The 70,938-nt window shown below is 38.1% G+C and overlaps 5 protein-coding genes and 3 pseudogenes across 9 annotated transcripts; 4 read left to right on the top strand and 4 right to left on the bottom strand.

Moving 5' to 3' along the window:
- The first annotated feature begins 16,948 nt into the window (after positions 1–16,948).
- LOC148698198 (uncharacterized) lies at positions 16,949–18,826 on the top strand (annotated as a pseudogene).
- A 2,948-nt stretch (positions 18,827–21,774) lies between these two features.
- On the bottom strand, positions 21,775–29,317 carry LOC137714256 (subtilisin-like protease SBT4.6; annotated as a pseudogene).
- A 687-nt stretch (positions 29,318–30,004) lies between these two features.
- LOC137714796 (uncharacterized) lies at positions 30,005–31,887 on the bottom strand. Of its 2 annotated transcripts, none has more exons than XM_068453933.2 (4): positions 31,648–31,887; positions 31,444–31,549; positions 30,357–30,477; positions 30,005–30,236 (listed from the first exon to the last, which is right to left on the bottom strand). In XM_068453933.2, exons 1-3 carry the CDS (start codon positions 31,757–31,759, stop codon positions 30,399–30,401), a joined length of 297 nt encoding a protein of 98 aa, XP_068310034.1. In that variant the 5' UTR covers positions 31,760–31,887; the 3' UTR covers positions 30,005–30,236; positions 30,357–30,398. The 2 variants fall into 2 exon arrangements, with proteins under 2 accessions (XP_068310034.1, XP_068310033.1); XM_068453932.2 differs by having other exon boundaries at positions 30,005–30,246; positions 31,648–31,886.
- Positions 31,888–33,966: 2,079 nt separating this feature from the next.
- Positions 33,967–36,451, top strand: LOC137714795 (ras-related protein Rab11C). The gene is made up of 3 exons (XM_068453931.2): positions 33,967–34,233; positions 34,360–34,555; positions 35,645–36,451. The coding sequence occupies exons 2-3, from the start codon at positions 34,391–34,393 to the stop codon at positions 36,125–36,127; spliced, it is 648 nt and encodes a 215-aa protein (XP_068310032.1). The 5' UTR covers positions 33,967–34,233; positions 34,360–34,390; the 3' UTR covers positions 36,128–36,451.
- Positions 36,452–36,860: 409 nt separating this feature from the next.
- MTPB1 (metal tolerance protein B1) lies at positions 36,861–39,725 on the bottom strand. 2 transcript variants are annotated; one of them, XM_068453930.2, is made up of 3 exons: positions 39,440–39,720; positions 38,685–38,824; positions 36,861–38,117 (listed from the first exon to the last, which is right to left on the bottom strand). In XM_068453930.2, exon 3 carries the CDS (start codon positions 38,115–38,117, stop codon positions 36,924–36,926), a length of 1,194 nt encoding a protein of 397 aa, XP_068310031.2. In that variant the 5' UTR covers positions 38,685–38,824; positions 39,440–39,720; the 3' UTR covers positions 36,861–36,923. The 2 variants fall into 2 exon arrangements, with proteins under 2 accessions (XP_068310031.2, XP_068310030.2); XM_068453929.2 differs by lacking the exon at positions 38,685–38,824 and having other exon boundaries at positions 39,440–39,725.
- Positions 39,726–40,302: 577 nt separating this feature from the next.
- Positions 40,303–45,783, top strand: LOC137716594 (uncharacterized; annotated as a pseudogene). The gene is made up of 14 exons (XR_015960394.1): positions 40,303–40,424; positions 40,506–40,553; positions 42,674–42,720; positions 42,858–42,947; positions 43,069–43,122; positions 43,357–43,451; positions 43,519–43,592; positions 43,671–43,826; positions 43,910–44,034; positions 44,540–44,629; positions 44,734–44,857; positions 44,989–45,098; positions 45,276–45,385; positions 45,467–45,783. The product of XR_015960394.1 is annotated as an uncharacterized LOC137716594 (transcript).
- Positions 45,784–52,201: 6,418 nt separating this feature from the next.
- Positions 52,202–54,583, bottom strand: LOC137715436 (deoxypodophyllotoxin synthase). Its single transcript, XM_068454769.2, has 3 exons — positions 54,070–54,583; positions 53,211–53,535; positions 52,202–52,748 (listed from the first exon to the last, which is right to left on the bottom strand). The coding sequence occupies exons 1-3, from the start codon at positions 54,441–54,443 to the stop codon at positions 52,491–52,493; spliced, it is 957 nt and encodes a 318-aa protein (XP_068310870.1). The 5' UTR covers positions 54,444–54,583; the 3' UTR covers positions 52,202–52,490.
- An 8,446-nt stretch (positions 54,584–63,029) lies between these two features.
- On the top strand, positions 63,030–67,017 carry LOC137715437 (uncharacterized). 2 transcript variants are annotated; one of them, XM_088691463.1, is made up of 3 exons: positions 63,030–63,311; positions 65,002–65,311; positions 66,290–67,017. In XM_088691463.1, the coding sequence occupies exons 1-3, from the start codon at positions 63,114–63,116 to the stop codon at positions 66,817–66,819; spliced, it is 1,038 nt and encodes a 345-aa protein (XP_088547589.1). In that variant the 5' UTR covers positions 63,030–63,113; the 3' UTR covers positions 66,820–67,017. The 2 variants fall into 2 exon arrangements, with proteins under 2 accessions (XP_088547589.1, XP_068310871.1); XM_068454770.2 differs by lacking the exon at positions 63,030–63,311 and having other exon boundaries at positions 64,837–65,311.
- Positions 67,018–70,938: the final 3,921 nt, after the last annotated feature.

Below are 70,938 nucleotides of genomic sequence, written 5' to 3'. Positions count from 1 at the left end.
GGTAATCATACAACACATATACACAACACGAGTATGTACTTGTCTATGGCCATATGACTTACTCTACGCATATTGAGGTATATTATGATGTTTCTTTCACTAGTGCAACCCAGTGTCGTACAGCTTCACCTTCGAGTGATGGGGCCTACCATATTTCGTCATTGGGGAAACCTAGTGTCGTACAACTTCACCTTCGGGTGATGGATTCGGTGTGATATATTATGCGTGTTGAAATAATTTATGACATACTCCCAGCTTCACTAGCTAAACCAGTGTCGGACAACTTCACTAGCCACAGCTAGTATCAGTGTGATATGTATAATGTTTTCTTCACTGGCACAACCCAGTGTCGTACAACTTCACCTTCGTGTGATGAGGCCTACCATATTTCTTCACTGGTGTAACCCACTGTCATATAGTTTCACCTTTGGGTGATGGATTTGCCTTTGGGCAACTCTGATACCCCTATTTAAGTACATTGTTACATGATTTAAGAAGATTGTATGGATCTGCCTTTGGGTGACTACGATGCCACTATTTAAGTACATAGTTATATTATTTATGAACATTTTCATAGCATGCTAGAGTTTTCAAATAACAAATAAAAAAACCTACTACGTAGTATTATATGAGTTTTCTAAAACAATGGGTTAGTATATTTAAAGAAAAGTGGTTTTATTTATTATTGTTATAAATTAAGGTCCACTCACCCTTTATTTTGCGCTCTCTTCAGGATTTAAAAACGAGGCGTATGTTCCCTGCGTCAAGCCATTCCTGTATCAGTAGCTGTGAGTCCTCCCTTCTATGTAGGACCTTCTTTCTTGTAAATGCATTATTCATTAATAGTCCATCTGCTAGTAATCATGATTAGTTATATACTCTGAACATAGTTCATACATTTCTCATGTTTTAATTATCAAGGATTAGTACCTTACCAATGTCCTGTTTAAGTCATGCATTTTTAAGTATGTTTACTTTATTTCGCAGCAAATTTGCATGCATGTTTTACATGTTCCTAGCATAAGCATGTTAGAATGACTTTCGTCACCCTCGGATGTTAGCCAGCATGCGCCCATCCTGGTGTTTGGATGATACTGGGATCGGGGCGTGTCAATTTGTCTAATCTAACATTGTATATTGACCAAATTTTACCTGATTAGGACCACTTTACACATCTAATTCTGTAATCCAAATGTGCAATCTTGAAGCAGCAAGAGTATCAATAGAAGCTCTCATGTAAGGAAGGTTAGAAGCCATACCAAAATGGGACTCAAGCCGAATCCCTAACTGTGTATTTCTGTTAACCGGAAAATTGTATCTCCCTCACCTTCTGAAGTTACTTAGCTGGTGCAGATGGACATCTCTTCTGTCCTCAAAAGTATTGAACTCATTAATGAACACGGTGGTTAATCTATCAGCTATAATAGCCATATTACAAATAAAATGCAGAAGTTTTTGAACCCAAATACGTTCAAAAAAATTAAAAAGTAAATTTTCATTCACCACGTCCATTCTATAACTTGCTTCTTGAATCTTTTGATAACAGAGTGACGCCTTGAGTCTCTATACAATTTAATGCTTTTGATAACATGAGCCTTGTTTAGCTAAGTAGTAGCACATGATTTTTAATAGCACATGCTATTAAATCAGCGAAAACTGAGATGCATTGGAATATCTACAAACCTAATCTAAGAATGCAAAACAAAACCCTGACTCTATCATAGAAATTGGGACTGAAAAATTGTACAGAGAAAGCAAGAGGAGAGAGAAATCATAATAATTTATTTATTTTGCTACAAATGGTACATTCAAACTAATAGATGAGAGAATAAATTAGTTTTGAATTCATCATTCACAAGATTTGAACCTAAAATTTTTCACTTACAAATGAACGAGGAATAGTACTAGATCTAAGTGGCAAAATCTTATTGTAATTAGTTTCTTTCCTTTTTCATTGGTTAGATTCCTGTTCATCTCAAAATCCGTTGTAAACACGAATTTCTTGCTACAAACGAGACAAGAACACATGTACAAAGAATATGTTGTACAAATGAATTTTGTAGGGTCACAATCTCTTTACAACTTGATCCTCTAATTCGATCTCCGAAACGTGTAGATGTGTGGTGTTGTTGATCCAAGGATTGCGATGACATGATCTTGGATGAAGGAGGGCCTCAAGGATTTAGCTTGTGGCGAAGGAAGAACCGGCACGTGTAGTTGTGCTCGTTGATTCTTGCGACGTAGGGGTTGTTGATCCAAGGTTCATGATGACTTGATCTTGGACGAGTGAGGGCCACAAGGTTTTGGCCCTTGGCAATGGAGGACCCAACACGTGTAGGAGTGCTTGGTGGTTCTTGTGATGTAGGGGTGTTGATCCAAGGGTCACGATGACTTGATCTTAGATGAACGATTGCCTCAAGGATTTGGCTTGCGACGAAGGAATAACCGACACGTGTAGGGGTGCTAGTTGATTCTTTAAAGGTTGTTGATCCAAGGGTCGTGATGACTTGATATTGGATGTACGATTACCTCAACAATTTGGCTTGTGGCAAAAAGGGAAACTAGAGAAGCCAAAAATGCTTTTCTTCTTTCTTGTTGCTTTGCTTTGAATGTATGATTTCGGGATCCCCTTTGAATGTATGATTTTGGGATGTTTGATACAATTTTAAGCTTGAAGTGGGCTAACTTATGGCCTAATTTTCCCACTTAATACAATTTTAAACTTGAAGTGGCAAATTTATGGCCTAATTTTTTTTTTTAACACAATTTTAAACTTGAAGTGGACTAACTTATGGCCTAAATTTCCCACTTAATACAATTTTAAACTTGAAGTGTGCTTGCTTTGTCATTGCCCAAATGAGAAAAACTTGTATTGATCCGTAATGGATTGAAGTGTGCTTACCTTGTCATTGCCCAAAATGAGGAAAAAAAAACTTGTTTTGATCCATAATGGATTGAAGTGTGCTTGCTTTGTCATTACCCAAAATGAGAAAAAAACTTGTTTAATCCTCCAAGAGTATTTCTTTCGATACCCTTCATGCACCCCTTTCCAATATGAGGTGATTTGTTTGATTTCATTTGATCACACGCCATGTGTACAATTTGTATGACACGTGGCGTATGCCATGTATGCCCTGGCATGTTGAAACTTTAATGCGTTGGTGAACATTTGTTTCACCAAAATTTCGATGTCTACAAATGCCCCCACTTTAAGGCGCATCGTATACATGTGCTTGTCACGTGTAGAATATGTGTTTTGAAGTCCCTCAATGTAGATGTCAATTCAAGGGTCGTCAAGGCTTGATCTTGAATTGGGTTGGAAATTTCTTCAAGAGCTGTTGTGGCTTAATCTTGAATTGGGTTGGAAATTTCTTAAAGGGCCGTCGTGGCTTAATCTTGAATTAGGCTGGAAGTTTCTTTAAGGGCCGTCGAGGCTTGATCTTGAATTATGCTGAAAGTTTCTTCAAGGGATGACCTTCGGCTTTGGTAGTGGATCAATCGGAAAGTGGTTTGTTGCGCTTATTGACTTTCCACATACTTGATCTTGAACTGGGCTAGAGGGTTTTTCTGATTTCCTCAAAAGGTGTCAATTTACTTTCCATAGGCTCTATCTTGAACTAGGCTAAAGGGTTTTCTGGTTTCCTCCAAATGTTTGAATTTACTTCATTTAGCTAGAGCTAAATTTGATTCAAGGGTGGTGGACATTTGATCTTGAATCGGACTTATGATTTCTTCAAGGGTCGTCGAAGCTTGATCTTGAATGCAATGAAACCACGAGCGGTTTCACGTGGTGGGTGATTGTTTAGATGTTTGAGAGAGTTCTAGATGTCCCGAGTTTTGACTTGCTTCCTTTTGCTCCTCCAGGCAATAGTGGTACTTTCTACTGCCTTATCTACCTTTCATTGCGCTCCCTGGCGGTGGTAGCGATTTGACAGCGAGGCTTTGCTTTTCGGCAACGATGCTAGTGAAAGGCTGTTGAAGCTTTTCGAGCTCTTCGATTAGAGCAACGATACCGAGCTTGGATTCGACTTAGACTCCTCTGTTGGATTGTGTGGCTCTACAAGGAAGGGCGTGCTATAATGATCTGTTCCAGCCTATCATTATGCTTGAGCTCAAATGAAGAGCTTGTAGTTTCCTTTGCCAATTGTTTCAAAGATGACCAAGCTGCCATCGCTGCATTTGATGCGAGAATTATACGCACACAAATTAAACCCTCTTTTTATCAATTGTAGTAAGTATGTAAGTAGGGATCGTTCTGGACCGGGGATTAGGAGGGATTGTTAATCACTTGGATTTGACTCAAAAAAGTAAAAACACAATATAAAACACTATACTAGACTCAAAGAATGCAAAACTAAACTTTAAAACACTAAGACAAACCAAAAGACTCAAAACAAGTTCAAAAGACTCAAAACTGCCTAAAAACACTAACTAGGCAGTTTCTGACCTTAAACCCAATTTTGGACGAATTTAAGATTATGGCTTGATTCAAAACACTTTAAAACATAAACTAAACAGATTCTAAGCACTAAAGAACAAGAAAGTAAAAGGGAGTTTTAGGTTTTGACGAAATTAAACTAAAATGAACAGATTGTAAGTAAAGGCAGAATGTAAATATGAATGCGATGAAAATATGGATGGAATGCTAGCTAGAAGGTTCTTCTCCACACATGTTACACTTGCATACAAGATTGATTTTCAGTTGGTCTTTCGATAAATTATGAAACTCAACGCCCCAGATTAACCGTGAATTGCACTAATTAACCCTCAGATTTTCCTAACGTTATTGAATTGGATGATTGCATACGACAACTCAAAACATTCCCCACAAGTCCCCTACATGATTGCATAATAGAGATACAAGCAAGAATCATTAAGTTCTTTGAAAACCATAAGCATTGACGAGGCCTTCGTTACTATGAACAGCATGAAACTAGTGCCAAGAATTCATTTAACGCGATTGTTTATAAGCAACCTCTACTACTTGTGAATATAAGTTCATAACTATTAGGTGAAACTCACTTATATTCTAGCGTCATATTCATGCATGAAAATTAAGCGTGCACTCTCAATAAACATACATAAATAAGTTAGTAATCAAACAGTTAAACAAATTGAATAAAATTCCAACCAAATGTAATCAATTCATATTGCAAGCATAAACATGGTTTCGAATCACCCCCTAGCTAAAGGGGGTTTAGTTCATCATACGTACAATACAAAGAGAATTGAAATTAAACATTGAAATCAAAGAAACACCTAAACATTCCAACTTGAATTGTATGAACGTTTAGGCCCTCTTCTCTTCCTCTTTGTTGCTGCATAAGGTCTAAGGTGAGTTTTGGGGATTATGGATGATGTAGAATGATAGGTTTTGTGTATGAATGGATGGGGAGTGGTGGAATGGCTGAATGGATTGATGGAATGGTGTGTGGTTGGCACGGCACAAAGGGATTGCTTTTGTGCCGTGTGTTGTGTGATTGAATGGATGGAATGGTGGAGTGAATGGATGAATTTCTGTGGTCTATTTGTGTATGAATGAATCCCCCTTTTTGTGGCTACAATGGATGTTTATTTATAGGTGAAAAAGAGGGAATATGACAGCTAGGAGGTTGGTGGAAAACTGGAAATGCAAAGGGGAATGCATGTGGCTGATTTATGAAGGGAATGCATGTGCAAAACAGTTAGGAAAAGTTGTGGAAAGCTGGAAATGGGATGGGAGTGTGCACGGCAAAGGGGAGAAAATGGGAGTGCATGTGGCTGCAATGGATTAAAGGGTGAATGCATGTGCAATGATGAAGTGGGATGGCTGAAATTGTAAGGGGAATGCATGTGGCTGCAAGGTGAGTGAATGATTATGAGTGAATGCATGTGGATGTGGCTAGGTTGGAAAGCTGGAATTATGTGGTGATGTGCACGGCAAAGGGTGAATGGGTGATGGGATGCATGGTTTTGGGAGAGAATGGGAGTGCATGTGGCTGCAATGGATTAAAGAATGGGATGGTGGCTGCAATAATGAAGGGAAAAGCTGGAATTGCAAGGGGAGTGTGCACGGCAAAAGGGTTGTGTATTGTGATGCATGTGGCTGAAATTGGTTGGGAAAACATGTGAGGGAATGATTAAGGTGAATGATGATGAATGCATGTGGATTAAAGAAGGAATATGGAAGATAATGTGCTGAAATGATGAAGTGGATGCATGTGAATGCAAAGGGAGGCCACGGCAAGGGGAGTGAATGATTGAATGTGCATGTGGGTTGGAAATGCATGTGGAGTGGCTGCAATGCAAGGGGGAAGGTATGGTTATGGTTATGATAAGTGATAAGTGAATGGTTATGATAAGTGATAAGTGTATGGTTATGATAAGTGATAAGTGATAAGTGAATGGTTATGATAAGTGATAAGTGTATGGTTATGATAAGTGATAAGTGTATGATATGTGGTGACTATGGTTTGGTCTTCAATTTCGTCCATCTACTTGGCTTTAAGCATATGCAATCCATTTAATGCCCCAAACTACTCCAAAATGCACCAAAATGCACTTTCTTGCTCCTTTAGCCCTTTGGACCTACAAACACACGAAAATAGCTTAAAGTACTAAAATTACTAAGTACTAGCAACATAAATGCAAGAAAACAAGCAAACTAAGGCGCATAAATATGCTCCTATCAGCATTCTTCTTCGCTGATTTTTTTTGCTCTTGGCAGGTTCCCCTGTAAATGTGATTCCAGCCAATCCAACTACCCTAGTGAAAACAAGTAGGTGGCCAAGGCCGGACTTGAAGGTTTTGTACTGCGGCAACAAAGACATGTTGCTTGTTGTCGTTGTTTGAAGTCATCCTTGTATTGTCCACGAGCTTTGGGACCATAGCTCAGCACAGTGGGTTCATCATTGATCCTTCTGCTTCAATCTTTTGCATAGCAGAAGTGGTGCGCAACCTTTGCCTTTGAATTGTCCTTCAGAACATCATTTCTCAATGACTCATCCATGCTTGGTAACTTCAATGTAAAGAGCCAACATCATATCAACAATTCTGAGGTATTTGTTGAGGAAATTCGAGACCTAACAACAATTGAAGATGAGTACTCGAGAATAATGCTAGGTAAGCAACCAAGCAAAGATTCCAAGCAATCAGTTCCAAATTGAAAGTTTATTTTCAAGTTCCAACTGATTGTTTTCTTTCTCCTTGTCTTGCAAGTAAAAGCAAGGGTAAAAGAGAAGACAAGGAAAAAGCATGATATAAGATACTTTTGCTTTCGACCCTGATGATATGAGATACTTTTGCTCTGGTGTGACTTGGTTGAAGAGGTGTTCTCAGAGAGGAAGAAAACTGAGTATTTCGAGATGATTCATTGGAGATGCATTCTCGAAGAGGAAGAAGAGTTAGGCATTCTTGCAGGTCTGCCTTGCCATGGAGGACGGAGGTCGACATATATAGGGATTTCCCAATAGCAAGTAGTGGTGTTGTTCCTTTACTCTTGTCAGCAATAGTGGCGCAATTGGAACAGTAAAATTCACGCGTTTTCAACTTTGTCAGAGATTCGTGCTATTCCTTTACCCTTGTCAACAACAGTGGTGTAATTGGAATAGTAAATTCACGTGTTTTCATCTTTGTCAAAGATTTTTGATAAAGTTGCCTGTGATATCCGAAAAGCTGAGATTGCATCTGAAAAGTGTCAGCAAGCTTTATTCCAAAATATTTGGATTTTAAAATTCGGAGAGCAATGCCTCTTTGATTTCTGAACAAGTAGCCCTGTAGCCTCTTTGATTTCTAAACAAGTGGCCTTGTTGCCTTTTCTTTTTATAGATGCATTAATTGTATTCAAAAGCACGATCAGAATGTTGGTGCTTGTAGAAACTTCCCTTTTTTCTTTTTTCTTTTTTTGCATTTATGGGATTTCGATTTATCTGAATTCCTTTTCCATCATCATCTCTAAAAATGGATTGCCTATCTGAGTGTCATTTTGATTTGAATGTTGTGGAAGATGCAGACATGTCTTCTCAAGACAACATGTGGCACCCATCCTTCTTATCCCCTAATAGTCTTCTTATAGTCAGGGATTCTGTGATGAAGAATGACACAACTGCTATGGTGGTAGCTAGGAATCTTCTCACCCCAAGGATAACAGAATGCTTTCCAAACGGTCCGATAAGTTGGTTGTTCAAGACTCTAGATTTCAATGTTCAGTGTGCAGGCTCTGTATCGAATATGGGCCAACGTCTTCTTGACCGAACTCGCGAAGTTGAATCATTGACGGTTTTTGAACAACAAAAATAAACAACTCCATACAAATTGGGTCAAACTACAAGGCAAAACAAAAATGCAATCCAGCCCAAAAGATAAGGATGGGCTTTACATACAAACCAACATCCATAAATAAATAAATAAAATATGCATTTCTTCCTACAACAGGGGAAGAAATGTGCAAGACAGGAGGGGACTCCCCACTTTTCTGCAACAAAAGAACGTGGAGGAGGTTAAAAGAAAGTCGCAGAAAACATGGCCTCCATCTCCCCCATGTAAAAAACTCAAGAGAAGGATGCCTATAAATAGGCGTCAGCTGCAGCAAGAGAGAGACAGAAAAAGAGGGGGGATACGATGCAGAAAAATAGAGAAACTTTGAGAGAAAACACCAAAAGCAACGAAGTGCTGCCAGAAAAGTGAACAAGGAATTCAACCATTCGTGCTTTCGAGTCAAGAACCAAGGAAGAATATTCATCACCAGGTATGAAACAAGTTCTGTTAAAATTATTCTTTTTCCCTTGTTTGATGATATGTTGCAGAACGAACAAAAAAAAACATCACAGTAGAGACCACCGCAGAGATACAAATAAAAAAAGAAAGGGCAACAAGAAGCAAAGATCCACGGCAAATGATGTTCTTTTTCTCTAAACTCTCTTTTAGCCTTTTTTTTTTTTTGGCTTTTGTCTCCTTGCTTGGCATTCTCCTTCACCAAACAAATGGAGGTGGAAACTCTGAACAACTCATCGACTCCCTACTGACAGCAGCAGAAATAATCCCCAGAATCCCATGAATTTCTTCAGGGTGGCCTAAACCACCCCGTGAAATTCCGATCAAATCTAAAGAGATCCATGTTCGACGTCCATGCCAAGAAAGAAAGCAGCAATCAGTGTCACGGCAAGCAATGGATTTGATAAAGAAAGAACAAGTTTCGACTTCAAATATCGGCCACAACCTATTTTTCATTCAATCCACAACAGTGCAGGAGCTTGTTGGCAAAAGTAGAACAATATGCCCCAAGAAGGTGGTTAGTTGCTGATGTCCTAAACTTCACAGATTACTCCAGAGAAAGGGAAAAGAAAACTTATTGTTCAAGAGTCCCATCCAAAGTCTTTTGTGTCGAGAATTCGAAAGATAAGGAAAAAAAATGGAAAAGATAGTTTGCAAAGGAAAAGAAGCCAAAAGCAACTTTATTCCCTTGACCGACTTATGTTTGGTCTAAATTCCACAAAAGGATGTCCCCCAATTCAACTTTTGATAAAGACAAGTAAAGGAAAGGAAGAAGGTGCCCTTCGAAGGACTTGAATGCGGCTATCATTTTGATCAAATATTGGGTCAAAAATATTGACCAAAAGCATTGAAATGAAACTGACAGATGCTACAAAACAAAAGGAAAGAAAGAAAATTTGCCAATCTCTAAATACATAGCTAAAGGATATTTGCTTCTCTACCACGTGAAGTTTTATTTGGACTTAAAAGAGTTCAAGCTGTGCCAAGCTCACAGAGAAGGAAAACCTTGTTGTCAAACTTCCCAAATTAATTGGGAAACTCATTCACATGGAAACCTTTATATTAACACCCAAAGAACTAGAAGACAAATCAAAATTACAAAAGAAATATGAATGGGAACACAAAATAACTGGTCAAATACCCACTGTCAAGACCAGCCAAAGAATTCTCTATGTGGCCAAAGAATTCTCTATGTGGAAACAGAAATGCCAGAGAGTGACAATCACACACTAATACATCAAAACCCATTAAGAATACGGCAGATACTATGAGTGCGTTACTACAAATTTCAGGGTGAAAATTCTCACCTTTGGAGCCATAAATGGTTTTCGAAGTATTGCAAAATAGTTTGTCCAACAACCAATCGAAGAAATACTGATGACAGAGACTTCTGCACGAAAATAATTAAACAAATCAGTTGCGGTTCAGAGCTTCAAACCATTCCGAATCAAATTCAGAACATAGAAAAATGAAAACAGGTTACCTGCTGGTTATCTGCTTCCTCTTTTGCTTTGAATTCGAGCCACAAAAGGAGCACAAGCTGTTGAAGATCAACACCAGCCCAGTTGGTGTTTGGATCCTAGAAAAGTCTAGCAAGTACAAGCAGCAAGCTTGGAAGGTAGAAGCTTCTAGAAGGCTTTGTCCAGCTGCAAATGAACTAGACCATTCTAGTTCAAATTTGCATGTCGGTAGGCATGCATAATAAGCTAGATAATTCTAGCAAGTTGTAATATTATATGGCCATAAGCCATATGTCGGTGCAGTGTGTGCATTAACATGCACTAGAAAGTGCTAGTGAAGTCGGCAAACATGCCTATAAATAGGTATATATGTGTGTGTGTTACTATGAAACAAAAAACCAACCAAGCAAGCTTGTAAGCAAGCAAGCAAGTGAGAGTGAGAAGAAAGAATAGTCTTGTAAGAGTGTGAGTGCTCTAGAGTTTGTCTCTAGAAAGTGAGTGAGTGTCATAGCTTCTCAAGAGTGTCTTTCATAGTTTGTGTTGTAATATTTTGTTTGTGTAATACAAGTAATTTGTTTACTTGTATTGTCTCTCCAACACTTGTGTTAGAATTGTGTACTCTAAGTTTTTTCACCCCAACAATTGGTATCAGAGCGGTACGATTAGGGACCGTCTCTATTAAAGCTTTTGAGAATCGTGAGAAGTTTAGTACTTCGCAAGATTATTCGTTAATCTTGTTCGGCTTATCGAAGCTCTGCCGACACGATGGGAGACCTTCAAGTTGTTGGAGGAATCAAGAAGTTGAACAACAAAAATTACAACACGTGGGCGACGTGTATGGAGTCTTACCTACAAGGCCAAGATCTTTGGGATGTCGTCGGCGGTAATGAAGTGGGATGTCGTCGGCGGTAATGAAGTTACGCAGCCAGAAGAAGACACCAGCGGCGCTTTGAGGAAGTGGAAGATCAAGGCAGGTAAGGCCATGTTTGCCTTAAAAACCACAGTTGAAGATGACATGTTAGAGCACATACGGAAGGCCAAGACACCAAAAGAAGCATGGGACACCTTCGCCACACTCTTTTCAAAGAGGAACGATACAAGACTGCAGCTTCTCGAGAACGAGTTGTTATCAGTGGCCCAAAGGGACATGACGATTGCGCAGTATTTCCACAAGGTAAAGTCTATTTGCCGTGAAATTTCTGAATTAGATCCTAGTGCTGCCATTGTAGAATCCAGGATAAAAAGAATAATTATCCATGGATTGAGACCCGAATATCGAGGCTTCGTTGCCGCTGTACAAGGATGGCCGACCCAACCATCACTTGTTGAGTTCGAGAATTTGCTTGCCGATCAAGAAGCTTTGGCAAAGCAAATGGGAGGGGTCTCGTTAAAAGGTGAGGAGGAAGCGCTCTACACCAATAGTAAAGGCAGCTTTAAGCAGCGTGCTGGTGGTGGATCTAAAAGAAATGGTGACAAGGAAAAAGGTCATCAAGGAGGAGGGAGTTCTCGGCCAGGGGGAGCTCCGAAGTATCACGACAACCGTGGTCAGTCCCAGAATAATAAAAGATTTGAGGGCAAGTGTTACAATTGTGGAAAGAATGGTCACATGGCGAAGGATTGCTGGTTCAAAAGGCCTGCAGAAAGTAACGTCGCCAACTTAGAGAAGAAAAGTGAAGATGATTGGGACGTCATTGCGTCTCTAGCCCTGGAGGAAAAATGGGATGCAGAAGCATCATCTTGTTGGTGCTCAGAAAATGAGGCGTTGCCCGACCCAAAAGATTTAGAAGATACATTGCAAGGGAAACTGGGAGACCAAGCTGCCCAAATCCAATTAAGTCCAGATGAGCCTGAAGATTTGCTTGCTGGAGATGATGTCGAGCAAGAAATACCTAAGAGTCCTTGGCAAACAGGTGTGTACCAACAACCACAAGAAGTTAGACCTAGTGAAGTGGAAGTATCAACTCCACAAGCACAACTAAGAAGGTCAACAAGAGTACGAAAGCCAAATCCTAAATATGCCAATGCTGCCATAACTGATGGAGCACCAAAAGAACCTGAGGTGTTTGAAGAAGCATCACAGAGTTCTGAATGGATAAGAGCTATGGAAGAAGAAATCACTGCGCTTAAGCAGAATCAGACTTGGGATTTGGTGCCAAAGCCAAAGGATGTGAAACCCATATCCTGCAAATGGGTGTACAAGATAAAGCGTCGTCCTGATGGTTCAGTTGAAAGGTACAAGGCTCGGTTGGTGGCTCGAGGCTTCTCTCAGCAATATGGACTAGACTATGATGAAACGTTTAGTCCAGTAGCAAAGCTTGCAACCGTACGAGTCCTACTTGCACTTGCAGCTAACAAAAATTGGAATCTATACCAAATGGATGTGAAGAATGCTTTCTTGCATGGAGAGTTAGATCGGGAGATCTACATGATGCAGCCAATGGGCTTTGAAAGTAAAGTTCATCCCGAGTACGTGTGCAAGTTGAGGAAAGCACTTTACGGTCTAAAACAAGCACCAAGGGCGTGGTACGGTAAAATTGCAGAATTTCTAACGCAAAGTGGTTACTCAGTGGCGCATGCAGATTCCAGCTTATTTATTAAAGCTAATGGAGGAAAGTTAGCTATCGTGCTGGTGTACGTGGATGACCTAATCATCACTGGCGATGATGAGGTTGAAATTTGTCGAACAAAGGAAAATTTGTCAGTTCGGTTCAAGATGAAAGAGCTTGGACAACTCAAGCACTTTCTTGGATTAGAGGTTGATCGCACACAAGAAGGCATATTTCTGTGTCAACAAAAGTATGCAAAAGACTTGTTGCAGAAGTTTGGGATGCTTGAATGCAAGCCAATCTTAACACCGGTGGAACCTAATGCCAAGATGTGTGCACATGAAGGCAGAGACTTGGAAGATGCAACAATGTATCGACAATTGGTAGGTAGTCTGATCTATCTGACTTTGACTCGACCGGACATTTCTTATGCAGTTGGCGTTATGAGTCGATACATGCAAAATCCAAAGAAGCCTCATCTAGAAGCGGTTCGACGAATATTAAGATATGTAAAGAGTACAATTGACTATGGTCTCTTGTACAAGAAAGGAGAAGATGGTAAGTTGGTTGGCTATTGTGATGCAGATTTTGCAGGAGATCACGACACCAGGAGATCGACCACTGGGTATGTCTTCAGAATTGGTTCTGGAGTAGTTTCGTGGTGCAGCAAGAGACAACCAACGGTGTCTTTGTCAACCACAGAAGCAGAGTATAGAGCAGCAGCAATGGCAGCTCAAGAGAATGCATGGCTGGTACAGTTGATGAGTGATCTACATCAACCAGTAGATTATCCGGTACCATTGTACTGTGATAACCAATCGGCAATTCACTTGGCGGAAAATCCAGTCTTTCATGCAAGAACTAAACATGTGGGGGTACATTATCATTTCATTAGAGAAAAGGTCTTGCAAGAAGAGATTGAGATGAGACAAATCAATACAGATGAACAAGTTGCGGACTTGTTCACTAAAGGTTTGAGTACCGGCAAGTTTGAAAAGTTTCGTCGTCAACTCAATATGGAGGAAAGAAAGAGCTGGTGTTGAGGGGGAGTGTTGAAGATCAACACCAACCCAGTTGGTGTTTGGATCCTAGAAAAGTCTAGCAAGTACAAGCAGCAAGCTTGGAAGGTAGAAGCTTCTAGAAGGCTTTGTCCAGCTGCAAATGAACTAGACCATTCTAGTTCAAATTTGCATGTCGGTAGGCATGCATAATAAGCTAGATAATTCTAGCAAGTTGTAATATTATATGGCCATAAGCCATATGTCGGTGCAGTGTGTGCATTAACATGCACTAGAAAGTGCTAGTGAAGTCGGCAAACATGCCTATAAATAGGTATATGTGTGTGTGTGTTACTATGAAACAAAAAACCAACCAAGCAAGCTTGTAAGCAAGCAAGCAAGTGAGAGTGAGAAGAAAGAATAGTCTTGTAAGAGTGTGAGTGCTCTAGAGTTTGTCTCTAGAAAGTGAGTGAGTGTCATAGCTTCTCAAGAGTGTCTTCCATAGTTTGTGTTGTAATATTTTGTTTGTGTAATACAAGTAATTTGTTTACTTGTATTGTCTCTCCAACACTTGTGTTAGAATTGTGTACTCTAAGTTTTTTCACCCCAACACAAGCAAGGTGGTGAAGAGCAAAAGAACGATGCAGTGAAAAAATGAAAGCTTTCGTGACCTGCGCAAAAAAGGGGGTTTGCAATTTTCGGGGGAAAAGAGGATAAATTGGAACAACAATTTAAAAAAGTTTGAACTCCCTCAATCTTACCCATCTTTATTTGGAATTCAACAGTTAACGAACCCAAAAGAAATTTCAAAAAATTGTAAAATCAACGAGACCCCCGGTGGGAGAGGAGGAGGAGGAGGAGGAGGAGGAGGAGGAGGAGGAGGAGGGAGGGAGGGGGTGGGGGGTGGGGGGTGGGGGTGTTGAATAAAGCCTGCACCTCACGTGGAGAAGAACAGAGATTGTTGAACTTGGAAGCTTTAAAGTTATTAAAAAAAAAAAAAAAAAAAAAGTGAAGCTTGTTGTCAGTCAAATGGGTTCAAAGTCCCATTTTTGGGGATGAAAGTTCAAAAGAAAAAATATATATATATAAAAAGGGAATAAAAGGAAATGCAATAAGACAAGTCAAAGCACTATCAAATTCCACTTAGAAAAAAGTGAATGTGACGTGGTCCTAAAACCTTTCCAAATTATCATGCCCAAATTCTAATTAATGGATCATTTACCTATTAATTATTCGAATCCCAAACGACATAAAGCCGTATCAAATTTAAATAGCATGAAGCTGTATCATATTTTAAATGGCACGAAGCCACATTAAATTCCAAAGGCACGAAGCCACGTCAAGTCTTAAATGGTACAAAGTCGCAACAAATCTCAATGGCACAAAGCCGTATCAAAAATCAATGGCACTAAGCCGTATCAAATCCCAAAAGGCACGAAGCCAAAGAAAAATCTCAAATGGCATGACGCCATATCAAATATCAAACGGCACAAAACCACAACAAGATTCGAATGGCACAAGCTGGGTACTGCTCCAATGACTTAAAGTCCTCGCCCGCATAAGCTAAAACTGCACAAAGGCATTAAACGCTCCAATGGCCTCAAGTCCTCGCCCGTATGAGGTAAAACTGCATAAGGCATCAAATGCTCCAATGGCTTAAAGTCCTCGCCCGCATGAGCTAAAATTGCACAAGGCATTAATTGCTCCAATGATTTAAAGTCCTCGCCTGCACGAGCTAAAACTGCACAAGGCATTAAACGCTCCAACGGCTTAAAGTCCTCGTCTGCATGAGTTAAAACTGCATAAGGCATTAATAGTTCCAATGGCTTAAAGTCCTCGTCTGCATAAGTTAAAACTGCACAAGGCATTAATAGTTCCAATGGCTTAAAGTCCTCGCTTGCAAGAGCCTAAACTAACAAGGCATCAAATGCTCCTTGCCTGCACGAGTTGAAACTGCACAAGTTGTCAAGTCCAAATAAATACGAAATATCAAGGAACTACAAGTGACTTGATCCTTCAAAGAGGGTACGTAGGCAATCTAGGGCTCTACCTAGATGTAGTCACAAAATCAAATAAACACCCAAATCCTTAAGTTACGATTTATTCATATTAGAATCAAAGGGTATTCCTTTCCCAAAAGAAGGGTTGTAATTAATAGGCGCGTAGCCTAGAATGGGTCGAACTCAATTTAATAAAACCCTCTTCATAAATGAATGAGGGTGAAATTGTGTCGAGTAAATTATTGGTTTACATATTGTGTACAATTTTTGCTCAACATGATTTTTGGCACGCTCGGTGGGACCCGTTGTCCCTTTCATCTCTAATTTTGAAGATAATTAATGTGCTATGTTTTTTGTTTTTTGTAACAGGAAGCATGGCACCGCAAGTTACTGTTTACTTCCACGAACTCCCTACTATTGAATCCAAACTTGGATGTGGAAGGCATGCTAGTCACCAAATCTCTTTCACCATCGATCAAGCACCAACTAACCGCATCATGGTGAAGACGAGGGTAGCGACAAAGACATGCAAGGTGGCTGTCAAAGTCATCAAAGTTGGGCCGAAGAAATCGACCTAGAACGCTCCAAGGAATGCACGGAAAAGAGTGGCATGAGCTCTTAGGAAGAAGATCGCTAGGGAGTGTTTACTTAAAGACATCGAAACCATCTCAAGGGAGCTTCTTGGAGCTGTTTCATCTAAGGACACCATGGTGCCTCGACGCAAGGTCATCAAAGTGACATCATCACCGCCTATCAAGGTTCCTATCATCACTCAAATCACGATCAAAACACTTCCGGTCACTCTACCTACAACGGAGTCGGTCATGATGACCTCTGTCGAAGAAAATGAAGAAATCTTGCCAATAACGTCTGGAAATGTTCAACAAAAGGCCAAGGCCTACGAATTTGTTGATGAAGGTGACAACATTCAATTCGAGGGGCCTATACCACGTGCAAGGGCCCGAGCATTGGCAGTCCATTATCCCGAGAGTTCATCTTCCCTTGGAGACGCTCCTGGTGGAAACAAATCTTTTTCCCAAGAGGAGACTCCTAGAGTAATGACTCAATTCCAAAGGTTGGAGATAAATGAAAACGTCAAATTTGAGAACATGCAAGTTCTGATGACTGGCACATCAAATACAGAAGAATAACTGCTAGAAATGCAACGAAAACTAGCAGAAAAAGAAGCAGAAATGGCATCTTTGGTAGCAGCTAAGGAAGTTGAAATTGTGACTTTAGCAGCTCAGTTAGCCACTCAAGCTACCATAAATAATGCTAGAGATAGAGCAAGGAAAGAAATAGAAGGAGAAAGTTTCGGTGGCCAACTCACGCATCAAGATATCGATGCAATTTTCGCTGAAAAGATTCGTGAATTTCAAATGTCTTTAACGACATCAAGTCTCGGATACCGGAAGCCCTATCCAACTCACTATGACGCAGTGCCATTTCCCCGAGGATATCAAAAACCGAGCTTTGATAAATTTGATGGTTTAAGTGATTATCCTCAAGAACACTTAGCTTATTTTTACTCAGTTTGTAGGGAAACATCGCAGTCAGATCCCTTATTGGTTCGGCAGTTTGTTCAGTCACTCAAAGAGTCTGCTTTCACATGGTACACTCAGTTAGAGCTAGGATCTATTTTAACATGAGATGATATGCAAAGAGCTTTTCTAGCTCAATTCGTCAGTTCAAAGAAAAAAGTCACACTAATGGATCTGGCTCAAACGACACAAAGGCTTGGAGAAAGAGCGAGCGAATTTATCACAAGATGGAGGAGTCTTAACCTATAATGCATGGAAAAGATTTCTGAATTTTCAGCAGTGCAAATATGTTACAACAACCTCATCCCCGAGATTGCAACATTTGTAGGAATTGCGGAACCTCAAACTTTCGATGAGTTGGTATCCAAGGCAAGTAATGTGGATAAGCAAATGTCCCGGAAAAATGTGATTGGAAAGATGATCCAAGACTTAGAAAATAAGTCTAACACCAAGAAAAGAGATAACAAAAGAACACCAAAGAAGGGAGATTCTATGGCAACATTTGTCAAAGTAGACAAGAAAAATGACAATACAAAAAGAAAAGAAGAAACCAAAGGGACGAGGAGGCTTTCGCTTAAGGAAAGAAAAGAAGTTAAGTATAGTTTCAATGATGAAGATGTAGGAACTATCTTCGACGAACTCCTTGCAGCAAAAATGATCACGCTTCTTGAACCAAAGCGTCCCGCTGAAGTAAATAAGACTGATGATCCAAAGTATTGTCGGTATCATCGACTTATCAGCCATACGATAGAGGATTGTTATATCCTTAAGGATATAATTCAAGAGAAGATCAACAAGCATGAGATCGAGATGGATTCATCCTTGAAACATCAGACGGCAACGTCCAACATGATCGAAGGAAAATCAACACCCTCCACTCCATTACCAGAAAGGTCAATCCCTATAGGATTCCATGTCGATAATGAAACCACAGTTGTCCATGCTTATCCTGCCATGCCTCGTTCTGGAAATCCAAAAATTCCAACTCTATATGAGCTCATGACAGCACCAAGTTTTGATGTTTGGGAGGATTCGTCACTTGAATCTGAAGATGAGTGGCAAACCGTCAATGAAAAGAAGGTGAAAAAGATTGCTAAACGTCTTTCTTCCACAAAGCGATCAAAACGAAAATTATGGAGTGGACCACCCTCAAAGGATGGAAAGAAAAAGAGGAAAAGTACTCAGAAAAGGCCAATAGTCTTTCAAGACGATGAATACAAGCAGCCTTTCAGAACACCAATAACCCTCGGAGACTACCTTCCTCCAAAACTTTTCAAGAGTAAGGGAAACAAGGAAGAAATTGACAATTGTTGCGCGACCTCATGTGAAATCCATAACGATGGTGAGGTAGATGAAATAACTCTACACTCTGGCCAAAGGATCCCATCTGTAGACAAGAAAGAAGGTAAAGAAGCAGTTGATTCAGTCAATCATTCCGACAAAATAAGTGCAAGAGAGGTTCCAGTCACTACCACTGCAAAGCTTTGCGGTAGAAATTTCAGTCTCAACCACAAAAGCAAGTACCTCTAAGAACACATGCAAGAGATATGCAACAGTCCCAAGATGGCAAATACGACATTGTCGACCATCTTAAGCGCATCCCATCTCTTCTCAGTGTTTACGATGCTTTGAAAAATGTCAAATGAGCTTAGAGAAGCACTCATCATGGCTTTGACAAATCCTGAAGTATTTGAAACAAGCTTCAAATTTGTAGAAGTGGATACAACGTCGCCAAAGTATTGTGCTTGCTACCTCGCAAGTATCACATTTGACGAAATTGACCTTATACTTCAAGACGAGTATCACAATCGGGCCTTGTACGTCAATGGACTAGTGGGAGACACATCAATAAATCGAATCTTGCTTGATTGTGGATCAGCAGTAAACCTGCTTCTTCTTCGAACACTTCGAGCTCTAGGGATAACTGTTCATCAACTGACACCATCAATGCTAACTATTCAAGGCTTCAATCAAGTCGGACAAAAAGTAATGGGATCGATGGCATTGCAAATGGAGATAGGGGAGTTGTACTCCGATGCCCTTTTCCATGTAATTGATGCTGACACATCTTACAATGTTTTTTTAGGATGCCTGTGGCTTTATACATATGGTGTCGTTCCTTCTACACTCCATCAATGCTTCAAGTTTTTGGTGAATGGTGAAGTCAAGAAAGTTCTAGCGGACACCGACCCATTTAGGGGCGAAGAAGTGAATTACGCAGATGCAAAATTCTACAAACAGTCAAAAGTCACTTTTTCACAACCGACAAAAGATGAAGTGGCGCAGAAGTAATCACAACCACCAACTGTGGGAAAGGCAAAGCCGTCAAGGTTGGTTAAAATCGCGAGTTCTAAAATTCCAAAATCCTGAAAAGTAGTTCTCAACCGTTCATTAAAAGATCAAAGAGAACCTGAAAAGAAGCCAATAGAACAAATCCAAAATGCATTTGAAGCGCTCATGACCAACTACGCGAAGCCTCTATGTAGAATCAACCAATCAATTCCTGGGGGCAATTTGATAGTCTTAACAAATTTGCAAAGGAATAATGGTCGACATGGTCGCATTATTTCATTCAAAAGAAATTAGTTCTCATCAAAAGTTCCATTAAAGATAAAGGCGAAGAGGTGCAAAGCTAAAATGAGTGCCATCAACGTCACGGTGCACCAAGAAAATGATATGCTCAAAGCACCTGTCTCAAATACTGAGAATCATGAGTTTGAAGGCTTTACTAATCTCGAGAAAGCAATGTTGACTGAAGAAGAATCCAGCAACAAGCCACCTCAAGTTTCTGTCTTCCAACGACTTGGAAAAATCACCAACTCTCAACCGAAGAAATCTCATAAAAGCAAAATGTGGAGAATCAAAAGCCAAAAGGTGAAAATAAACCAAGACAAAAATATTGATGCACAAGAAAAGGACAAGATATTGTTCAAGTTAGCATGATCAGTAGCAAAGAAAGGAGCAAGGAATCTGAGAACGAGCCAATTGAACCTGTTAGACAATTCCCAACCTACTTTCCAGTCAAAAAGAAAAATGGACAGGTTCGTACGTGCATAAACTTCAGGACTCTCAACAGTGCACCTCCAATTCTAGAAAAATGAAACTTATGGAACAATTAAGAAAGCAAGCACATAATAAGTTTGTGACTCAACTCAAGTAAACTGCATTACCACTTAAGAAGAAAAAGAAGAGAATGGTGACGAATCAACTGAGCTCAAACAGTGCCACCCCAAATAGAAGATAAGGGCAAACTAGTGCCTAACGTCTCCAAGTGGAAGGGGGGCAAGCTAGTGCCTAACGTCTCCAAAAGGAAAGGGGACAACTGCAGAGGAAGCAAGACAAGATAAATCATTTTCCTCTGAACTATGTATGACTTGATCCCTCAAAAAAGAGTAAGTAGGCAGCCTATCATTAAAAATAGGTGCAGTTATAAAAAAATAAAAATAAAAATCATTCCCGAAAATTAAGGGGTGAACTACGTTCGGCTTGATCCTTTCACAGGGTACGTAGGTAGTTTAGTTTTATTACTAGATACAGCATTAAAAACCACTTTCCCAAAATCAAGGGATGATCTACGTCTGGCTTGATCCCTTCATAAGGTACGTAGGCAATCTGATTCCCAAAAATTAGATGTAGCCATAACTCATCAAAAATTATATATTTTTCCTCCAATGAAATTAGCATTTATTTGAACTCTTCGCATATAAGAGTTTAAATTGGATGACAAGGCATAGGTGATTTTCCCTTGTGTAGATCAAAAAAAAAAAAAAACAAAAAAGAAAAAAAAGGAAAAAAAAAAGAAAAAAAAGAAAGAAAGAGCCCAAAGCATTGAAAAACAATAATTGATATGCATACTTGATTATGGAGAGCTAAATATCAAACTATATTTACTCATGGGTACTGACAACAGCTATATTTGGCTAAAATATTGAAAGCAGCAGCTATGCTTCAAAAATCGTAACATGCCTTGTAAAAAACCTGTAATCATGAAGGGTGGGTCGTGCTTTCGGTCCTACTTGAACCAAGTGATTATAAAATCTACAAGGGGAAAATAAAAAATAAAAAAAATAAAAAGAAAAGAAACCCACGGCAGGGAGAAGAAGGGGTACATGGCAAAAGAGAAGCAAAAAACATAAAAAATCTCCTTGTTTATATCTCTTTGGTTTTGCAGAAAAAGAAGCATAGAGTCAATCTTTCTCCTTTTCCCGAAACAAAATGGAGGTAAGACTTTAAAAAACCCACTGGCTTACCATGGCAACATCAAACTGCCAAAGAAATCCTAAAAAAAATCAATAGCAGCGGCAGAGACCAATTCCAAAACCAACACATAGCAAAATGGTGGAATTCCCTGCACTCAGCCGCAGCAACGAGAGCAATCGAAGGAAAAAGAGGATCGGGAATACCCATCCCACCGACAGCAGCAAGAGACAAGACCAAACTCTCTCTTTCTCCCTCAAAAAGTGGGATTTCTGTAAACATCAGAAACGGCCACCAACAACAACCCAAGCTGCACAATTTGTTCTCCGATAGCAAAACAAACCCCTCCTGTACGGCGGTAACGGCTGCCATAAAGATGTGCCCATCCTTTGCTGCTCCTACAACAAAAAGAATCCCCGAATAAGCATTATCGTCGTTGCGTCACTGTCGCCGTCAACAAAAGGAAGTACCCAGCACCACCTCCAGCCCAGCAAGAAGCAGCAACTATCCTTTGTTCCAAACTTCCAAGATTGTTTCTCTGCTAATAAGGAAGTGACAGCAGGTGCAGAAGGATCTTTTATGGCATCACTTTTAAGTATTTTCGCTCGAGGGTCACAATAAATTAAGAGAAACACACAATCATGTAAATACAACATTCACGATAAGGCGATTGCCTTGTGATTATCCAGAACGAATCTATACCTGGTGGAGTTTATGTAGGATTTGACCACATTATGCTCTTCCATCATTAACATTGTTGTAGGTAATATGGGAACTTGACTAAGATCGTCTTTGTTGTTGTCATCATGTAAAATTGAACCAAGTGCACCAGAATCATATGCTGTTGTATCTCCGTATCCAGCATCACATACCACTATCTTTCCCTTAACAGAATCGCTGTCCAGGCAACCACATTTACAAATTCTGACATGCAACAAGACAGTACTTTAGCTGCTTACTAACAGATTATATTGCTTCTTGTTAAACACTAAAAAGGGCAAAAAAATCACCCAGCATCCTGTCGAGTGCAATCTTTCGCTGCAGCATATTTTCCGTGTATTAAGGAAAAACTTGTTCCATTTAATGTGAAAGTGTTAATAGAATCCCCCTGTTTGTGCAAAAGTGTAAACATCAATAATAACGGAATATCTGAATCAAATAAACAAGTACAAATATATTTCGGGGAGGCAGGAAGTACATGATACATACAAAAGTGTTTTTCCATTTGCCAGAACAACTTTTTCAATGATATGGCGATCTATGGTACTTGCTGCAACTGTCAATATCCATGGTGCTACGCATGACACAGTAGCGATTTGAGGCCCTTCATTGCCTGCAGGCTGTATGGTCAGTATCCCTTTTTTCATTGCATGAAAAGCACCAATTGTGAAAGGGTCCTCATCAAAAATAGTCACAAAACCAGATCCAAATGAAATCGTAATGACGTTAACTCCGTCATCAATAGCATCGTCAAAAGCAACCAAGACGGAATCTGCACTGCACCCTTTATCATGATCACAAAGTTTATATGTTGCAATTCTTGCTGCCGGAACACCTCCTCTTGCAGTGCCTTTTGCTAGTCCATAAAAGCTCAAGTCCTTGTTAGACGAGATCAGTATGCTAAGGAAATCACCGCAACTTGAGGAGTTTGACTTGGATCAAACTCTTATCCTCTCAGCTGTTCCTAGTTTCTAGGACTTGTTTGTTTGATTGGTTTTCTGTGGTAATCTAAACATGTGGATGTAATCTTCTCTTTGGTTTTCTGTTTGTATTTTTTTTTTCAAACGCTCCTTGTATCTAGGGTTTTCAAACCCAAACTGTTATCATGAAAGTATTATAAATACATGCATCCCATAATTGGGGGATATGCAATTATAGTGAAACACTGAGTTAGTAACTTTTACATGGTATTGAGCCCTTTTTTTGTCTAACGACACCGATCCTCCTTTTCTTCCCACGCTTCAATGGCTGAGAACAATGTTGTCCCCTTCTCCTCCGCTTCCAACCCCATTTCCCCTCATTCGTTCCACCCCTTCACCACTGTCGTTAACATCAAACTTGATAGGACCAACTACCCACTGTGGTTGGCCCAAATTCTCCCAATTCTCAAGAGCAGAGATCTGATGGGATATGTTGATGGAACGATGGTGTCTCCTCCCAAGCATCTACCTGGTGTAACAACTGTGAACCCTGCGTACACTGCATGGGTCCAATAGGTTTAAATGATCCTTAGTTGGATCAATGGCTCGTTGACGGCTTCTGTCCTGTCTATCGTGGCGAGCAAGAGGACTGCTCGAGCCACCTGGGAAGCACTCGAGCAACGGTATGCTTCTACTTCACAAAACAGGATTTTGTTTCTGAGAAATGAATTATTGCAGACGAAGAAAGGTGATCTTACTGTGGCGGATTACCTTGATCGCATGAACGCGATTGCTGACAATCTTGCCCTAGCAGGGCAACCAGAGAGTGATGATGAACTGGTCCAGATTGTGTTAAACAACCTAGGACCTGCCTTCGAGATGACTATCAGTGCTGCTCAAGCCCGTGATTCTCCAATCACTTACCCTACTCTTGAGGCGCTGTTGTTAACTACTGAGCATAGAATGGCTGCGCACACTACTCCTTTGGTGGAATCTGCACAAGTCAATGCTTTTGTTGCTTCTCGTGGTCGAGGTGGTGGCCGCGCTCGAGGGACTGGGAGAGGTGCTTCTTCATCCTATCGAGGTAACGTGTTCAACCAACGAGGAAATAGTCCTCGGACCAACAACAACTCTCGCACCATGCCATGCAGTGGAGAGCGGGTTGGCTCTAATGGTGAGAGAATTGTTTGCCAAATCTGTGGCAAACTAGGTCATCCGGCCCTTGATTATTATAATAGGATGAATGCTGCGTTTGAAGGATGAATTCCCACTTAACGCCTTGCAGCCATGTCGTCTGCCCCTATCACTTTCAACAAACAACAGAATGGTACCTGGCTGTTGGACACTGGCGCAAATGCTCACATAACTCCTGAGATTCAGAACCTTGTTAACCCTAAAAAGTATAATGGTAATGAAACTATTGGGGGTGTAGGTAATGGCTCTGGCATTTCTATCTCTCATTCTGGTTCAAATAAATTACATACTCCAACTTGCTCGTTTGACATGCATAATATCCTTCATTGTCTTTCTGCCTCCCAAAATATACTTTCTGCGCATAAGTTCATTTTGGACAACAATTGCTATCTCCTAATCTTTCCCTATTTTTTCCTTGTTAAGGACCTTAAGACTCGGAAGACACTTTTCCGAGGGAGATGTGAGAATGGATTATATCCATTTCCATGTGGCACTGGACAACTCAAGCATCCAATTTCAGCATTTGTAGGCCTTCGGTGTTCAGTGAATACATGGCATGCAAGACTAGGTCACCCTGCCAATTCTATAATTAAGTTTTTAATTTCCAATAACTTGGTACCAATTCACGGTACTTCAAATGTAAGCTTTTGTCAATCGTGTCCCTTAAGCAAGAGTACAAAGTTACCTTTCAAATTGTCTGAGTCAATGTCTCAATCTCCTTTGCAACTTCTACACTCTGATGTGTGGTGTTCTCCCATTAATTCTAATGAAGGTTTTCGTTATTACGTTTTGTTTGTGGATGACTACTCTCGCTATTCTTGGATCTTTCCTATGAAAAACAAGAGTGAAGTGTTCGAAATCTTTGTTACATTTAAGGCCAAAGTTGAAAAAATGTTTGATTTGCCCATTAAAACCCTTTAGTGTGATAAAGGTGGAGAGTATAAAAGCCATGCCTTTCAAAAATTTCTCAATGATAATGGCATTTCACAACGATTTTCTTGTCCTAAACACCCTGAACAGAATGGAATTGCCGAGCGAAAACATCGACACATTATTGAAACAAGTATAGTCATGCTTTCACAATCTCACATGCCCAAAAATTTTTGGTTTGATGCCTGTTCCACGGCAGTTTACTTGATCAATCGTTTGCCAACTAAACTTTTGTCTTACGCATCCTCTTATGAGAAACTTTTTCAAAAAAACCCAAAGTATGATGTTTTAAAGGTGTTTGGTTGTCGATGTTTTCCTTGGTTAGTGCCTTATACACAAAATAAACTTTAACAAAAATCCAAAGCTTGTGTTTTCTTGGGTTATTCACTGAATCATCAGGGCTACAAGTGCTTAGATCTGTCTACAAGACGCATTTATGTGTCTCGCCATGTCCTATTCGATGAGGACTGCTTCCCTTTCCAGGGACTCACATCTTCTTCAGAAAACGTGACACCTTTAGGTAACCTTCTGACCCCAGATCTCTTATTGACGTTTGACACCCCTAGTAGCCCTAGTTTGCATCCACCACTTAACCCTAATCTTGCTGTCTCGTCTCTTTCCCAAGAAGTTAACCCTAATCCAACCACTCTTGCCACAGGAGCCTCTCCAACTGACACCCATCCTAACCCAGTTTTATCTCAACCTTGCCCTCCAATACTTGTGCCATCCCCTACTATCCAGTCTGTTACACCATCAAATGAGCAAGTCGCTGAACATTTTGCACATGTGCTCCCTGCTACTCCTGATGTTCCACACTATTAAGTTACTACTCGTTCCAAGTCAGGGATTCATAAACCCAATCCCAAATATGCCATGCATTTAACTGTTGACACGTTACCTGTTGAACCAACGTGTTTCAGTCAAGCTATTAAGTATCCGGAGTGGAGAAATGCAATGAGTCAAGAGTTTAATGCATTGCAGCGATGTGGAACTTGGAGTTTGGTTCCCCATCATTCCAACATGAATTTGCTTCCTAACAAGTGGGTGTTCAAGTTGAAGAGACGTGCAGATGGTACGATTGAACAACATAAAGCTAGGCTTGTTGCCAATGGGTTTCATCAACAGGCTGGAGTGGATTACAGTGAGACATTTAGTCCTGTTGTCAAGCACAGTACGATAAGGCTTGTTTTAAGTCTTGCTGTGTCTAACAAATGGCAGGTCAGGCAGCTTGACGTGCAAAATGTGTTTCTGCATGGGTTTCTGAAGGACGAAGTTTACATGCGCCAGCCACCGGGGTTTGTTGATCAGCAATTCCCAAATCATGTGTGTAAACTTCAACGTAGTCTTTATGGTTTGAAGCAAGCGCCCAGGGCCTGGTTTCAGAGGTTCTCAGATTTTTTGCTTGAATTAGGGTTCCAGGAATCCACATGCGACTACAGTTTATTTGTGTTCAGACAAAACGGTGTGTATTTGCTTCTCCTAATCTATGTGGATGATATACTAATCACAGGCAATAGTTCTCACCAAATATCCCGATTGATTCAGCGCTTGGCTACGTTGTTCTCTATGAAAGACTTAGGAACCCTTCATTATTTTTTGGGGGTTGAAGTCAACTATTATGGGACTGCTATGCATCTCTGTCAATCTAAATTTGCATTGGACTTGTTATCTCGCACCAAATTTACTGAAGCCAAGCCTATATCTACTCCCGTCTCATCTGGTCAAAAGCTCAGTGCGCATGGGGGAGAACTGTATGACAAACCAGAGGTGTATCGTAGTGTGGTTGGAGCACTACAATACCTGACAATTACACACCCAGATCTGTCCTATGTTGTCAACCAAGTATGCCAGTTTATGCATGCTCCCAAAACAACTCACTGGATGGCCGTCAAACGGATTTTACGATATTTGAAGGCCACGCATACTCATGGTCTTCTATATAAACTTGGACCTACTCAACTCAGTGCTTTCTCTGATGCGGATTATGCAGGGAATCCGGATACTCGTCATTCAACTGGTGGTTTTTGTATATATCTTGGTTCCAACCTTATATCCTGGAGTTCAAAGAAGCAGAAGACTGTTTCTAGGTCTAGTGCTGAAGCCGAGTATAGGCAGTTGGCATGCGGCTGAGCTCTCCTGGTTAAGATCATTATTCAAAAATCTGCATTTGTATTTGGTTCGTCCTCAAATCTGGTGTGACAATATATCTTCCATAGCTCTCGCACCTAATCCAGTTTTCCATGCACGAACTAAACACTTGGAAGTCGATTATCACTATGTACGGGAGCAGGTGGTTCGTGGGCAATTATTGGTTAATTATCTTTGTACGCAAGATCAACTTGCTGCCTTGTTTACCAAAGGTCTGTCTTCGTCTCGGTTTAAGTTCCTTGTCTCCAAGCTTCCCGTTGTTCCACAACCTGTCAGCTTGCAGGGGGCTGTTAGACGAGATCAGTATGCTAAGGAAATCACCGCAACTTGAGGAGTTTGACTTGGATCAAACTCTTATCCTCTCAGCTATTCCTAGTTTCTAGGACTTGTTTGTTTGATTGGTTTTCTGTGGTAATCTAAACATGTGGATGTAATCTTCTCTTTGGTTTTCTGTTTGTATTTTGTTTTTCAAACGCTCCTTGTATCTAGGGTTTTCAAACCCAAACTGTTATCATGAAAGTATTATAAATACATGCATCCCATAATTGTGGGGATATGCAATTATAGTGAAACACTGAGTTAGTAACTTTTACAGTCCTTAACAGTGTTTCCTACTGCGATAGAGGCTGTGTGAGTTCCATGACCGATGTTGTCCCTTGCAGATTCAGATATGTAATATCGAGCTCCGATGAGCTTGCTGCAACATATGCATTTCACTCTTCATATAATCCTAGTATACGCAGAGGGCCAGAGGCAAGTACCAATGTTACGACTGCCAAATGGTGAATACACACTACACGAAAACTGGTCAGAAGACATGAAGGCAAAAGCGTGCCTGTTGCTGCCAATAGGCACGAAATACCGTTTCCATAGGCTATAGCAACACTACATTACCAAATTTGGCACGGTGCAAGTGAATTTTTGTTAGCATTTTCACAAATTTTTACAATAACTGAGAGATGAGAAGTGAGGGAACTTACTTGTTGCAAGTAAAATTTTTGCCTCCTTCGCAAGCACCTTTCCAACTCTTTGGAGGAGGACCAAAAACTTCGTCTTTAAAGCTCTCAGATTCCGGCCAAATTCCAGTGTCAATGACCCCAACAATTATATCACTCTCAACTAGGATGTCTCGATTCATTTTCTCATTTAAACCCATAAAGTCCAAGATCTTGTTGTCTGCAGTTGGAATGATATGCTTGAAAAGATGGAGACTACTTCCTTCATATCTGCAACACAGTTTGTAAGAATAAAAAGTTTTCGTGACACACCATTTTACTCTTTTGTAGTGACATAATAAATTATATCAGAGTGCTCACCACCAAGTTTTTTCCTTTCCTTGTCAATGAGTTTTGCTGCAAACCCATTGAAACTCCTTTTGTAACTTCGTACTACCAGTAAACTTTCCGGCAAACTGAGAGAGTGAGAGAGGATAAGAACTAGGTTTTGGCTAAAAAGACCAAAAAAATGTAAGTTGAAGGTCTAGACCGACTACCTTCCCTGGACAATTCTTTGCAGAATACTTAGGTGGTGAGACACCGGTGAGAACTCCCCATCTGGAAGGGACCCCATGCACACAATATGAACCTGCATCATCATCGTCATCCCATTCCAAGTAAAAACTTACTATTTAAACAAAGAACCATTGAAATCTTTCTGACGATTCTTACCTTTCTATCCTCATCAGTTGCCTTGCATAACAAGCTCATGCCCAGCATAAGAAGCGCTAAAGCGCAATACAATAGAACAGCTCCATTTTTCGCCATTTTTCTGTGCTCGAAAACTTCATGGCCGACGAGGACTTAATATATACTGGGACTATTTAATGACAGATTGTTCTCTCAATCAATGCATCCGGCTTTTCTTGAATTAAGGCACCAGATAAACTTAAAAGTTGTTGCAATTGAAAGCTTGGTTTTGGATAACCTGGAAGACATGCAGAGAGGGACTCAGTAACGGCAATCAACCAGCAATCACTGCACCAAACCCATTATATCATGTGCAGCTGAGCTTTAGTATAAGCCAAGTTTTTCTGCACAATCTAATTCCTCATTTTTATGGAATAAGAAGTGTGCACACAATTAATGGGAGAGTCTTACATGTAACCAGGGATAAATTCTCGTCTCTGTACGTAACTCTCTCTCTACGAAACTCATCGTGGTAAAAATATATCACTGATTAGACCCAAGTAAAGTTTGCTACAATTCATGCAACATTAAATTATTTTTTTGGGTGGTGAACTACGATATTTCTTTTAAGAGCACACGTTTTTACAATTAGAGAGTCTAGTAATCGTTTGGGAGTGATTTTCGTACTTGGAAAGGCATACACGCACTAGGGATTCTTTTCGGTAGTGATTTTCATACTCCTAATTTCTCTTTCACGCTTTTCCCTTGTTTTGGTCCCTTGAAGTCGACCAAAGGTTGTGCGAATATCACTTCCCTTTCTTTCCGAGGCCCTTGCAGTCCACCAAAGGCCCTTGCAATAGTGAAATATGATGACTGGGTGGTGTCCTTCGAGAGGAAGCTGATTGCTATGCCATTCATCAAAAAGCACAACTAACTTACATCAGCTCTGAGAATACGGTAAACACAGAAAAGACTTATAAAAACTATTCGACTCGGGTTTTCTCTAATTGAGACTAATCACTGCCGTTTTTTGATATTACAATATCTTATAACTACAAGAATTTGGCTACCACAGTGTCACATATATATATACACACACTACATTTGCAGATTCCAGAGCTTGACACCAATGCAGATTTCGTATGCTCTTCAAGCCCTTTCAGAATCTCGGGTACTATCATCCTCGCACATCCTCCTCGGCAATCACTAGAGGCGACTGAATACATGAACAGAAACAAATGTGATTTAAACCAAACTGAAAAATGATCAATAAAGATTTAAACAGGCACGTGTGTGTCAGGAAGAGATTCCAAGAAGTTTTCTTACATGTCAAATTCGATCTGGTTGCCCGAGAGAGAAATGTTGCGATCATGTATGGAGATAATTGGCTGCCATCATTAACTCCAGCACCAATTCAGGTTCAATAGGAAACTCGGTCTGCTTCCCGCTGTCAAAAGAGTAGAATTACAAGTCAATAATAGGGGAAACAAGTGTAAATGAAAACTGGCCTTCCGATCAAGCACTTGGATTTCATTAGTTCCAACAAACAACCATGGTTAATTCAAACTTCTATCGATATCTTGATAAGAAAGCCCACAATAGAAAATGGTGCAACAGACAACGCAAAATATTCTGATTGTCCCGTCTCCAAGTCCATTATTGAACAAACAAAAACCAATAAATCAAGTACGTAGACCTGATACCAAAAGATTAGGTATGTGAACCTAGAAAATCTACTTCTTATACCGTCTGTTCTCCTCTGTTTTGGTTATTTTATTCCCTGCGTTATGTCACAAGACCTCCACATTTGATTTAATAATTATCCAGTATTACCAATAAGAAATCAAGTTCTGAGAAAGGTCTTAAACAACACAAAATAAAGCAAAGGAACGAAAAACATGAAATTTAGCAAGTATGGCGCAAGTGTGTTGATGAGATAACACGCTACACCCTCTTTCGCACTATGGTAGACTGCCCCCTTTTATGCTAGACCGATCACTTAATTAGTAGACTGTCCCATATTATGCTAGACTGTCTACCAACCAAAATGCAAACAGACGAATGAGGGAAAATATATAAGCAAACTGTCTTGGAACCTAATATGCTATAAAACAAACTATGTCAAATTATTAATCTTTAACCCTTGATTGGGCGGCTGATCCAAAAACGACTGATTGGGTGACCGCGTTTTTGTTCGAATGTAAGGTCTACAATGACAGCCTAGCAACAAGACAGTCTAGAGAACATTAACCCCACTAACTTTACACATCGATCAATATAAATTCCAATTCAGAAGAAACCCATCAATCTTCTAAGCATTGACATGTAAATACCTCAAATATTATAACAAAAACGAATAAATTTAAAATTTAAATAATTAAACAAAAAATAAATTAAGAGAGAGAATCTGAACCTGGCATATTGAAGGTTCCAGTAAAAGTACTTGCAGATCTTCTCAAGAATGGTGGTGCTGATCTCCGGGAACGTCACCTCGCCGTGCTCCGTTTCAGCAAAACTCCCTACCAACAAAAAAAAAGCAAAAAAGATTTCACCTTGCAATTTCAAACCATAATCCCCAAATTGCTGCTCCACTAAAATCAATTTCAAACCCTAATACCTGGAGAAGTGAGCATGTTGCGGATGGTCTGAGAGACCATGGCGGCGTCTTTGTGGATCACGAACTCGAACCCCTCGGCGCTGATCAGCTTCACTGTGTCTTCCTTCTTCATCTTTGCAGTAGAAGCTGAGAGATGGATTTTCTGGGAGCAGCAAGCAACGTAGGAAGGAGGGCAACATCAATATTTGCCAGGCATCGGTTCCGAATAGGATCTTAGAGCATCTCAAACAAATGAGATGCCGAAAGATAAATGTCAAATATTAATTTAATGGCTGATATGGTGATGTTAGATTTTTTTTTTCTAACAAATATGTTTCTTTGTTATAAATGATATTTGTATTATTCATTTTAAAAAGAAATCAATTAAAATATATTTTTTAAGATCTATAATTGGTGCATTAATATGATCCACATAATAAAATAATTATAAAAAAATTGACATCATTTTTTCTCATATGTCAAATTTGACATATGGAAACTCAGAACATATCTAAAGGAGATGTCAAATCCAGGTAGAATTTCATGTAATCAAATTTGAAGGTAGGAGTGAGTTCCAACCGATATGTCAATCCTATGTTAATTGACATATGAGTTTTCATATGTCAAATTTGACATATGAGAAAATTTGATATCAATTTTTTGTAATTATTTTATTATGTGGGTTCTATTAATGCACCAATTATAGATCTTGAAAATTGTACTTTAATTGATTTCTTTTTAAAATATATCCTACAAATATCATTTATCACAAAGAAACATATTGGTTGGAAAAAGAGAAAATCTGATATTGCCACATCAACCATCAAATTAACATTTGACATTTATCTTTTGACATCTCCTTTGGAGATGCTCTCATATGTCAATCCACATAGGATTGACATATCAAGTAGAGCTCACTTCTACTTCAAATTTGATTACATGGATTTCCACCTATGATTTGACATCTCCCTCGGAGATGGTCTTAATTAATTACAATTTGTGCCCCTCACTTTTAGTGGTTGTTCCACTTTGATCCTCAATTTGTGTTAGTGGATTGCATTTTGGATGGATTATTGAGAAATGCTAAGGAGACTCTCTCTCAAAGTAAAATGCTTCATGAATTTTCTGTCATTCACGGTTAATTTTTGTGTCAATATTATAAAACATTGTGCAAATGAGGTAGCAAAGAGTTCATGGAGAGTTTTAGTTTTAAAAGAGTCTCATTAGCATTTATCTGAATTATTTGTAAGTTAACATGTTTTTTTTATCATTTAGTATTACAGTATAGTAATATTCTTCTTCACTTGTAAATGAGAGATCTTAAGTTCGATTCTCACAAAAGATAAATTTGACCCACATTATTGCCAGCTCATTGTAAAGTTTAGCCTAACCCACCCCACCCTCACCCCTTCACCCTTAATATTGATAATATTGTTTGTTCAAATAAAAAACAACACTTTTGATCATAAGCAATATTGAGATGAGGAACTCGAATTTTGAAAGCATAAGCTCGAAGTTCAAAATACAAAAGTAAACGTTCTTAACCAGTCAAACTACATACTTATTTTGTACAGAGAAATACTGATTTACCATCCAAATCATGAAGATATAGATGCATACACAAGTCAACGTGATGATTTTGGTGGCAATATTCAGAAAATTGATGAGTAGGCACCTAAATAATTGTATGATTTTATTATTACATTTTTGACCTGACATGAGTGTATGATTACTCACTCACACATCCAATGATGAAACGTAACTAAATTATTGGAATGATTCAAAACATTATTCATATTTTTCATCACTTTACACACACTCAAATAAAGCCTAAGCTATGTATTCTTCCCTAAAACAATTCTACACTTATACATCATATTTAGTTACGTCATACGTTGTAGATAACAGAAGCAATTAATTTCACATCGATCATCAATATTGAAATAAGAGGTATAAAACCCGGTAGTGTAGGCAAGGCTAGGTAAAAAGCTAGTTTGTATCACTTGAGCTTAAAATGAATCAATCAGAATCAAGATGTTGCACACATTAATTTGCAATTTGAAGCCTAATCGAGCAAAATTGGACATCCACCAACCCTAATTCATGCTCTGTCAATGTCATCAACATTATTAAGAAAACAAAAGATAAATAACTAGCGCAAGTCATCCACGTACAATTTATCCACATAATTGGAAATAATCAACCGTCCACTCTAGCTCCGGCGGCTGTCCGAACCGCAAACAAATCCAAATTAACTAACTAATTAATTACGGCGTGGGAAATCACAAAAAAAATTTTTAAAAATTTAAAATTAAATCATCCCTCTGGCACCGGCCCGCCAGGTCAGGCTGTCTACTGTGTGACTCTCGACGAATCAATAATTCCCAGTTGTCACCAAAACGCCATCGTTCCGCCCACCAAAAAATAGAATCTATTTATTTGCCGTTTCAACTTTCAAAAGCCCTCTCTTCTCGTCCCCTCATCGTTCTCTGTTTCTTCCCATTTTCTCCTTCCCCAAAACCCCCACTGTGCTTCCCTCTCCAATTCCTTCGGTTCCTCCGATCGAACGCTCCGATCGCGTTCTCTCCTCGGTCGATTCGCCCCCGGGTAAGCGAGATCTATAGATATAATTGTTTGTGTATGTATAGGTTATACTGAGAGAGAGATATTTGTTTGTGTATTTGTGTGATTTTTGATGGATTTGAATGTGTGTGTGTGTATATGTTTGTATAGGTTGTGGAGATCGGAGAGGAGAGAGGGTGGCATGGCGAGTAGAGTAGACCACGAATACGACTACCTGTTCAAGATCGTGTTGATCGGTGACTCTGGTGTGGGCAAATCTAACATTCTCTCTAGATTTACCAGGAATGAGTTCTGCTTGGAGTCCAAATCCACTATCGGAGTCGAGTTCGCCACCCGAACTCTCCAGGCAAGTTCGCTTGCTGAATTTAATCTTGGTGTGAGAGTTGATTTGTATTTCAATTGTTTGATTTTGTTCGCAGTGGATGAGGTATTTGTTTGTGATGGATTGGATCCTATGCGGTTTAAATTTCGGGGGGTTTCAGAGTTTGAATTATTTTTTGTTGAAGTTTTGTTTGGTGGCCTGGAGATTGTGATGATTGTTTGGATTTTGTTTAGGGATTTACGTTGTTTAATTGGAGTACATCGAAAAATTTGTTACTAATAGACTGGTAAGCGGGCTCGAATTCTCTTTTTAGTACTTTGTTTTTAGGTGGTTATCCATGGCCAAATAAGCATGATGAACCGTTGGGATAAACAGTCGTCTTTTTGTTTGACGGAACAGGAGATTTACTTTACACTAAAACTGGCTGGTAGATTCTGTCTCCAGGAGTATGATCATTTTGCTGTTATTGATCTTTAAGTTTATATAACACATTAAGGATGGATTGCAGAGTTCAAGAAAGACGAGTTGATTATTGAGCACTTACATGTTGACGCTTAAGTTTGATTCTTAATTAAACGCAACTACTAACTAACTGCCCACACGACACAGAACCGAGCGCAATGGCATTCTACGATTCATATAGCCAACCCCACTTAGTGGGAAAAGGCTTTGTTGTTGTTGTTGTTGTACTAACTACCCTATATTATCGTTTTTAAAGACCGTTGGTTAGTTAGATTTCTTATGCGTGTCTACTGCCTATTGATTGAATTTTGTATATGTAGGCAACTATATGAATGTGGTTTTGCCAGATAAGTTGCTCAACTATATGAATATGGCATGGTTGAAGAAAGAACTAGATTTTCTTCCCCGGTTGTACAAACAACTGAGAATTGAAACATCATGGCTCGATTGATTGTGAAGTTTCTCCAGAAATATGAAAGGTGTCGACTGGACCACTGGTCCCAGAGCATGTTTACAAGTTTCAAACATGCAGTTGTCACTTGTCATTGTAGCATACCGTTCAATATGTTGATGAGTAGAAATAAGTCTGTTTACGAATTATGGCTTACAATCTGATGTAATGCTTACACTCTTCCTTTTCTGAAATTACAGGTTGAGGGAAAGACTGTGAAGGCACAGATCTGGGATACAGCAGGTCAGGAGCGATACCGTGCTATCACCAGTGCTTACTATAGAGGGGCAGTGGGTGCTTTCCTTGTCTACGACATAACTAAGCGACCAACTTTTGAGAATGTCCAAAGGTGGCTCCGTGAGTTGAGGGACCATGCAGATTCGAACATTGTTATCATGATGACAGGAAACAAGTCTGACTTGAACCATCTCAGAGCTGTTTCAGAGGACGATGGTCAGTCGTTGGCTGAGAGGGAAGGTCTCTCATTTCTCGAGACATCTGCACTGGAAGCAACCAACATTGAGAAAGCATTTCAAACTATTCTAACCGAGATCTACCATATCGTCAGCAAAAAAGCACTGGCAGCCCAAGAAACAGTCTCAACTACCCTACCTGGTCAAGGAACCACCATCAACGTTGGTGATGCTTCTGGGAATACGAAGAGAGGTTGCTGCTCGACATAAAAGATGACACCTAGGGAGAGTTGGGGAAATTATTTGCTGGTTGCCAGCCCTTTTGATTTTTCTCTTTTGAGTTTCTTTTTTTCGGGTGACAGGGAGGCATGTAGAATACAGGTTTAATTCATCGAGTTGTGATAAGGAAGCTTTGTGAAAATTAAAATGACAGTAGTATTGATACATTTTGAGTGCCCGCTTTTACTTCTGATGCACCATTTGTTATATGTTTGCTTTTTATCAAGTGTAACTACTGAAATTTGGAATGTTTGGTGGAACTTGGCATCTCAAATTAAAGAATCAATGGAACAGAAGAAGCCTTGTTTGTTCGGAGTTGGATTTTCGAGTTTCGTTTCTCAGTTGCTTCTTCCATTTTATTAAAAGCTTCGATGCCTGCTGTCATATCGTTATAGACTCATTTCTGCAGCCTTCCCTTTTCTTTCTGTTGCCTTCACTCTTGGGATCGCTTGTGGTTTCTCCTGGTGCTGGCATTTTCACCGTGCATGTATTTTTTTGGGATTGCACAGTTCGTGAACTAGCCTTGGAACGTTGAATCGATAAGGATTAGGATTAGGGTTTTTTGTTAGGCGGGAGGGAAGTCAATGGGAATCGAACCAACATCAGGGTGCATAAGCATGATTGTTTTTCCGCCACTGTGGTAAAACATATGGAATTATTTGAGACATCCGGATGCGTAAATTTTAATCGCTTGCCCAAGAAGTCCACATGATTAGTGCTAAACTTTTAAAGTGGGAAAGGGTAGGATTTAATAATATCAAACAAAATGATGGTTTGAATCTGTAGTCTACTGTTCAATCTGTATAGTTACATGATGTATTCTGTAAGTACTTTCACAGTAATCCCTAATCTTGTCAATTATCTGACTAGAGCTTACGGCAGGCTCGGACGTTACATGGCAAGACAACACAGTTTTTCCAACCGTTAGCGCCCAAACGTGTAGGTCGTGAACATCCCGAACTCCTTTGATGCACTTGATGCCTTTTTCTAGCCCGGCGATATCAATCTCGCTTGGCGTTCTCTCCATCAATATGCCATATATATTTTTAAGCATCGATATAGTTGTGCTAACAGCAAAAACAGAAAATATGAGTGTGCAGATGAGATCAACTACTAACCAATCTGGCCTTGCCCATATGATGCCTCCAGCGACCATCACCCCAACGGACTGAATCATATCGGCGATGACATGCAAGTAAGCTCCTTGGATATTTATGTTTAATATTTTAGTCTTTTCTGGAGAAGTGGATGACACCAGACTCGTTTTATCGTCCTCCATTATTGCACTTTCTTCCTCCTGATAATCATGACCATGATGATGATCGTGATTATGGCCATGATGATGATCGTGAGTATGAACTTGATGATGATCATGATGATGATCGTGACCTAAGCCTCCACATGCATGATGGGTGTGGTCGTGACCAAGCCACACGACCATGATTAAGTTGACAAGAAACCCAAATGCGGCAACTGAAAACATGAGTAACCCATTCACCTTTTCCTTAGTGTGAACGATCCTGTCAACTGCTTCATAGATCAAGATCCCAGAGACCAGCCATATGAGCTGCACAGAGAAAAGGGCACTCAAAACCTCAAGACGGTGATATCCGAAAGACTGGTACGATGTTGCCTCCCAACCTGAAGCCTTAACTGTGAAAAGAGCAATGGAGAATCCAACAACATCAGTGAGCAAGTGGGCTGCATCTGTGAGTACTGCAAGGCTGTTGGCTTTGACACCACCAATAATTTCAACAACCATAAACATGAGAGATGCAACAACAAGTACAGAAAGTTTTGTAGCTGATTTTGACCGCTGTTTCGAATCCAAACTACAGTGCTCGTTTTTGGAGAAAACACAGACACACAAGGAGCGAGGCACCTGTGGTGGCACAGGAAGAGCATCAATATCTTCAGAGACTATTGGGATCTCAATTTCCTGAGACTCTGTTCTCGTAAAGGGTACCTTCTCATGTTCCATCTGCTTCAGAAAAGTGGCAGTGTTAATTTCTTTAAAAAGAAAAGAAAATCTGGTGAAGAGATTCAGTAACATGATTGATTAATCGCGTTCATTCAGAGATGATAAGTCATGTTATGTTATGAAGTTTACATAAAGTAAAAAAAAAAAATTGATCTTTTGGACATTCAGAACTCGAGATTCAGAAAAATTGTTGGTTTCAAATACGAAACTATTAGAAGTTAGTTTCAAACGCTAAATTATTAGCATCAGCTCCAAGGATTACTTGACTATCCAAATCCGTCTCAGGCTACAACCGTGCATCAACTCACCACAACGACACAACAATCTGCATCCTCATCGTATCTGTTTTATTTCCCTTGTCCATGTAGTTCACTCAATAACATTGCACCACTCCCAAATGGTTTTCATTGCACATTATAAGATTGTATTAGATAATGTCTTTTCCTCTGTTTAATGTGCAGTCATTGATTTTAAAAGCAGATGACGCATTTCAGTTTTATAGCTAAATCGAGGCCTATTTACATATATTAAGCAAGCTCAGGATAATAGAGTGCTACGTCAACTTACAGCAAAACAAAGCAGCTGCGCAAGCGAGCACGCAGAAGATCAAGCTGGCCCAAAGCTGCTCAGAGCCAAGTCATATTCCAGCTCAAAGACCACTTCAGCAGAAGCTAATTGGCATTGGTCGACTGGTATAACTGGTATAACTGATGCAACAACTTTAATTAAGCTTTAATTAAATTCTCTGAGTTTAGTTACTAGTACGGAATTGTTTAGCTTAGATATTCTCGGGTTCAGTTAGCTTGGTTTCACTGTGTGTGCAACCATGTGTATGACCGTTACGCATTTAGTTATTGGATGAAGGAAGAACAGTCTAATCCTTCCATTCTATGTAGAAAAATTAGAAACCTTGGAATTTCATCAAGAGCCACCTTAAAACTAACTTCCCTAACCCTTCCATCGTGTTGGACCCCAAAAAATGGTAATAACTATTTTTTTTCTACAATCTAATGCCTCTATGTGCTGCATCAAGAACCCAAAAACCTGAAATTCGGGCCGCTTTCTGATTCGAGAAGAATCAATCATCTCAACCCCAGTTGAACACCAAGCATCCAACTTTGCAACACATCCAATTAAACTAACAGACCCAAAATTTCAAATTCCATATATTACCACTATCCAATACAATCATATAACAAAAATGAACACAACGATCATAATACCCACTTCAAAAAGCAAATCAAAGAATCCAAAAAACCCAATAAAAATATCGAAAAACAAAACGAAGGAAGAGAGATCAATTGGGAACGACGAAGGAGTACCTGAGAATCTGAGAGAAAAGTAGAGCTTTTGATGACGGGGCTCCCTCTCTCTAGGGATCTCAAGCTTTAGAAATGGTCAATGAAATCAATAGGGAGAGATTTGAGAATTGAAATAATTAGGGTTTTACCTACATGGAAACGCAGTCGTCATTTGTGGTCCAAGTCACACACTTTCTCCCGTCAATCATTGGGGGCAACGGCATTTAGCTTCCGTTGACGACAACGGAATCAGGACGAAATCAGTGGTTAATTCAATTCTTAGGGTAATCTCAAACTCCTCCAAATTGATTGGAAGAAAGATTTGGAGATTTTTCTAACTTGGAAACAAGTTGAGGTTTGATTTTGATTGATTATTTCTCATTTGATTTTTCATCTTTACTTTTTTATTTAACCTCATGTGTGTGACACGTGACTCATTTTAACAAAAGTTCTAGCAGTGTTGACAAAAATGACCGTAGCAGTACGTTTTGATAAGTCAAAAGACTAATGGTTATAAGTTTTTAATTAAAAAATCATTACTCTAATTAATTTAAAATTAAAAAATCATTACTACAATTTTTACTTTTCTTTTTTATTATACTTAGCTCACGAATCTAGTGATATTTAAATGATCTTAGTCTGAATTTGTTGAATATATATTTGTATTAAAAATATTTTTGACACTATAAAATTTTTATTTTCTTGCTTGTATTTTAAATTTAATTTTATAAATGCTATATTCGTAATCAATTTATTTTTCTCTGGTTGTATAATAAAACATAACAGAAATAACGGAATGGGCCTACTGACCGTTAGAAACGATCTTCACAGCCACCGCTTTCTCTCTCTTTACCATATCTAAACCATCACACATAGAAACCGCCATGCAGAGGCTGCAGCGAGAGCGGCCGAGACGGGAATCACCGTCCTTACCTCACCTTCGCTCCGCCATGGACTCCCGCCACGCAACTCTCGGCCGACGAACGGTACAGATCTCATCGCCACCGTCTGCTTTCCTTTTCCTATTGAATATTTGAATCCGAAATTAAATATTCTCCTTCAATTTTGTTCATTTCATTTAATTGAGCAAAACTTCGTCCGGACCTGATCTCAGCAAAAGCCTCCATCCCTATCGGTTCGTCATCTATTTTCGATAATGTTTTCGGTTGAATTTGATATTTTTATGCTTCTGATGAAGTTTTTGTTGGATAATGGCCAAATGTTTCCTTGTTTTGTGGCTTAAATTGCTCCATGTTTTGTGGCTTTTTCAAAGTCATATTTTGTGGTTTTTTTCAAAGCCATATTTTGTGACTTTTTCAAAGCCATGTTTTGTAGGAGAAGGCTTGGATTAAGAAAAGCATAAAAAGAGAGCATTTGGCAAAACAAGGATACGGATGAGAGAAGGAAAGCATCCAAAAGAGATGGTGTGAGCATTTGGTTCTACCATGGGCATGGGTGAGAGAAATCAAGAGAGCTAGAGTGAAAGATCTCTTGTGAAAGAACTCTTGGGGTAGAGTGAGGCTCTTGGGAAAATTTTGTGAGTGGTTGTACAAGGGTTATGGGATTGGGTTATGTCGATTTAACTCATGTGTAACTTGTACTGTTTTTCTCATAGTGAAGAGCAATATCTCTCCGAGGACGTAGGCAGGTTTTTGCCGAACCTCGTAAATTTCTCGGTGTCTTTATTTCTTGTATTTTAAACTATTCAACTGTGTGTGATTTTGGTGAGGTTGTAATCTGAATCTCGGTTCCGCACTAACGAACGGGCCAAGGCACAACAATTGGTATCAGAGCATCGTTGGGGGCTTTGGTTCGTTGGAGGTCCAGATTTGTTGTTCACCATGGAATTTTCAGTTGAGCAGTTTAAAGGGAGAGGCGGTTTTGCTCTTGGTAAAGTAGAGTAATGGAAGCCTGAAGAAATGGAAGTCGTGTTTAGGGATGCTTGGATCAACTGCGAAAGTTGATGTTGAGGAAGAAGACAAAGGCCTCTTTCTTCTTACCTCACTTTCAGATTTGTACGAGAACCTTGTGAAACTTTACTGCAAGGAAAGAAACAGTAAGTTTGGAGCAGGTGCAAGTTTCTTGGGTGTGGAATGATACACACAAGAGACCATGGATGATGGTGGGCACAAGACTGCTTAAGCTATTCAAGGTTGAAATCGTGGAAGAAAATTGGAAAGAGGATCTGAGAGAGACAGCAGGTTCAGATCCGGTTCCGGAGGCAAGGGTCCACAGTGCTACGGGTGCAAGGCCGGGTTAGCAAGTTTGTGGTGGAAGACTTTGAGTATGCCCTCTAGGTACTCGAAGCAACACTTCTCCTGGTGATATTTAGTCTCAAGTGTTGCAGGGGTTTTGCAGCAGGTGGAGGTATGGGATTCACAGGTGATGAGAAGGTCCTGAGGTAGGAGGAAGTGTGGGAATTTTGTCTGGCTCGATGGGTTGTTGCTGGAAATAGGCGCGCTGGCGAGTTTCCAAGTTGCAGACAATGAAGAGGAGGAAAACCTGCTGGAGGAGACGAGGATGTGTTGAGATCCTGTCTGAAACTAAATGGTGATTTTTTGGCTTGCAGCAGCTGCACATGCATTGGCAGTAACTGAATCGGAACAGGACCAACGAGGTTGATTCAGAGTGTGCATGCTGGTACGTAAGGCCAATGGACTTTGGTACAATTTGGCCAAGGTGGAGATTATTGGATAATGGCCAAATGTTTCCTTGTTTTGTGGCTTAAATTGCTCCATGTTTTGTGGCTTTTTCAAAGCCATGTTTTGTGGTTTTTTTCAAAGCCATGTTTTGTGGGAGAAGGCTTGGATTAAGAAAAGCATAAAAAGAGAGCATTTGGCAAAACAAGGATACGGATGAGAGAAGGAAAGCATCCAAAAGAGATGGTGTGAGCATTTGGCTCTACCATGGGCATGGGTGAGAGAAATCAAGAGAGCTAGAGTGAAAGATCTCTTGTGAAAGAACTCTTGGGGTAGAGTGAGGCTCTTGGGAAAATTATGTGAGTGGGTGTACAAGGGTTATGGGATTGGGTTATGTCGATTTAACTCATGTGTAACTTGTACTGTTTTTCTCAGTGAAGAGCAATATCTCTCCGAGGACGTAGGCAGGTTTTTGCCGAACCTCGTAAATTTCTCGGTGTCTTTATTTCTTGTATTTTAAACTATTCAACTGTGTGTGATTTTGGTGAGGTTGTAATCTGAATCTCGGTTCCGCACTAACGAACGGGGCAAGGCACAACAGTTTTTTATTGCGCAGATAATGTAGGAATGTGAAAATCGGAGAGCGCGAATCAACTCTCTGAGGTAGGAGCTGATTTCTGGATTCATTATTTGTTGAGAAAAGAATTTTTTTTTTTCTGAAATTTGTTTTTTGAGTTTTGTGTTTGGTTGCTGAGACAATTTCAGTTTAAATTCTCATGTAAATATGATTGCTGGTGCAGAGCGACGTTAGTGTTTTGGTTGCTCAGATAAAGAACTTGGAGAAGAAGAATGCGGAATTGGAGGAGCAAAACAAAAACTTGGCTTCCATGGTAGGACTTCTGTTTCTGTGGTTTGTTTGTTTAATTCTTCGTTTGCATTTTACGAAGATGTTAGTTTTCGGTGATGATCAATTTTATAGTGTATAATTATTTTACCCACTTGATGTTTCAGCTTGAAACAAAGGAAGCTGGGGGCGATGTGCTGCAAAAACGTCTGGATGATCCGGTAGATGTAGCACCTTTTAAATCTCTTTGCATTTTTCTTTCAGTAAAGATTATGTCTTCCATATTTTGCTGTCTTGTTTTCATTTCAGGGTCCGTATAAATTTTTCGCTGCCAGTAATTCCGTTATTTGTTAGAGATATTGATTCACAATGAATGTACAACTATTGGAAAGAAAAGGGCTTTACTCGTTAACTTTTTCAGCCTGTTCTCATTTACACTTCGCTGTAAATTGCAGGAGAAAAACACTGTACCTTCATTGAGAAAAGCTCTCAAAGATGTTGCAATGGAGAAAGATGCGGCAGTTGTTGCACGGTTACTGACCATCTATATGTTAGTCGGTGTTTCATCTCACTTGGTTCTCTCTATTTTGTTTCTCTGTCAAAATTTGATTTCTTAGTGTAGGACGATCTTTCAGCACAGCTTCGTACGCTCAAGAAACGGTTAAAGGATGCAGAGGAAGAACAGTATCAAGTATGCAGTTAGTTTCTCTATTGGATCTCTCTGGAACAACAGATTTGTATGGTTTTCTCACTCTTTGTCTTGCAACAGGCTGAGGAAGACACAGCCGCTTTGAGAGTAGAACTGAATATGTTACAGCAACAAGCAATGAGTGGTTCACTTGGTGCAATGAACTCAATTTCTAATTCACCAGATCAGATACAAATGTTAGAAAAGGAGTCAGCTAGCTTAAAATCTGCGTTGCAGGTGATAATTTGTTTATTGGAATTTTTGTAGTTTCACATCTGGTGTTTGTTTATAGGTGTCTAACTGTGGTAAATTTATTGTAGCAAGAGTCACTTGAGGCAACAAGAGCGACAACAATTAGCAGAGGAGCAAGCACAGGCATCGACACTTACATCTGAAAAGCAAGAATTGGAAGAAAAACTTGCAGATATGTCCAGAAAGGCTTCAGGTACCAAATCTACCAAATATACATTTCAACAACATAAGGAATTTCAGAGAAACTCTTTTCAGATTTCAAGGTACAAATAGGGTGGGGACTTTAGGAAGCCTCTTATAAATCTTGGGGTGCACGTAGTGATGTGGAACAAAAGGAATAATTGTACCTAAAACACTGTTGATCAAGAAAAGTAAATGAATCGGTCGTTGTTGGCTTGACTTTTTCCTCTAACAGGACAGGGATTCCAAAACTGCTTCCATCATAGCTTTTCTTCTCATTTTTATGTTCATCGCAATATGCATACTTCCTATATACCCATGTTTAGATCCATAACCTATATCCCTTGCCAAAGAAAATAGGGAGGGAAACAAGGAGGCAGGAATGTAATGAGTTCCTCTCAGGAGGCACTGTACTATTAGTCCATTACATATTATGAGTGTGGCTCATTAGTTCCACCTCCTCTCTTTCTTGTTGTCCCTTGATAAATTTATTTACGGGTTAATGCATTAATGTCCAGGAAGACAAGGAGAAACTTGAGCAGCAGTTGCATGACATGGCGGTAGTGATTGAGAAATTGGAAAGCAGTAGACAAAAACTTTTGATAGAGGTTATCCTTGCAACACTTTCTCTTTCATAACTCCAATAAGAAACTTTGCTTTGGTGGTGGTTTTGTCTTTTGACAGCAAACTCACTTTTTGTACATGGTGGCAGATTGATTCCCAATCTTCAGGGAAAGGCTTTTCGAGGAAAATTCTGATCTCTCGAATTCTTATCAGCAAGCAGTGAATATTAACAGAATGTTGGCTATCTGCATGCTTACCCTGTATTCATTTTTGTAATAATTTCTTGCTTTTGTTCTCCTTAGATAGACTGAAACAATTGCCAACAGGACATGGAGAGCTTACGCTTTACTATGCCTTTTTTCTTTTCGTAAAACGTCTAATTTTTTGGCATGTGAATTTGCAGGTGAAAGACTGTCTTAAGCATAACGAAGAGCTCCGTTGAACTTTGGATAAGTTGAGAACACCGGGCCAAGGGATTGTCAGAATCCCATGATGGCAGGGCCAATGACACTGGTTAGTCTGTTAGCAGAAAAAACGTTTATTTCATAGTTTCGTTTTTTGGTATGAAAAAACTTCTATTGTTTGAAACTTTCCATGGTGCTTTGTTTTGTTAAAGATTGAGGATGGGGATTACTTAGCTTTCATTAATTGGCATCGTTTTTTGAATTTCCTTTGTGTTTTTGTTTGTAGGATCAACTCGCGAAAGAACAGAGGAGAGCAGAGGCATTATCCGATGAAGTATTGCAGGTCTCTGCACGACTCCAACAAGCCACCCAAGCATACAATGGGCTTGCATGCCTGTAAGCTCCCACTCCCTCTTTCCCGCCCTCCATTTTCTTGTAAGTTTCGTGCTAACATCAATTTCATCCGACGCGTTGCAGCTATAAACCAGTGTTGCGAAACATTGAGAGCAGTCTCATCAAGATGAAACAAGACGGCCCCGTGACGGTGCGGTGAATGCTAACGCAAATCAGCTCAACCCCCTTTATACTAAACTTGGTTAAAGTAGCACATTATTATTTGTAAAGTCTGAAACCCATATGCTCGGCATTCTTCATCTTCAAAATGTTCAGTAAGTAAAGGTAAAGGAAAAAAAATGTGTAGTTATGTAAAAATTGGGTTTCTGTTACGTATTTTGTAATGGTGTCCTATTTGGGTTTGAATTTGACTTTTTTAGTTGGATTCTTTGCTTGGTGGAGAGATTTTGTCAATCACCTATTTGATTAGGATTTGGATTTGCTTTCAATTAGAATTAGAATTCTAAGCTAAGTCTTATGCACTCTAAGTAGGAGCTTAAAGTTAGTTTATTTTGTGTGCCTCACCATTAGTTTAGAAAGTTTTCTCTGGTTGAGCTTTGGGTGGAGGTCACCGTTTAAGGTCTTGAGTATGGTAATTTATGGCTCATTCGCTTGGCAATTACAATTTGCGAAATCTTTTTTGTTTGTTATTGGATTCTCTACTCATTTCGTTTATGGTTGTAATTGTGGGATTTGGGTTGTGAGAGTTTTACCACTCTTTTGTAATTTCCGTTTGTTTAGTGAAATTCATGGTCGTGCTTTGCCCATGAACGTAGGCTTTAGCCGAACCACGTTAAATCTCATGTTCTTATTTTGAGATTGTTTACTTCTTTGTTTTCGCCTCCAACATTGATATTTGGTATTTTGTTGGAATTTGCTTCCATTTCCGCATAAAAGTATAATAGAAATAGATAATCTCGGAAGGCTCGAATAAAAAACATATGGTAAAAACATAAGTCTACACATAACTTGTACAGGGCTGTGGAGTCTTGCATTCTTATAAATTATAGTTTTGTAGGATGAAAACATGACTCGTCTGAGTAATACTGCATTTATCACATTTGTATCACATTTTTAATAGATATAGATCTCACCAATACAAGCAGGTTTTACCTTTATTAAAAAGGTGGTACGCAAATTGTGATAAGACTTTCCATAATAGTTTGAGTGAGTGTGAAAACTAAATATATGGATTAGACAACCTGAGTTTGATATTTATCTACTCTTACGCAAGTGTGAGTACAATATATTGATATCACGCTCATAAGTTTAATATATTGATATCACACTCAAATATTTCATCATATCGTAGGAGTATGATTCTTATGATGACAATATATTAGTATCGCACTCACTTTTTTTGGCCTACTGTAAAAAGCCTAAGATTATCATTTTTGTCAAACAATCCTTATCTGCAGCACATTTCGGTCATTGTACGTTAGGTTTGTGCTGAACATTACTTGACAAGAACTTGAAGATGCATTACATGCTAACACAAATATAAATCGTTCCAATTAGTTAGAAACATAAATAACCAATTTGACAAAAAAAATTATGATGCTCAGAATAGAATACTCCAAATCTTTTAATCGTTAGATTTTAACATTATATATATATATATATATATATATATAATATATTTTTTTTAATATTTAATAGTTAAAACTCAAAAGTATCGTATACTTCGAAGTACTTTACAAAAGAAATTCGTAATTCTATAATTTTAGTTAAATTTTCTTCGATTCGATTTAGGTCACAACAAAACTGACATTTTTGAATTATATTGAAATAAATTGTCAAAGTAGGAACTCGTGTTGGTGACTAATAACCGATGACATGCCGGGCACCAAGGCTTCATTAAACATAAGACAACGACATGCTGAACAATATAGTTCTCGTAAACTATTACACATGTTCTTAAAATATAATTATCCTCTAAAACAATGGAAAATTTCAAGCTCGGAATTGATTTTCTAATTGAATGCTCGTGGCGAGCAATGAAATGAAATTGAAAGAAGGTCAAAAGTTCAAAATATCTTGAACAACATGACTTAATTTTGAACAAATAACTTAGTTAGAGCAAAATGGCAAATTATTATTTTTGGAAAGTTGATATGACATTTCGTTTAAAATTTTAGTTTATAAGATAGAATGAAATAACTGTATAAGTTCATATAACACATTAAAAATTTTCTCATTTTATATTTAGTTGATTCTAACTTATTTTAAGACTTTTTCGTTGTCATAAGTGTCACATCCCGACCTCGGCGGGACCACTTCCCGGGCCCGCTCCACCACCGTAGCACGATATTGTCCTTTTTGAGCCCCATCACGTCATCATGGTTTTGTTTCTGGGAACTCACACGAGAACTTCCCAATGGGTCACCCATATGGTTTTGTTTCTGGGAACTCACACGAGAACTTCCCAATGGGTCACCCATCCTGAGAGTGCTCTCGCGCACTACTTGCTTAACTTCGGAGTTCCGATGGAACCCGAAGCCAGTGAGCTCCCAAAAGGCCTCGTGCTAGGTAGGGATGAAAATATACATATAAGAATCACTCTCCTGAGCGATGTGGGATGTCACAATAAGCAACTTTGCAATGAGTGCATAAATATTTCGTAATATTTTTTTAACAGTTTATTACATAAATATTCTTCAAAGTTTATCGAATTTTCACAAAACATTTTCACATTTGAGACATTACAATAACACTCACTTAGTCTTGTTGCTAGCTTGATGCTGTAACGAAAGAGCATGCAACGTTTACTCCGACCACCCCTAAGATTCGACTTTGATGTAGTTTTCCTCATCCAATTTCCTTTTTTTTTGGCAAGCTAATTAAAATATTAAAAAAATAAATAAAAATAAACCAAAATCAAACTAGATCGAACTAAAATAAATTGAACCAAATTAATTTGATTTATCGTTTAAAATTTGAGAAAATCAAATCAAACCGAATATCTAATTTCAGTTATTTTCCGGCTTGGCAAAAAATCGAACAGAAATTAATTGAATCCACTTTGAATATTAATTCAAATAGAATTCTCATGGGTACAATTATTTTTCTTCAAGCTCTTCCTCCATATCCTCTTTGCATATTGGATCATCACTTTGGCCTCCATTTCCCATCCTTAATCATACTAATGTATCCAAACGGAAACCATATTTTTACAAGTCGATTCATTGTACGCCAAATGCTAATGGAATTATTTTTTGAACAGGTTAATTACATAAATATTCCTTGAAGTTTATCAAGTTTTCACAATACGCCATCACGTTTGAAACATTACAGTAACACTCACATGGGCTTAGTCTTCTTGTTGCTAGCTTGATGCTGTGATAAACTAGCAGCCAACATTTCCTCCGATTCCCCCCTAAGATTCGACTTTGGTGTTGTTTTCCTCATCCAATTTCCAGTTTTTTTTTTTTTTTTTTTTTTTTTAACCTAGTGTGACATCCCGTCCCGGAAATATCGAAACGTACGTGTGAAATTACAATTTTACCCCTAGTGCGTTTCTCGTCACGTTCTTGGTTGTTTTGTGTGTTGTGGCATGTGTTGGGCCACACACACACACGTGCACATTCACTGTCTCTCTCTACCCTTTCTCTGTCTCTGTCTCTCATCTCTCTCCCTTCCCGTTCACCTTAAAACGTACGGACAAACCCCAAAACCCCTCAAACCTTAACAGATCGAGGGAACCAAGTACACCATCAAGTTCGTGAGGCTGAGAGGAGTCCAGTGGTACCATTTTCAGGTAAGGACTTCGACGTTTTCACGTCGATTTTACAAGCTCCGTTTTAGTCACTGTTCATGCAAGATTAATCTAGTTAGTTTTTGGACTTTTGAAGCTTGTAGATGTGTTGGTGAGGTCCCAAGGAGCTTGGGAGTGTATCGTTGGACGGAATTGGACGTCGGAACCACGAACTGTAAGTTTGGCCGAATTTTCATATTTTTGGAAAGTTTGATCCCATTATTTTTAGTCCCTAAAACTTGTCCAACGTGGTAGATTATGTTTAGGGCTTCATTTTGGTATAAATTACGTGAAAAATAGATGAAAAACGAAGGAGAATAGTGAGTTTAAAGTTTTCCCAGTTTTCCGGTGACCGGAGTCCGGCGAGGGTAGGCCGGAGAAGAAACAGGAATATTCCGTTAATTTTAACGGAATATTCCTAACGGCAGTAACGGTATCCGGTTAAGTTTAACGAAATATTCCGGAATTTTAACGGAATATTCCTAACGGCGTCAATTGACACCGTCAGTGTGCATGGCACGTGGCCGCGCGTGGGGGCGGGTAGGTCCATGCCTATTTTGGCGCGTGGGGGCGCGTGAGAGGTCCAAAAATTATTTTAAAAATATGGTTGTGATCCTGAGGTTGTGTAGAGCACGTTGGTATATTTAATTGTCCATTTTGAGCAATGTATGAGAAGTTGTTATGAGAAGTTGGTTATGTGCTTTAAAGTTAACGTTTTTATAGTTATTTCGCATATAGGTGACATGTACCCCGAGGACGAGCGTTCGCACTCGAGGCAGGGGGGCTACGACCCTTCCACATACCAGTGAGTGGGCTTTTGTTTTCCGTATATACCTATATACATTTATATTCCCAAAAATTGATTAAAAGGGTTATTTATGTTATGTCATGCACCACATTATTATTGTTTATGCATCATCACATGCATTAGTAGTGGCATACATTTATATATGCGTATTGGGTGCCGTGGACGCACAGGTAAGTGCCAGGTAAGAGGTATGCATGTTTACATTTCAGTAGTGGTTTGAGATGATTAGAGAGCTCATAACCTGCACCCCCGGTGTTAGTGCTCCCGCCCAGAGTAGGGCACAGTCCTTCACGTGATGTTCACCTCCCGCACCACACGCTCAGCTTGGATCCAAGTTAGGTGCACAGTCCTGTCGTACAGACCACATTAGGTGGTTCCGACTCGTAGGTGACCCGCGATTATTCACACAGCCTTCACGTGATCGTAGCACTAGAGCGTATATATATATGTTACACCCAGGCCTGTCGTACAGACCACTTTAGGTGGTTCCGACTCGTGGGCAGGTTCAGTTATTGAGTTGAGATTTGAGCTCTATATGCAGCCGTACAGGTCACGTTAGGTGACTCCGGCTGCCAGATGTTATATTATTGATATGATTCATACCTGAGCACATACATTTTATTATGAGGTTTCGACATGGCATATCTTGAGCATGATTGGCATACCCTTGAGCATGTTTGGCATATTTATACATACGTTTATATGTTTATTTTCTGGGAAGTATACAGGTTTTACGGCGAGGGGTTAGAATGTATTTTGCTAAATGGTTTTCAAAGAGCTTTGTTTTTGCCCACTCACGCTTTTGTTTTGCGCCCCTCCAGGTTCTAGTTGATCAGCAGTTTCGGTGGTTTTCCCAGAGGATTCTCCCGACTTTTCTGACAGATACTCACCAGCGTAGGGTCGCCTTTGGGTGTACTTATGTCGCAACTTTCTTTTGGACTGCTGTAGACCTGCTCTGAAATTGTCTTTCACTTGCGCTAGCACTTGTTTAGTACTTGTATGCTAGTTTTTAAATTATTCGTACTTTTATATTATTACTTTATTGGCTTCTGCACGTGCACATGGCTACGTCACCTTCGGGTGACGGCCAGCACGCTCCGATCACGGTCGGGGTGTGTCACTTAGGCAAGCCAATTAAAATATAAAGAATGAATAAAAAAAAATTAAAATCAAACTGGACCAAACCGAATTAATTCGGTCTATCATTTAAATTTTGAAAAAACCAAATCAAACCGAATAGTTAATTTCATTTTATTTTCAGATGTGACAAAAAACCAAACCGAAATGAACCAAATCCACTCCTACCCCTTTCACTTATAAAGAACTTGACCTCGAGTTCTCCTTGAATTGAATTTGATCATAAGTAGACAAGTTGCTTGATCACAAATAAATTCTTCAACTTAAGGAGTGCCGAGATGTTACAATCATGAAATCAAAATCATAAGTAAAATTGGAATATTCAACTTTATAATTTAATTATTTCTTGACTGACGACTATTGCACCCCAAACTTGCTTGTTCAGTTAATCTTGAAATTTAATTCCACATTGATCGGTTGTGGATTTTTCATATCATATTTTTCACTTAATTTATATCCATACCTTGAGTTTCATGGTGGATCACTTGTAAGTTTGTAACTCGTATCCCTTCTTGAATTAAAATAGAATTCTCATGGGTACAATTATTTCTTCAAGCTCTTCCACCATATCCTCTTTGCATATTGGATCATCACTTTGGCCTCCGTTTCCCATCATACACAAATGTATTCAAACAGAAACCATGCTTTTACAGGTCGTTTCATTGTACACCAAATTCTAATAGAATTATTTTGTTCTTTCTTTCGAGTGACATTGCCCTTTAAAAAAAAAGAAAACTAATGAAAATAGTTTGAAATTTTTGAGTTTTAATCAAAAGAACAAAAATGTGTTGTAAGTGAATAGTACCATAAGTGACTTTTTAGAGTAAAAATGTCATTTTCGTTAAAAGTGAACAATACCAGAAGTGTTTCGTTAAAACTCCCTTTAAAAAAGGACATTACATATACATATCACGAAAAATTCGATTTCAAAGGGGTCCTTGCAAACTAAATCTAATATCATATATATAAAGTATTTTTGCTTGGGATAGTGATATTCACACATCCAGTTTTATTTCTCACAGCCCCTTGTTAAATTTTTGGTCATTGATCTTCTTCAATTCATTGAATCTGACGCTTGAAAATTTAAAAAGTGTGTGAAAAGTAAAATGGGCATGTGAAATGTTCTCGTCACGGGGAACCGTGCTCAACCATACAATAATTCTTGGAATGGAATAAAACCAAAGTTGAATGCTTTATTACACATAGATAGTTGGAGTGTTCTGGGCTTGGAAGGAAGCAGCCGTGAAATCCCACAACTTAAGCACATGCTAATGCACCTGGACACTAAGTAATTAACAACAAAGATTCCTGCTTGATAGTACATTTATTAGTTATTAACACCGCAGTATTATTTTTTTCCATAATATTTTTATCCAGCATCAAGTTTGAGTCCTCCTCAGTCCTGCAGATTAAGCTGCAGAATTTGTAACACCGCAAAAGGTATTGACAGGAGAGACTGAGTTCCTGGCCTCACCCCTACTGTAAAACCTTATATACTCAAGACTGTCAAGTGGGTTATAGAGCAGTGGGTGCCTCTCGTCCACCAGTTCTTGTGGTACTTGTATTATTCCGTTGTTGAATGTAAACAACCCTAGTGAGTACCTCGTCTTGTCTCCACAATGCTTCACTCGATGATGACAAGCTTTTATTCTATCGTTGCTCCATACCTTATCGAACCAAGTCAAAATAACCAATTAGATCATTACTTCTAGTGTGTGTCCAATCTAATGCAAAGATCATGAACAAAAAGAATTTAGTCTATCATCCAAGAATACTCCTCATTATAATTATATGCTTACTGCTTTTTAAATATTGAACTTGTTGGATGGATGTATTTTGTGTATTTTTCTACTTCTATTTTTTGCATTTTATCATTTTTTTAATTATCCATACAAGTACAGTTTTTCTTTTGTAAGTGTAAATAGATACTTATTATAAGATATACAATAAATTTACATAAATGCGCCTAGACCTTGCCATTTGCCCGACTAGCGCCTAACGTTTTTTAGAATCTTCATAGAAGTATCCGCGGGCAAGGAGGAGGGAGTAACAGCCGACGGTAGTACTAGTGTAAGGTAATTGAAAACTAAGTAGTTGAAGGTATTTAATTATATGGGAATAGGACAAACCTGCAATCCATCACCGGCCAAGAACACGAACTGTGAAGGTACCGACTCAACGCTAATCCAAACACCATCCTTTGTTTTAACCTCCAAACCACCAACGTCGTGCTGAACGACGATGGTGGTGAAGTTCTTGTCTGTATGGCTCGCAAATCTCAAGGTTGTACGATCAGCTTCCTCTGGTTTGTTATACTTGAGGAATCTAAGAAGGTGGCTGTTGGCACTAGCAACAGACTCGTACTGCTTTTCTGCTCCATAGCTTTCGAATAGCATTTGTTCCACTTTGTGCTCCAACTCTGATAGTAATTGGGCAAATGAATCTGTAGTTTCACTGCGAAAAAACAAGAAAAAAAATGATACGTATGTATAATATATATATATATATAAGAAATTCAACATTTGGTTTATTCAGGTCACACTTTTAAGCGCTTTTATAAGCTAGAATCATTTTTAACTTTTTTGCGAGATGCAGCCACAAGCGCTCTGGCCTAAAAAAAATAAACGGTTTTTTTTTTTTTTTTTTTTTTTTTTTTGAGAATAAAAATGAAACGTTTCAACTAGCAGTCCTATAAACATATTGTTAGACACAGAACAGGATCCTATTTGGATCCTTTCCTCCTAATCCACCAAATCAGAAAATCCGCATCATTGAAATTTAATTCAACGGCTACAAACATGAGGTTACTTTAAAAGTTCTAATAACTTCAGCCGTTTGATCAAATTTCAATAGCACGGATTTCCTGATTTGATGGATTAGGCCGGAGATGATTATTTCACACTATCATAGTTTAGAAAGTTGACAATTTGGCTGTAGAGTAATATTTAAATCTAATAGAAATAGGAAAAGAAAACTAGAAATACTTACCAGAAATTGCTCTTTCCATCGGGCCACATGAGATTTTTGAACTTCTGAGTTTCTTCTGGAGATGTGACATTATCAATGGCGATACCTTCATAGAGTGGCATAAGGTGGTTCGGTCCAATATACCCACGATATGGTTCTTTACTAACGCTCTTCACTTTGTTTTCCAAAGGAACCTCAAACAAATCTTTGGCCTGGCCAAAGATATCGTTCAGAAGTTGTTCAGAAATTTGATCGTACTGCGCCACGAAGCCACCGTACTCTTCGAGTGCATACCGGACTTTTTGGGAGGTCGACAGCCAAGAACTTGAGCCAGACTTCAAGACATCGACGGAGAAATCGATGGTAGGAAGCTTTGGAAGTGTTAACGAGTCCATTAATTTAACTAGTACTGGGATGCTATGCAATATTTTTCTCTCTACTTGGTGAGGAAAGTGATGGTATCAAAGTGAGATGTTTCATGCTGCTTTTATAGTGGTTTTTCATGCATTAGAGTTCACTATAAAACTAATAAAAATTAAATGAAGTGAGTCAAGCATTTCGATATTCCGGTCACATTTTTTATTTTTTAACTTTATGTGGTTGCAAGACGGTATCATTTTGAAATTCTTGCTTAATCATTTTGAAATTCTCATATTTTATGTTGTAATATTTTTTTGGTCGGAAGATGTATAACACTGAAACACACAACAGTATGTCAGTTGACTTATGATGCACACAATTTTTATTGAGAAAATTAGAATTAGATCTCTCATTTTAGACTTTGTAGATTAAACATTTATGCTTTTTGAGTTTTTGATTAAGCTCTTGAAACATTTGATTAAGATACTCAGACTTGAACTACTTCAGATTAATTGAAATTAATTTACATCTAAATATCTGCTATATATTTTAAATAATTTCAACTATATTTAAGTCTAAAAATTTAAACTTTTCAAATCTAAATGTACACCCACGCCAAATAGTAACGTACCAACATTAAATGAAAACATACCAACGTCAAACAAAAACATACCCACCCCAAATTAAAACGTACCCAATTATAAACTATATTGAAATGAATATTTATCTTTTGGAATGTTTAAAAATATGTTTGATTCATACACAATGCTCTAGATGGTCTTGTTTTTTGGTAGATAAGTCTATGGAACAACTTTTAGTTGATCGGAGATAAATCCTTATTATTGTAGATAATGCTAAATAATAACGATAAATCATATAATTTTGAATTAACAAAAAGGCTATTGTCCGCTGATTAATGACTCTTTCTATAAATAAAAAAAATTAATTAAAGTAATTTAAACCTTTACATTGTTAACTACTCTTTCTATAAACAAAAATTAATTAATTAAAGTAATTCCTCATTATTAGGACAAAAGTAATAAAACTTACGTTTTGAAAATAAACGTACCAAAAATTCAAATGTACCAAGAAGCCAAATTGACCAAAAATTCAAATGTACCAAGTAACTAAATGTACCATTATAATCAAACGTACCAATATAACCAAACATACCTAACAACGATTTTTGTTACATTTTATTTAATTTACTAAAATAAATATTTTAATAAAAAATAAAATCTTAAATCATTATAATAAGAGATGCATAAAAATAGGAGGAAAAAAGGGAATGCTATCGTGAATAAACTTCTAATGAATAAAATTAAAGTACTAAAACGGTAGAAAAAATGTTTAATCAAATTTGCAAAAAGAATAAATATTTAGTCTATAACATTTAAAACCGAAATGTTTATATCAAAACGTCCTATCTTTACTTGATAAATAAGATTGTTAATTATGTGGTTGGTCAGTGACTTGTATCGTCCAGAAGCAAAACTCGGTTCGATCACCTACTTGATTTTCCAATTGGCGGTCAAAATCGACAGGCTAATCCTATCGCTCAGTTACTGGCTCTCTCTCTCTGCTTGCTTTCTTTGAATCTTCTTATTAATATATTTCTTTTTCCTCGTTAAACGTGATGCAAGCATTATCTTACTTTTCAGTTTTCGCTTTCAATTTTGAGTATAATTGTAATCTTATATATTCTTTAAAACATAAATTAATGTATGACATTATTTATGTTTTAGTTTTATCATACATACATTTTTTTTTTTTTTAACAATTTAGCTATTAATGATAATGTGACAAATATAGTGCTTACATTTTGCTAATGTGGATGTCAAGTTTGAGCCATGTGGATTACAAAATTAAAAAACGCATTAACTCTCTCTCTCATTCCCTCCCGTATTCTCTCTCCTTTTCTACCTTTCACATTAACTTTAGGGTGATTTTCAAAATAGGTCATGACGTTTCAATTTATCATTTTGCACCATAAATATTAAAATTGTTATCAATTTATTCTGAGGTAGTTGATTGTTTGATTCTTAATTAGATGACATGGTGAGTGTGAGACCCATATATAGACAACATCTAAGTAACAATGCATCATATTGACAAAACCTCCTTAATTTAACGAATGATTGGACTTTAAAAGAAAGAAATGTACAAATTGATGCAATTTCAAAACTTCAAAGTGTAAAATTATCATCACCCACTTTAAAAATCACCTCAAATCTAAAATCTAAAATGTAATAAGCCATATATTTATTTTACTTTATCAAATGTGTATGAAATTCATCCAAGCCTAGGTAGAAGAGCATGTGATATTAGACCAAAACACAAGAACAAGAAGAAGCACATGGAGCATGTGAAGATCCATACAAACTCTTTTTTTTTTTTTTTTTTTTTTTTTTTTTTTTTGTATTTTCAGTGCTTGTATTCTCTTTGGCAAAGTCACACGAGTGGTTGCTATTTCGAATTTAAGTTCTTGTTTTGTTTAGGTGAGGATTAATTTAAGGAAGTTTTAACGAAAAGTCCACGGTTCATTTTAACGAAAAATCATATTTTTATACTAAAAAATCAATCATGATACTATTCACTTTACCCTTTATTTTGTCTTTATTATTAAAACTCAAAGTTTTCAAGCCATTTTTATTAATTTTCCTTTAATTTAAACAAGGGTAGTACTTTCCACCTACACTTATATCTACTTCACACACAACTTTCAATTTTAAATTGTCGAATCGAATAATTGAAAAAGATTAATAATTAAAAATTAACAAAAATGTACGAGGTAAAAATGAATGTATAAATAATACTTTTCTTTAAACAATTATTACATGTAGGGCAGTGGCTTGAGGGATAGGTTGAGTGGTCAGCATTTGAAATTTTTATTTTTCAAGTATTCATCCATTTGTATAATAACATATAATTATCACTCAGTATTTTGAATACACTAAAAAATATCTCTTTCAACATTCGTGCTTGGAATATCAAGTTTGGCAACTCTGACCAAAAACTGCAAAACAAGTTCACCACATTTGATTTGACAAGAGATAGAGACGAAAATATCGACCAACACAAAAAGTACTTGGACTAACAAAATTCTCTTTCACTTTTCTTTTTGTTGGATTTTGTAAGATTTTACGAAACTAAAAGAGAATTTATTGTACTTTTCTTATTGTAACTTCCCTTTAACAATATATATATATATATATATATATATATTTTTTTTTTTAAATACAATATTAATTTTATTGAAAAAAAGCATTACAAAATACATATTCATAAAAAATATGCTTATAGTTGGTCCTTGCAACACTATCTAAAAAAATTCATTGAACCATAAAATTACGAGATAATGATAAGTAGGAAATACGTGTCTCACTAATAGAACATATGAAGTCAATGTTTAGAAGAGATAATGTAAGAGATCAAAACTCTCAATCTAAATTTTGGAGCAAGAAACACAACGCCCCACTCTTAATGAATCCCCGCATAATTCAAGAGCACCAATTTATGGTAGATTTAGCAAACTAAACAGCTCCGTTAAAGAAATTCAAGCACCAAATTGTAGAACCTGGAAATTAAGAAATAGACAAACTAACCAACCAAAATGGCCACTAGCTACATCCATCACGTCATTCCGGCTATACCCATAGCACCGTCCCGACCACACCCTAACCTTCGACTACACCGATACAACCCAGACCTCCAATCATGTCAGAAAATTGCCCCAAATTTTTGTAGTGTACATGACCCAAAACAAGGCGCTGTCATGACCACGAGTTTCATGGTGATTTCTACCCTTTTTATTTTTTTGGACAACATAGTGACTTTTACCCTATCCTAGTAAAAAAAAACAAACAAAAACCAAAAGATATTCCATGGCTTTTTTCATGTGACTAGAATACACACCTCAGTATGATAGGTGGTGTTCCTCACCAATAATCTATGGACACTTGTATTCTTATAGCATAACAATTTAATACATTTAAATTCGAGCTTTGAAAAACGCCCAGAGGCTCAGCATGACAAGTGGTTTTCCTCAGCCCTCCATTCTCAACCAAATTCGAGCTTTGAAAAACGCCCATAGGCTCAGTTTTCCGGAAAATGCATAAACTCTTCAACCTAAATCACTAAAAACAACAAAACCCAGAAGAAAAAAAAAAAAAAAGAAAGAAAAAGGAATTTTACTCTACATGCGCCAAAAACCCAAAAAAAAAAAAAAAAAGAGGAAAAAATGCTAATTAAAATCCAAGGGATAAAGGCGAGGAGGTAGAGAAGGACCAGATTTGAAGGGTTTATAGGGAGAAGAACATATAGAATGATCTGAAAAATGGCTTCTTTTTTTTTTTTTTTTTTTTTTAATATTACGAATTTATTTTCATAATTTTATATGTTTTATGGGTTTTGATTTTTTGATCTTCCTCACTGGATTTAGCTTTGAAATCTTTTGTTCGAGCTCGCTCGTGTGCAGCTCATAGTGTACAGAGGCCCAGAGGAGGGTGGGGGAAGGAGGAGATAGACGGCAAACCTAAAGGTCCGGCCAACCTCCGACCTCCGTTTATGATTTTGCCAATAACAATGGGGGGAGAAAAGTCAAGAGGAGATGGGGGCGTCTTAGGAGATTGGGACTAGAAAGCAAGTCTTGGGAACAGGGCAGGTCTTGTTTATTATGATTTTTTTTAATAAAATTTAAATATATTAAATTATTATGCTATAAGGGTACAAGTGTCTATAGGTTATTAGTGAAGAATAACACCGGTATCCTGAGGTGTGTTCCAATCATATGAAAAAATTTCTTAACATCAAGGACTTCTTGGAGCAAAATCCCCTTATTTTCTTGTTGAATACGACAGGATTCGGTGGAAAAATCTCTCGGATTGGAAAAAACACCATTCTCCAAGGCTAGAGTTTTTTAACTTCCAATTAATTAATATTTTACAACTGAAAAGATTTTTTTTTTCATTTTTTTTAAAGAATGTCATCTTTACCGGATTTTTTTTTGTGAAGATTTAGGAAATTCTCCAATCATATCTATTTATCATACATCATGCGATAAAAAATCATTATAAATTTTTTTATTTAAAATTGAATATAAACTGTATCTGACGAAAATTGATCACATTATGTATGATAAACGGATATAATTGGTAAATTTCCAAGATCTTCAAGTTCCGACAAGGATCCTCTCTCTTTCTTTAATATGTATGCTAAATCATGGCGTCAACAGAAATGATAGAAACCATTGCAGTAGCCCATGGCTTCGAAGGAAGCTGCACTTCGCTCCACCTTGATTTCAAAATTGGACAACTTTGATCAACAACTTTCCTGGTCATTTAATTTCAACCGTTTGTACTTTTTCGAGACCATTCAATTAAAATCCAAGGGTGCGTGCTATGATTTTCCTCGTAGATATAGTACCCCACATACGTCTGTACTTTTTCGAGACTATTCAGTTAAGGTCCAATGGTGGGTGCTACAATTTTCCTCCTATATAGTACCCCACATACTTATGAACCTGGTGAAAAAAACGGGAAAATGATCATTTTCGTATCTTTTTCATCAAGTTTATCTAGGTACATAATTCAGGTTTTTAAAATTTAATTTAACAAATAAAGTTATAATAATTTTTAAAGTGAATCCTTGTTTGTAACTATTTGATCAAATTTTAAAGATCCGGATTATATGTCTTGATAAACTTGATGGAAGGGATCCGGTATGTTCAAAGACATTCCAGAAATGCGTACTACAGTACAAACTGTCAGACTATAAATTATCACACAAAAATATCCTAAACCCACGAAATTTGTTCAGTCTGAATAAAAACCTTGGTATTTTATTTAGAAAATTTCCGTTGTGAATAAAAATTTTATTTGTAATTAATTACGTGCCCTATTTTTCTAGATAAAAATAATTATGTGCCCTATTTGTAATAAGATTATTATTATTGTTATTACTAGCATATGGGCACACACAAAGTGTGTGAGAAAATTTTTTATTTTTGTTTTTGAAATAGAAGGAGAGAAGGAGAGGAAGAGTGTGATAGAGAATGTGGGAGTGGGAAGTTTTTTTTTTAATTTTAATTTTTTTTTAATTAAAGATATGTTAAGATTACATGCAGGTGATGTTTTGAAAAAAAAAACAGCAAAATTTGGTTGTATGAAATTACATTTCTGCCCCATATTTCTTATTCATGTTCTGTTTTAATTATAGGGTTAAATTGGTAATTTCATAGGATTTTGGTTGACAACATGCATGCATTTACTCAAATTTTGAAAAATAAAATTTTGATGGAAAATACAAAATGGTCCCTAAAGCTTTTTGGTGACAACCTTCAAATAATTTTTTGTCGCTGAAAAGGCTATTCATATCTTTAGCCATTATTTCAGAATAACTAATTCATCACTAAAAGTTTATATTATTTGGAAGAAAAAACGTGAAAGAGAAAATGAGGGCAACTATACGGTTACTTGAATGTGAAGCTTTGAGAACAGTAAATTATTTTGTGTTTAAATTACTATATTGTCCATAACTTTTATTTTGGTTATTTTTTATAGCTTTGTTGAAGGTTAATTTGGTCCTTTCATCTCTTTTAGTGAACAAAGAGGATTTTGTTAATATGTAATTTAGATAGTTAGCAGCTTTCTTAAGGCTAGCTTGTAATAAATAAAAAAATCTATAAATAACGTATATATTTCTTCAAACATTTCCACTCGTTCAAGAATTTCCTTCAAATTTCTTCTATTTTCCACTTATTCACATTTTTTCAGTCCATTATTCTTCCTAAAATTCCTACAAATTTCTTCCCCTTACTCTTTATAGTCTCCACATCGTTGAAAAACGACCAATTTGAAGTATGAAAATTAGACGAGAGGACTATGAAGCTCTTTCCAAAGCTTTTTCATAAAACGTACCGAAGATCGCGTTGCGAGTATTAACAAGTAACTACAAACCCGAATTCCGAAAGGCTTTGGATGCGCATCTAATAACCATTTTTGGCAAATGATTTTAGAGTAAATAATGCATACTATCATTTGCCGACAGCCTGTCAATAGTGATGAAAAAGCATGTCCATATATTGTCGAATAATAATACTTGGCGGATTTAGATCTCATCCGAATTTAAATTATGGCAATCCTCATATTTTAGTCATTCATCGTGTATCGTGCAATCAGAAATTATTTGATTTTTTTTATATTTAAAATTAAACACAAATAGTCCCTCACATCTTAGTCATTCATCGTGCATCGTGCGGTCAGAAATTATTTAACTTTTTTTATTTAAAATTAAACACAAATAGTACCTAACGAAAACTGGCAACACAATGTACAATGAACTAGGGATCCTCACAAAATGGATCCGGAGATTATCCTCTTCTATACTTGACTACTCAAATAATGAGTAAGAGTTTCTATGCAAAATTGTTCGTTGTTAATTCATAGAACTTCATGTTTATAATTTGAACTATTCATATTGTAAATCACTCTATAAAATCGCTTTTGCAAAAAAATATATTAAAATTAAGGTCATTTTGTCATTGAGTTGTATAAAAACAGATGAATGAAGTTGGTAAAAGCAGCAAGAACCGTTTATGTCTACAATAGATTGACTAAACGACCTTAGGTTTAATTGATTTTTTGCAAATACGATTTTTACAGAGGGATTCAGAATATGAACGATTCAAATTATAAACACGAAAACTCTATGATTCGAATAAAATGAATTTTGAGTAAAAGTTCATCTTTATTCTTAAAAAGTTCATCCTTATTCTTAATTTCACAGGTAAAAACCTAACATAAGCTAGCTGCCATCAATCAACGGAACGGCATCCATTTTCTCCTTTGGTACACGGGCCCATAATCTTCCTCAATTAATAAGATTATATATGTCCATTTCAACTTTCTAAAGAATCTTTGGCTTTTTCTTTCATGATAAAGCATAATAGTGTTCATAACTTTACATTTGATTAAATTAGCACCTCCAAAAAGTTAAAGCTTTTTGGGTGCCCAGATCAACTAATGGTGCGGCGCATGAGATCGCGTCGGTTGGTTTTTCGGAGATGAATGATTCTGTTTGGGTCGATCGGCCCCCATCTTCGTTGATCTATGTTTTAAACAATGATGGTCTGCTATGTCCACATTAATTTCGTTGTGGTGGTGTTTGGGGTGACGCTTCCACTCGGTGGAGGGGTTTTATTGTCCTATCCCTGTTCACTACTTGTTTGTCTCCTTGGTGTTTGCCTCTCTGTAGGCTTTCCTGTTTTTCTTTTGGCTTATGTGCCTTGGCTGGTTTCCCTTGTTTCCAAAAAAAAAAAAAAAAAAAAATGTTAAAGCTTTCCCCACAGTCTAAAACGCATCTTTGCTCCTGGTCAGTTAGTTTTGAATGGATGCTTTAGTGCTAGAATATAATATTATAAGTTTTGCGTGTTTAGCTTAAGTTACATATAAGATGGCGTGTTAAGTATACAAAGTTAAGTATTAAGTATAATTAAAGAAGGTAAAAGAAGCTTTGAACCAATTTGAAAATGAAAGAATACAAAAGGCAAAAGTTAAAAGTAGTTACCTTGCTCTTGTTAGATGTCATGATAAAACTTGTTAAATAAGAAAAGATCTTGTCCGACTAACATATGTGCTTTCACTGCCCTTTTCATTTCTCTTATATTTAAGATGTTTTGCTGATAATATTCATTTGCCAAAAGTAACATGAAGAGCAAAACCATTTGTTTCTGCATACCTGCAGGCCGGAAACACAAAGATCATCAAGAGAAGCTTCAGGATGATCAGTCTCATTCCAGCTCTCGTCAAGGCCGCAAGAGCAGAGGACATGATCGTGTTGCAACAGCTCCTGGCGGTCAGGTTGATGGAGGCACCACCACCGCCACCGGGAGCAATGATGCTGGCGCGGCTGCTGTGCTGATGACTGCTGGCCACATGTCTACTATGGATGGCGGTGACGGTGGCAGTGCTCATGGCGGCGGCGATGGCGGTTAATGCGATTGTAAATTTGGTGTGCTGTAAAGTTGGTGTGGTTTTATTTTTTTATTTTTTTATTTTTTGCATTTCTATCCAATTATTGTGTACAATTACATCAACTTATTTTGTTTGGAAGGAGAGTTTGCGAGGTATCCTTTCGTGTTATTGCTGATTGTTAAGAGTGAGAGTGCACAATGTGGTATTGTGATGGAATCTATGACGTGGCAAGTAAAGACAGGCCACTATATATATATATATATATATATATTTATTGTATAGTACTAGGATTTGTTTACAGCGTGCTGATTTGCATTTGAATCAATGGATTTTCATTTTCTGTCTGTAAACCATTTTTTATTGTTGTTCTTTATAGTGCCTTGGCTAGCAAGAATGATGTGGTGAACAAAGTTAAATAAAATAAATCTGTCTGGAAAGTTTTGACGTAATTTTTTTTTTTTTTTGGAATAACCGATATTATCTACATTAAATGAGAGGGAATAAACTAAGCCTCATAATAAACTAAAATAAAAAATTTGGAATCTACCGTAAAATATAAAAAGATGGGAGTTTTAACGAAAAACTCACGGTACTGTTCATTTTAACAAAAAATTATATTTTTACACTAAAAAGTCAATCATGATACTATTCACTTTACCCTTTATTTTTTCTTATCATTAAAACTCGTTTTCAAGCCATTTTCATTAGTTTTCCTTAAAAAGATCTCAAATTTTATTGATCGATAGTTAATAAGATAACAAACTTAATCCCTTCTATATACACTACCTTTTAAACCCAGAAGCCCTATGAGTCCAAATAGGATGAGAACTGAACAATTAACAAAATAATGAAAACGTCCTTAAAACTTAAAACCCTAATAAAACACTATAAACGATGGAATTTGGTTTTAAAAAACCCATATATCACATCAAAGCAACATGTTTAATGCGCGTCGTTGTTTACTTCAAAACGATACGTCATGGATCCAAATTTGATACTGGAGCCAAATCTACAAAGCTTTATTCTTATTTCGGATTTGTACCTTTTTTTCTTAATAACGAGACCATATGGTGGCTTAGTCACGACAATCCACTCTTCCGGGGCTGGAAAAATTCACAATAGCATTTCAGCCTCCCCTCGCTCACCGTCATGTGATTCACCAACGCCAAGAATCGAATTCAGGATGTGCCGTGTACAATACAGACTTAAAATTCATCCCCAACCACTGAATCACTCCGGGGTAGTTCTCAATTGTACTTTTCAACTTGTTCTTTAATCCAAATCTGCCAGATGAATCTATATGATTTACATCAAAATCTCCCTTTATGTTTTAGAGAAAATAAAACCACGTCCACCAGCCCAAAACAAACACAAACGAAACTGAAGGCCCAACAAAACCCAATCCACCTGCGACCAACACCATATACATCCCCAATTCCGCACACATAAACCCACCCAAAACGCTTTTGTCTTTTTCTTCATCGCCCTCACATCCCCAAACCCCAAAGCCCTAATCTTTAACCCTAACAAAATCCCCAAATCTCTTCGTCTCCCTCCATCCCCCCACACACGCACAGCGATGGCTCTAGTGAGACCCGCATCCGGTAACCAACCCCCTAAGCTCCGATGGGGAGAGCTCGAGGAGGACGACGGCGAAGACCTCGACTTTCTACTGCCGCCGATGCAGGAGATTGGGCCCGACGAGAACGGGATCAAGACGGTGATCGAATACAAGTTCAACGAGGACGGAAATAAGGTCAAGATGACGACCACGACGCGGATTCGGAAACTCGCCAACGCCCGGCTGAGTAAGCGCGCCGTGGAGCGCCGCTCCTGGCCCAAGTTCGGCGACGCCGTGCACGAGGACGTCGGTGCTAGGCTCACCATGGTCTCCACTGAAGAGATCGTCCTCGAGCGCCCCAGGGCTCCTGGTATGCCTTTGCCTTGCTCTCTGGTTTTTGGATTGTTTTCGGTGATTGGTGTCTTTAATTTCGGGTTTTTGAGGAAGATTATCTGGACTTGGGAATAGCTTCTTAGAATAAAGATTAAATTTTTGGTGAAATTCAGTTCATTGCTTCATTTGGCGAATTGGGAATATTTCCCCTTGAATTAATTTTGACTAATTAATTTTTTGCACTTGGAACAAATGAAGCTAAAATTGAATTGGAATTTGTTTTATTTTGTTGTTTGGAGGAAGGAGAGAGTGGAATTTAAAATGCTTGATTCAAATAACTTAACCGTTACTAAGCATTTTCGTTCTTTCCCTTGCTTTTATCTTAGTTTAATGGAAATGTCTGTTTGAGGGAATTGCTGTGTTTAAATGAACAAATGCTGGCTTGGCTTGGCACATGAGTCGGTAGACTGTCTGGCTGACTGTATATGTCTTTTCTAGGTCAGCGCTTCTTCGGTGGATTAGTTCCCAAGAGTTTATCGGATTGGTTTAAATCTTATAACTTCGTACAGAAACGTTTGCATGTCTAGTTATATGATGTAGATTTTTAACCCGAGACCGTGAGTATGTTTAGTTTAAATCTCATAACTTCATCTGGTTTTGTTCTCAAATCCGGTAATTAGGTTTGTGGAGAGGTTAAAGTTTTTTTTAGGAAAGAGTCCTACTGCTTATATGGTTACTTTCTCAGATATAATATAGTTCAAATTTGTTGGATCAGTTTGAATTCTGAAGATACCTTCTCTAGCCATGTGAATTTGTCTTGTGAACGATGCATTGTTCACATGGAGGAAATATATCGCATTGCAGTTGCTGCTTCTCTATTATGTCTATTGTCTGAGATTTGTTTTATTTTTGCTTTATTTAGTATAGATTTATTTGTTATTGATCGATGTCAATTGGTCATGGTAACTTGTATACTGGGTTTTCTGATTATAATTTTCTGTCTGACTGTAAACAGGTAGCAAAGCAGAAGAACCAAAGGCTGGAGGAGACGCTCTGTCTCAACTCACAAAAGGAGGGGCTGCTCTCAAACTTTGTAGGACTTGTGGTAAGAAGGGTGATCACTGGACTTCACATTGCCCGTATAAGGATCTGGCCCAACAGCCTGAAGTATTTAGTGATAAACCTCCTACATCAGAAGCAGGACCTGGAGCTCCTAGCACAGGTAAGTATGTTCCTCCAGTCCAAAGAGGTGGTGGAGACAGAGTTGGAAGTGATATGAGACGAAGGAATGATGAGAACTCTGTTCGTGTCACCAACCTTTCAGAGGACACTCGTGAGCCTGACTTGCTTGAACTTTTCCGGCCTTTTGGTGCTGTTAGTCGTGTTTACGTTGCTCTTGATAAGAATACTTCCGTTAGCAGAGGATTTGGTTTTGTCAACTTTGTGAACAGGGAAGATGCCCAGAGAGCAATCAACAAACTGAATGGGTATGGTTATGACAATCTCATCCTCAGGGTTGAATGGGCCACGCCGAGGGCAAATTAGTGCCTTTACCCCTATCGGTTTTCTTAATCTTCTAAAGATATTCGCCTTAAGAATGTTTTGCAGGATTTTGGTCCCTATAATGTTTCTGTTCAGATGCCTTTGTTCAAGATTTTGTTGCTCCTTTCGGTTATGCAAATGTACTTGTACGAGTACTGAATGATTATTTAATATGAGTTGCTTCCAGTATACCCTTAAAAATTGTGTGCCTGAAGTTTTTGCTTGTCATAGAAAGATTTAGAGATGTGTCTGGAGATCTTTGGTTTATGCTGCAACGAACACCGTTGCTTCCGCTAAATAAACTCGAGGGTTCGGGTTTTGTACACAATTCTTGCATTAGTGATGAGCAAATAAAGGTTTTGTTTTTTTCACATAGGCTCCTGCTATCAACGTTTTGGTTAGGTATTCTGTAAGCGCCAGGTGACCATTTCTTGTTAGGGTATGAGTGTTGGAAAGTAGAAGCACAAATGGGGAATTGGATCCCAGAAGAGGCAATGGGTCGGAAGCTCGGAGTAGGACTCAGCACTCATTGCCGTGGCCTAAGTCAAGGGACATCCGGACAGACGGAGATGGATTTCCGTTCAATCGGAACTTGCAGAATCTGCCTGAATTGTTATGTATGGCACCACAGGCAATTCGCTGTACCAGGAACCTTCTGTGGTCGGTTGCCCACCAGCCTTATACTGAAGTATCGTCCTGTAAACGGAGGGTACGAGGTCCTCCATCGCAAAAGAGGATGAGAGTCGGAGAGGTGAACTTATTAGTGGAGGAGAAATTTGAGACTAGATCATATAGCAAAAGGATGGATTATGGATAGTATGAAGGAGGAACAGGTACAATGTCATTTTTTTCACGCCTAAAAGTGAGCCAGTGAGACCACCTTCTACATAGAGGGCTAAAAGGCCAAAATATGACTTGAATTTAGACAAAATTCATCTTTAGTTGAAGATTGGACTAAAAATCAGTGGAGCTCACCAGGCCAAAAGAATGGCTAAAGGGCCATTGGACTGGCCGAGCTTGGACTGATACCTAGCCTGTTTGTTGGGACCGCAATGAAGGTTATGTTACGCCTCATCTTCTTCATTGGACTACTTCTATTCTTGTCGTTCCTCTCATTTATCTCTCAATTCATAATTTGATGAGAAACCCTAGTTGGAATGAGAAGAGAATCTAAAATTGGAATTCATTACAACCTTGAATTGAAATGATAATAATAATAATAATAATAAAAACAGAAAATACCTCCCATGAGATTTTGTGGTCTACAAGACCACAACTAGCCTTCACTCCACCATACCCGTTTTGAATCACTAAATGCAAAAGAAAAAGTTTGCCGACAATGATTAAATCTGTAATCAAACAAAGTTAACCCCAAATCAAACTTTATTGATTAAGTAATCTTCCCTTTTTTGCGTGCATGTGTGCTCAGATTAGTGAACTGCATTATGAAAATTGGAGGAAATAATTAAGGATCCTGGGAGATAAGATATGATGGAAATTAAACCAGTATGGTTCAATGCACCATCTGTTTTTTATCTGTTTTGCCGTCCTTTTCTATATTCTTTAACTTTTTTTTTTTTTTCTGTTTTGCAGCTGACCAATGAGCAAATCATACTTTAGTTAGAAAGTGATAAACTTTCTAGGCACGTCGTGGTACACCGCTAACATTTTTGATATTGTCCAACTTAATCATTTATTGTTAGGTCTTGAGTTTTATCACAAAATATTTTGATGATGGTTTTTTTTTTTTTTTTTTTTTAGTACATCGATACACTAAGGGGAGGGGGAGTTCGGCTAAGCCACACAATGGGCAGCCTAATTTGGTATTTAATTCTCCATCCATAAGATTCGAACCTAAGACCTCTCACTTTCAAGTGAAGAAGAATACCACCAGACCGTAGTACTGAGTGACTAGAATTCGATGATGTTAAGAGTGGAAACTTCCATATATTAATTTTATATTATTTTATTATATACCAGATGTAGGATTCTATTCTTCAACATGCCCTCTCATGATCGTGTAGCCCCACGTGGGGTCACATGGGAAACCAATTCCCATGTCGGGAATTAATCAAGTCATTATACCGGCCCAGTGCTAAAGTAAGTTTTCGAGGGTGCTGTCAACATTCATTCACGGGAGCCAACACAACTTTTCAAATGCCATTCATTCTATATCCTTAAGCTGGAGTTAATACAACTTTTCGAGAGTCCAACTTGAGGAGACAAATTCAAGCCGAGTAAATTGGGCACTTGACGTTCAAAAGAATAGTTTATTCTCATACTATGATAAACTTTATATGCCCGACATGGTACACAACCAACATCAATGATATTGTCCCAACCTAATCATATATTGCTAAATGGGTACATTTTTTTTTGTTGATTTGAGAATGAATCTATGTCAAGTTTATTCAAAGAAATTTACTAATGTTATTAAGCCTAAGATTTATTTTCTTTGTGTGTAATTTTGAAGAATGTACCCATGTTTTGAGTTTGAAGAATCTACCAAATATTTATTGGAGAGAGCAAAGATGAAGGTATGAGAGTTTTACCGCAACATCCAGCCAATTTATTAACATTGGAAGTTGAAGATAAGAAGTGTCATGTGGACAAGTATCCTATCCGAAATTTAACCAATTACATCTTGACACATATCACTAAAAAATTCTATACAAAAAAAATTATTGAGATTACATAAAGATAAGAAATCTGGAGACTTACTCATTTAACGACACGTGTCACTCAAAAGTCATACCCAAAAAATTATTGACACACCCCAATCCAAAATTTGGGGCGTGCTGGCCGTCACGTGAGGGTGACAAAGCCAAGTGTGCAATACGGAAGTAAAAGAGTGAAAATATGAGGAAATAAAGTCAACAAAATAATTACAATAAAAAGATCAGTGAGTGATAGTGACAAACATGGAAGGAAAAAGGCAAAGTAAAAGTTCAAGTATCCTAGGTGCAGTCCAAAATAAACAAACACTACACAAGCGATAACTACAAAATCCTACATGGAGGGTGCTCTGTCAGAACTGCCTCGATGCCTCGTTCGCCACCCACAACCTTGCTACCTAAAACCTGGAGGGGCACAAAATAGAAAACGTGAGTGGGTAAAAACAAAGTTTTCCAAACCATTTCAATACCAAGTTATAACCCCTCGCTGTAAAACATGTATACTTTCCAGAAAATATTATACGTACTCGTATATCAAATCATGCTAAAAACGATAAAGCTCAAATATGCCATGCCAGAATATGCTACGTCAGAATATCCAAACAAATAGTATAAGCATCAAGCTGGTGAGATAAAACAATCTAAATATGCCAATAATATTAGTACGTCAGCCGAAGTCATCTAAAGTGACCTGTACGGCTGAAACTATAGCTCCTCAACCACTATCCTGCACACGAGTCAGAACCACCTATAGTGGTCTGTACGACAGGCTGGCACCTGCCTTGGATCCAAGGTGAGCGTACGGTGCGAGAGGTGAACGATCACGTGAAGGCTATGTCCTACTTTGGCGGAGCACAATCACCGAGGTGCAGGAATATAAGCTATAACTCAATCTCATCAACACCACATCTATCACTAACAACATACTCACCTGACTTACCTGAGTGTCCGCGGCACCAAAACATAACCAACATAATCACAATAATAATAACGACGATATTCGACATGGCATTTCAATTATAAACCATTTCGATTATAAAATCATTAAAACGTAATTTCTGGAAAGATACCAATCATTATATATATATATATATATATATATATATATATATATACATTGAAAACAAAAGCCCGCTCATTGATACGTAGAAGGCTCGTAAGCCCCGAGCCTCGCGTGGCTGTGCTCGTCATCCAGATAGTCCTCACCTATATGCGAAACAACTATAAAACCATCAATTTAACGCACATAACCAACCTTAGGTAATAACTTCTCATACATTGCTCAATTAGGGTGTTTGAATATACCAACATGATCTACTCAACCTCACAAACATCCCCATACTTTTAAAATAATTTTCCGACCTCCCACGCGCTGCCACACGCGGGCACGTGCCAGGCACACTGACGGAGACCCTAACGGCGTTAGGGAATATTCCGTCCAAGAATG

Source organism: Pyrus communis, chromosome 3 (genome assembly GCF_041283825.1).
Source record: "Pyrus communis isolate YQ-2024b chromosome 3, ASM4128382v1, whole genome shotgun sequence".
Classification (NCBI taxonomy): domain Eukaryota; kingdom Viridiplantae; phylum Streptophyta; class Magnoliopsida; order Rosales; family Rosaceae; genus Pyrus; species Pyrus communis.
The sequence above is the reverse complement of the archived record's forward strand: the minus strand, read 5'-3'. Positions and strand labels throughout refer to the sequence as shown.

Bases quoted from the DNA above. Each gene is read 5' to 3' on its own strand.
- LOC137714796 (XM_068453933.2), bottom strand. From the start codon at position 31,759: ATGAAGAAGGAAGACACAGTGAAGCTGATCAGCGCCGAGGGGTTCGAG. The intron at 31,550-31,647 runs GTATTAGGGTTT...TTTTGTTGGTAG, and splicing joins CAACATGCTCACTTCTCCAG to GGAGTTTTGCTGAAACGGAG. The intron at 30,478-31,443 runs GTTCAGATTCTC...CTCTTTTGACAG, and splicing joins TGGAACCTTCAATATGCCAG to CGGGAAGCAGACCGAGTTTC.
- LOC137715437 (XM_088691463.1), top strand. From the start codon at position 63,114: ATGAAGAGCAAAACCATTTGTTTCTGCATACCTGCAGGCCGGAAACAC. The intron at 63,312-65,001 runs GCGGCTGCTGTG...CAACCCCCTAAG, and splicing joins CCGGGAGCAATGATGCTGGC to CTCCGATGGGGAGAGCTCGA. The intron at 65,312-66,289 runs GTATGCCTTTGC...GACTGTAAACAG, and splicing joins CGAGCGCCCCAGGGCTCCTG to GTAGCAAAGCAGAAGAACCA.
- LOC137714795 (XM_068453931.2), top strand. From the start codon at position 34,391: ATGGCGAGTAGAGTAGACCACGAATACGACTACCTGTTCAAGATCGTG. The intron at 34,556-35,644 runs GCAAGTTCGCTT...CTGAAATTACAG, and splicing joins TCGCCACCCGAACTCTCCAG to GTTGAGGGAAAGACTGTGAA.
- LOC137715436 (XM_068454769.2), bottom strand. From the start codon at position 54,443: ATGGACTCGTTAACACTTCCAAAGCTTCCTACCATCGATTTCTCCGTC. The intron at 53,536-54,069 runs GTAAGTATTTCT...GTTTTTTCGCAG, and splicing joins GATGGAAAGAGCAATTTCTG to TGAAACTACAGATTCATTTG. The intron at 52,749-53,210 runs GTTTGTCCTATT...TGGTTCGATAAG, and splicing joins TGGCCGGTGATGGATTGCAG to GTATGGAGCAACGATAGAAT.
- MTPB1 (XM_068453929.2), bottom strand. From the start codon at position 38,117: ATGGAACATGAGAAGGTACCCTTTACGAGAACAGAGTCTCAGGAAATT.